This window comes from Ipomoea nil, unplaced genomic scaffold, assembly GCF_001879475.1.
Source record: "Ipomoea nil cultivar Tokyo-kokei standard unplaced genomic scaffold, Asagao_1.1 scaffold0099, whole genome shotgun sequence".
Lineage (NCBI taxonomy): Eukaryota > Viridiplantae > Streptophyta > Magnoliopsida > Solanales > Convolvulaceae > Ipomoea > Ipomoea nil.
The window spans coordinates 378,098-445,187 of record NW_017616527.1 but is presented as its reverse complement, the minus strand read 5'-3'; the positions used below and the strand labels follow the sequence as shown (position 1 = coordinate 445,187).

General features: G+C 42.5%; 2 protein-coding genes and 1 long non-coding RNA gene across 3 annotated transcripts; 1 reads left to right on the top strand and 2 right to left on the bottom strand.

The window, feature by feature from the left end:
* Positions 1–12,519: 12,519 nt before the first annotated feature.
* On the bottom strand, positions 12,520–41,812 carry LOC109178070 (dammarenediol II synthase-like). The gene is made up of 16 exons (XM_019327620.1): positions 41,757–41,812; positions 41,414–41,623; positions 41,130–41,318; positions 39,998–40,087; positions 39,682–39,867; positions 34,307–34,391; positions 34,037–34,203; positions 33,188–33,376; positions 31,198–31,431; positions 30,555–30,677; positions 19,569–19,667; positions 19,373–19,479; positions 18,286–18,607; positions 18,122–18,202; positions 13,016–13,099; positions 12,520–12,917 (listed from the first exon to the last, which is right to left on the bottom strand). Exons 2-16 carry the CDS (start codon positions 41,612–41,614, stop codon positions 12,807–12,809), a joined length of 2,268 nt encoding a protein of 755 aa, XP_019183165.1. The 5' UTR covers positions 41,615–41,623; positions 41,757–41,812; the 3' UTR covers positions 12,520–12,806.
* On the bottom strand, positions 27,151–27,972 carry LOC109178138. The gene is made up of 2 exons (XM_019327733.1): positions 27,902–27,972; positions 27,151–27,823 (listed from the first exon to the last, which is right to left on the bottom strand). The coding sequence occupies exons 1-2, from the start codon at positions 27,947–27,949 to the stop codon at positions 27,251–27,253; spliced, it is 621 nt and encodes a 206-aa protein (XP_019183278.1). The 5' UTR covers positions 27,950–27,972; the 3' UTR covers positions 27,151–27,250.
* Positions 41,813–43,242: 1,430 nt separating the features above from the next.
* On the top strand, positions 43,243–63,512 carry LOC109178268. Its single transcript, XR_002053695.1, has 3 exons — positions 43,243–43,253; positions 46,819–46,822; positions 63,430–63,512. It is a non-coding gene; the product is annotated as an uncharacterized LOC109178268 (long non-coding RNA).
* Positions 63,513–67,090: the final 3,578 nt, after the last annotated feature.

Genomic DNA, 67,090 nt, shown 5'->3' with positions numbered 1-67,090 from the left:
GATTGATGCGTGAGGGATATATTTATGTATTATCTATATCGGTGAGGTTTTGGAGGATACCGTTTGGACTATGTCCCCGCGAGAGATATTTATGGAAATTGCGGTCCCAGTATATGTAACGCGACGTATTCCCACGTTACGAGGTTGGAAACTGCCCACCAGGCTTGGAATCCTGGTTAGGGGGTGTGCACACTAATAGTTCGATACCTAATTCCACAGAGTTTGAGCCACGAGATTGGTTCCGTAGACGGTAGGAGATATTGGGTCAGATTTATGCCGTTCCCGATGGTGTAATTCACGCTTTGGTGAAACCCTAAGCCGTCTACGAGTACAGAGAAAGAAAGAGAGTCAATAGAGACTCAAGAAAGAGAGTCAATAGATACTCAAGAAAGAGAGTCAATAGAGACTTAAGAAAGAGAGTCAATAAAGACTCAAGAGAAAGAAAGAGAGTCAAGAGAGACTCAAGAAAGTAAGAAAGAGACCTCCACAGAAAGTATTCTATTTTATAAAAGAGTATGAGTATTTATATATCTATAGTTGCACGAGATTGCATGTGATTATATTATTGCACTAGATTGCATAAGAGTATGATTATATTGTTGCACGAGATTGCATATGAGTATGAGTATATTACTGCACTAGATTGCATAAGAGTATGAGTATATTATAGCACTAGATTGCATATGATTATATTATGGCACTAGATTGCATATGAGTATGATTATATTGTTGCACGAGATTTCATATGAGTATGATTATATTATTGCACGAGATATGAGTATGAGTATATAGTTGCACAAGATTGCATATGAGTATGAGTATATAGTTTCACGAGATTGCATATGAGTATGTATATAGTATTGCATGAGTTTGCATAAGAAGTATGATTATAGCATTGCACGAGATTGCATATGTGAGTGCTGTATAGTATTACACCAGATTGCATGTGAATAGAGTATCGTATGAGATTTTATAATGAGAAATTTGACTTGAGATTTTCTATCGAGCATGATTATCTTGTTGTACTAGAAGCTCTATTTATCTAGTTATGTGATGAGAATGTGAAAGCATGAGAACACCTGTTATATGGGCTATTAGCATGATCCTATCTGTAAGCATGAATTGCTTAATAAGTTATTTGAGAAGCTTATATGTTGATGAATCTATGTGAACAGTCTTATACATATATGAGCATGGCAGCTGATATTATAGGGTGCAAGCATCTAGAAAGAATGTGATAAATCTAAAGATGAATTGAGATGAGCTTTTTGTTATAAAGAAATCAAATGTTTTCTAAGCAAATGCTAGAATGCTTTACAGGGTTGAGTGTGGTTATACTTAGCTTTGTGCTAACGGGTGTTTTCCTATTTGTCTATGTGTTGCTTGCAAAACCCCTTTCAGGTGGGCCCAACAGTGTGAAGAAGTAGAGTTAGATTAGTCTCGTAGTTAGAGATATCTAAACTCTAGTTCGACTGATGTTTATGTTATGGATCTAGACTTATCGAATTTATGTTTTGAGGATGATGTAGACTATTTAGGGTGATGTATTTCCCCCTTATGTTTTCAGTTTTTGTGATGGATGCCAGACTTTTACTTTATTTCTAGTTTTACCCCTTTAGCCTGTGCAATCACCACGGAATGGTGGTTGTGGCGGTGACACTCCCACTGTTTATCTTTTAGTTTTTCCGCTGCTTAGTGACGTTAATGGCTGTTTAGAGTCGTAATTAAGAGTTAGAAAAGTGGGGTGTTACACTTGCGCCATTCCCGATGGGGCAATTCACGCTACGATGAAACCCTGAGCCGTCTACGAGCGAAAAGAAAAGAAAGCGAGTCAATAGAGACTCAAAAGAAAAGAAAGTGAGTCAAGAGAGACTCAAGAGAAAGAAAGCGAGTCAAGAGAGACTCGAGAGAAAGAAAGTGAGTCAAGAGAGACTCAAGAGAAAGAAAACGAGTCAAGAGAGACTCAAAAGTAAGAAAGAAAGAGACCTCCACAGAAAGTACCCTATTTTTACAACGAGTGTGCATGAGTATATATTTATAGTATTGCACGAGATTGCATATGAGTATGATTATAGTATTGCACGAGATTGCATATGCGTATGATTATAGTATTGCACGAGATTGCATGAGTATGATTATAGTATTGCACGAGATTGCATATGAGTATGATGTATAGTGTTGCACAAGATTGCATTTAAATAGAGTATCGCATGAGATTACATGATGAAAATGTTAATTTAAGATTGTTCATCGAGCATGATTATTTTGTTATATTTGAAGCCTTGTATATCAAGCTTATGTGAGAGTATGAGAATATCTGTCAAATGATTTATTAGCATGATCCTACCTACAAGCATGAGTTGTTTGTTAAGTTAATTGAAGTGTTTATATGTTGAAGTAACTAAGTGTTCAGTCTTATATGTATATAAGCATGCCAGTTGATATTATTGGTTGCAAGCATCTAGAAAGTATATGATGGATCTAAAGATGTATATGAGATGAGTTTGTTGTATACAAGTGAAATCAAATGTTTTCAAAGTATATTTTATAGTACTTTACAGGGTTGAGTGTGGTTATACTTAGCTTCGTGCTAACAGGTGTTTTCCTATTTGTCTATGTGTTGCTTGCAAAACCCCTTTCAGGTGGGCCCAGCAGTGAGAAGAGATCGAGTTAGACTAGTCTCGTAGTTTGAGATGTCTAAACTCTAGATATGTTGATGACTTGTTTTCGGATTTTAGACTCATTGTTGTTGTTATGGTTTTGATGGTGATGTAGACTTTTGGGGTGACTTTTGCCCCTTATGTTTTAGTATTTGTTATGGATGCCATCTATTTATGTTATTTCTAGTATTACCCCTTAGCCTGTGCAATCACCACGGAGTGGTGGTTGTGGCGGTGACATTCCCACTAGTTATCTTTTTAGTTATTATTTCCGCTGCTTAGTTTATATTAATGTTTGGATTAGAGTTGTGATTAGGAGATAGAAAAGTGGGGTGTTACACCTTAGCCATATCTAACTTTAAGGCCCCCCAACCTGTTAGACCACACTGTTTCCTATTCAAATAGTGTCCCACCTCCGTAGCTATAAGAATATTATTAGTAATTAGCCTTCCAGAGATGAAAGCACTTTGGGATTCGGAGATTATGTCTCCCATAAGTGGTTTCATCCTGTTAGCTATTACCTTTACCATAATTCTATACAATACATTACTTAAAGCAATTGGCCTCATATCAGCTACTGTCTCAGGCATATTCTTTTTTGGGATTAAAATCACATTAGTATCGTTCAAAACCTCAGGGATAGTGCCAGAATTCAAGCAATCTATGATAAAAAGCAGACACATCCACCCCCCCCCCCCCCCCCCCCCCCCCCGACTACATCCCAAAATTGCTGATAGAAACCCGGGTTCAAACCATCTGGCCCTGGTGCCTTATCAGGAAACATTGCAAATAAAGCACTCTTAACCTCATCAGATTCATAGGGACGTAGCAAAACAATATTTTGTTCGTGAGTCACACGGGGAGCAAAATCATCAAACATGAGATCCTCATACACAGAGTCAGAAGAGGTAAAAATAGCTGCATAGTAATCCAAAATAACCCTCTTCATATTCTCCCCCTCCACCCAATCACCAGCATCATTCTTTAATCTAGAAATATAATTCTTACGCTTACGAGCAGAGGCATACCTGTGATAAAACTTTGTATTGACGTCAGCACCACGGAGCCAGTGCTGCTTAGCCCGCTGCCTCCAAAACACATCCTCCTGTACTTCCACCTGACCCAGCATGACTTCGAGCCGCCGAAATTCATCCAAAGCTGCTGAATCCCTCATGTGTCGTAGTACATCCTGCTCATTTCTCAATTGCTTTATACGGTCCCCAAATTTATTCCAGTGCTCCCCACCCCACCGCATAAGCCTACCACTACAATATTGCTGACAATTCAGCAAACCCCTGTCCCTTCCCTCCTGCCAGGCAGTCTTTACCACCTCCATGCAACCATCATCATGAACCCAGGCCATCTCGAAACGAAAACCCCTCGGTCCCCCTTGTCCGCGCACCGTTATACTAGTGTTTAGAAAGAGTGCCGAGTGATCTGAGTTGCGAGTTTGGATATTATCAACCCAACCCCCCCATGCATATCAGTCCATGGTGCCGTTACAAGTACCTTATCCAATCTCTCCTCTATCCATCGATCGGTACCTTCTCCTTTCTCTCATGTGAACTGATGTCTCTCATCGGTAATTGGATTAGGCCACAGTTATCCAATGTTTCCCAAAAGCCTCGCAAGAGACCATCCGGATGTGGATTTCCCCCTCTCTTCTCCCGCTGATATAGGAGATCATTGAAATCCCCCACTACTACCCATGACAGCGTAGACCTACCCTTCAAACCACTCAATAATTTCCAGGCCTCCCTCCGCCTACTCCTGTGTGGGAACCCATAAAAACACGTCATACGTCATACTTCCTCCCTTATAGCTACCTCAATATCCACATGGTTCTTTGAGAAGCTCAATAGCCTAGTAGTATTATTCTTCCTCCAAAAAAGTGCCAAGCCACCCCCCACACCTACATTGTCCACATAGAACAAGCCTTCAAAACCAATCTTTATACGTAACCTCTCCGCATGTATTCGTCCTACTTTTATTTCCATTAAGTAGATGAACTCGGGCTTCTTTCAGGACACAAGGTCCACTATTTCTTAAACTGCCCGTGGATTGCCCAAGCCACGGCAGTTCCAGCTTAGCGTACTCATGATGAAGGGCGGGCCTGAACCACAGGACCCGCCACAAACCCGTTATTTGGCACCTCTGTCATTATCACATCACCATCCGCTCCCCTCATCCTCTTTGAAACCGCCACCACCCCGACCCCTCACCTTCCTGCCCTCCATCCGACAACACTGCCTCCCCTCTACCCGAACCCGCCACCACCACATTCCCATCCACACCCCCCTGCACCCCTCCATTTACCCTCCAACGAAACAAACCACAGTTCGCCCACTTCCCGCGGACCTCGGGTTCCCCCCTGCCTTCAACTCAACCGTATACGAGTATTGGTCCAGGGTCAACCCCGACCTTTTTAACCAGCTTACAAAACTTATCCGAATGCCCTAACATACCACAATAGAAGCAGAAGGTATGCAGGCGCTCGTACCGAAAATTCACCCAGCAGCTTGTCTTGTCCCTTTTGATTAGTCTCATCCTTCTTTTTAGGGGCTTGTCGACCGGGATCGAAACTCGGACTCGGTGAAAAATTTTCCATGGTACCCCGGTAAAGCGATCATCCACCTTAACAAATGAACCAATAAAATTTGCTGCCTGCTCAAAAACCACATCCGATGTATAGCCCAACGGAAGATCATACATTTGTACCCACATATCCACGAGGTAAGCTCAACATCCCCAGGTCGAACCCCCGCCTTAACCTGCCGGCAAACCAGAGTGTTATTATCAAACGACCACGACCCTTCATCAAGTACCCTCTGCATATCAGTTTCATCGAAGAAGATAAACATGAACACGCTCGACCGAATCTCCGTAGCTTGCATCCCCCATACCGGCTGTCATACCGAAGCCATCACCTGCCGCATGTACTCAAGTTTGATTACCTTGGACGTCAAGAAACGCCCCACGCAGACCCACGTCTTCTCTGTAACACCCCCTAAAACCATGCAATTTAAAGCCTTAAAACATGCAGATAGCTTAAACCAAAACACTAAACACAGCAGAAGACTGAAAGAGAAGATATGTATAAAAGAGTTTTTACCCAAAATGGTCCCTTGACTATGCCTCATTCTCAATTTTGCATTTCGACTTTTAATTGCACCCAATGTGGTCCCCTGACTTTTAAAACTCCCCCAATTTGGTCCTCCGTTAGGTTTTGTGTTAACTCACCGTCAGTTTTGAGGGCATTTTGGTAACTTCACATCCAAATAACAATTTCAAAGAATTCAGTCAACAAAGTAAGAATTTCAGCCAACCAACATGATCTCTGTCCTTCCGGATATTCCTCAGAGTTGGTTTTGAGCAACGTTGTGTCGGCGGCAGCACCACAAAAGCAGAGATCTGTGGTGGTTGGCAGGGAGCTAGGCTGGCGAAGAAGCCGCTGGATGAAGTCGCCGATGAAGTGGAAGAACTCAACATCGCCGCCATGGGAGTTGAAGTAAGAGAGAGGGAGAGCAACGCCATGGTCGCCGGAATTTCTGGCCTTCCTTCTCTCCAAAATCCGCTATTTTTAGTGTGGCCGGTGTTCGACGCACTTGTGCATTACGCCACGGTTAATAACACGTGGCTTCTCTCGGCCGCGGAGGTGACGTCGTGGCCGTGACGCTCCGCCCAGGAGAGATCGGAAAGCTTCCTCCGCCCGGAGTTAGCTTCCCTCGAAGGGTGGCTAACACCCTTCCAGGCGTCTCAGCTACAGAGCTTTCCCGTCGTGATCTTTGTCCTTCCAGATAAAGCCTGGTAGCTCCTCACCTGGGAGCTGGACACCACGACTACCAATCCCCATCGCCTCTGACTTCGAACACCTCTCCAGCCACCACTAGAAAGATGTCCTAGATTTTCACTGCATTGTCCCGGCGTTGCCGGCGGCTCATCCCTCCCGTGCAAAGCTGCCGTTCTTGGCTTTTCAAATTACTCTTTTTGCCCAGCATGGCATTTCGATTGGGTTCTCGTTGAGCAACGTGGCGTCTGATGAGAGGACTTTCGACCAATTATTGAAAACTTGGGCGGCCATTTTGAAGTTGGTAATACAGCTCCACCGGCCGGTCTTGAACAAGAGCTCCTCCAAGGAGTTACGTCGACAACTGCGTTGCGTTCGACCGTGCAACGGCGAGGCAAAACGAGCTGACCGGAGATAACGGAGTCCTGTTCGCCGCAAAAGAAATAGGGAACACAATCAAGAAACTGGACGATGATGATTTGGACGGGGCGGATAATTGGATTGCTGGTGCGACACAGATGACGGAGAGAGAAAGCTAAGCCCAAGAGAGAGAAAAAACTCACAAAACATAATGAAATGACCGAAATGTCCTCAAAACTGACGGTGAGTTAACACAAAACCTAACAGAGGACTAAATTGGGGGAGTTTTTAAAAGTCAGGGGACCACATTAGGTGCAATTGAAAGTCGAAATGCAAAATTGAGAATGACCCATAGTCAAGGGACCATTTTGGGGAAAAAACTCTGTATAAAACAAGGAAACGGGGTGCTATGCCACGCTCACCCAAGGGTGAACGCACAGGCTAAATCTGCATTGTTTAATGTCTACAACCATTCAACAGAGTACTACGTCTAGATTGGCTCACAGGCCACAAAACATAAAAAGGGGAGCTATACTAGCTGGCACTAGACCGCGCACTCGTCTAAGCATCACCTGGAAGAAGCATATAAAACATGGGACGACGCCCGGTCAGCGAATAATGCTGGTAACCCACCAATACATGTGAAATATCATACATAGATAAGATGAAACGGAATACATATATATATAAGTAAAAAAACAAGAGTAATAGTCAACACAAGACTCAAACACTCTCAACAAGAACACGGGAACACGTCCCAAGACTACAAAGAACAACAACGACTTACAAGAAGCCTCAAGGTATAATCTATCATCACACAATAGATTAATACCCGACATACATAACTCAAGGAATAAGACACAACAAACGGCAACATATGTCAAGGCAACACATGCCTTTGTGACTACACACGTCACAAGAAGAGAACTCACAACAACGGCTACACAAGCCCTTGTGACATCACCCATCACGAGTTGATATGCCTTCTTTATGCCCGGTTCCAACCTTATGGCTACCCCCAACCTTATATCTTCTTCCAACCATTACGTCCAGGACCCCTGTATTTCTTAGTCCAACCTTTTCCCTCCTGGGACCGTCGTCCCCCACCCAACGACCACCAACGAGACCACCGATTTCATAGTACACGAGGGTACCGTTCACACACACGACGACACACGCCTTACCCAAAACACATGAACCTGACACACAGGTCACAACTCCATAATCACGTCATGGCCACCACGAGGACCACTGCAATACCTTGGTGACTAGTGTCACATACCACTAATCGTGCAATCCAGGTAAAGCCACACACACATCACACCAAAACAGGAATCAATCAACGGATCACAACAAAGATATGAAACCATACTCAATCAAGGAATGGATCACAGTCCAACAACAACAACGATGAATAACACAAGTTATCATCAACCAATAGGAAGGTACAAACAACACACACATTAGCATTTAAACACCGAACTAGCATGCTTATCAAACAGGTAAACCAAACGTAGTTCCGAAGAACACACAAGACTCATCACGGTTCAACGAATCACAATGTTGAACACTTAGCACGATTCACGACACCAAAACCTACATGGATACCTACCATATAGTGCTAGACATACGAAACATCAAGAAGACACTCAAATAGTTCCACAAAAGAACATCGGGAAGTCAAAAGGCCAAATACCGAGTCAAAAGAATCACGGGGAACAAATCCCTAAACAACACCAAGGTGTACCCCGCGGGTAGGCCCACGGGTAGGCCCCTACCCGTGGTTTCGCCCGCGGGTACAGGCCATCCACCTCTTTGTACCCCGCGGGTGGGCGGCTGGTTGGACCCCTACCCGCCGTTCCGCCCGCGGGTACACATACCTGCACAAAACAATCCCTTCGGGGATTTTCATCTCCAAACTCAAATTCAAGTCCAAAACTTGCCAAATCTCACCAAATACAACAAAATGACTTAAATCAAAGGAATAGCCAAGCAATGGCACACATGAACCCTAAACACAAGCTCTAGATATGCATTTTCACAAGACAATGCATAAACACTCACATTTCATAGCAAAACACATGTAGAATCCAAGAAATATTCATATAGGTAAGCAAAATAGATTTTGTAGAGCAAGTGTTACCTCTTGTAGACCAAAAACCTTCACTTAACACCACACCAAGCTCCTATCAAAGCTCACCTTCCAAACCCACTTCAAGAACATACAAAAAGATCATAAAGATCCTATCTTTAAGAAAAGACACCTAAGAGAACACTAAAAACACAAGGTAAACATGGATCTTACCCTCCTAGATGCCCAAATGTATGAAAGGTAGAATCTTGGAGACAACTCTTGAAGTCTTGACAAAGCTTCAACTTGGCTTGGAAGAAAAGCTATCCACATTTTTAGAGAGAGGATGGAGCTAGGATTTTGGAAAGTGTAAGGAGAGAAATGAGGTGTTCTTACTAGGTTAGGTTACAATACTAACACAAGGTGAAAGGTCAAGAATACCCTTACTAACATGGAAAGGTGTAGGGAACAAGAGAACTCCTTACAAAGCTCAAGGTACAACTTTGACTTTGGGGTTGACTAGTCAATTACTAGTCCCCGACTATTAAATTTCAGGAATTTAAGGAATTAAATTACAAATTGAAATATGATTAATTACTTAATTAATCCCTTAACCGAATTTGGATTTCAGGGTGTCACATTCTCCTCCTCCACTGCCACCACTCCGACATTATCTCCCACCGGCTCGAAGCCGGCTTCCTCCTCCTCCTCCTCGAGCGCCAGCTCCACCTAACACTGCATAAGACGAGACACTGCCTCGTCCGCCTTCTCCTGCAGCGCTGCTTCAACTTCGTGGTCTCCAGCATGCGTCGACGCCATTGTTAGTTTGTTTATGGTGCTCGCAACGTCACTGCCTCCAGAATTCGTCGAAGAAACACCGGAAAAACGACTGGACAGTCCAGAAACCCTAGGAGGAACCCTAGGAAAAACCCCAAAACCCTAGAGAGAATTCTAGAGAGATAATTACGTTAAAACACTAAAAAATATTGAAAATTGAGGTTTGCTCATTTACTAGTATTGGCTATCAATCATAAATAAATTTAATGCAAGCTTTAATAGACATATTGTACTTGACTCTCACAATAAGGTGACGATTATGTCTCGATCAATAACTTATTGACTACCCACACTAGTCATATGACCCCCACAATTCTCGTAGTGATCAAGCTAATTGATTTCTTTTCAATATCTACTTGATTTCATGCTAGAATATATGCTATTCATTTTGATATGGTGATTGCTCAAGCATGTAATCTATATACAACCTCAATGAAAATACAATTTTATATTTTATAAAACACAAAAATATAATCATGTACACATGATTTATATAGAAATATATGCCTACAGGTAGACACAACAACATGAGATATTGATAACAAAGATTAATCATTTATGTCATCTTAGTTATATATGTACATCTCATTTTGTAATTTTATATGAATGGTTATCTGCATGAACAATGAACAACCAATATAACTTGGAAGATGAAATTTAGTACTGTTGCGTGCATGCAAGCTCACTAACTCCCATTAAATAAATAACCACACACATGAGCATTTGATAAGTGCTAATTCTTAGTACTTTTATGTGTACAATTGATATCAAACTCATATAATTTTATGTTAATCGGAAGCTATGTGCTTATTTGATTTATTTGTGTCATTTAAGTTATTTGGAGCTATTGGTTGTAACATCATGTAAATTGGAGCTCAATTGGATGTGTTTTGAAGGCATATATCTCGGCACAAAAACGTGTTTTGTGAGTCATGAGAGCTCAAAAAGGTCAAAAATAGCTACTTGGAAGTATCATGGCATGCATGACTCGAGGACCCAAAGGAACAAAGGAGATGAAGAAATATGCATTTTGAAGTGAAAAACATGGGTCACACTGGCATTCACGCCGTGACTGCATTCTGCTTTGCACTTTTCTCTGCTAGGCAACATCTCGATATTTTGAGCATATCTCGAGCTAGGAGTGTCCAAATAAGGTCATTCAAGTGGCATTGGAACGACAACTCAAAGGGATACAACTTTTATGAAGACCACAAAGGCTATTTCGGATGTCTACATGGTGAAAAAATGACCTAGAAATGGGAACTGCTGCATAGAATGGGTGGTCACGGTCGAGGTCACGCCGTGAACTCGATCGTGACTGCAAGTCTAGAATCCTTTTTAAATGGTATTTTTAATGCGGTTTGAGGGGTATAAATATCCCTAGGCGGTTATTTTAAACAAATTATTCATTCTCCACTCTCTCCCCGAGAAAACCTCTCCAAACATTTCATTTTTGTAATCAATCCATCTTTGAAGAAGATTTGAAGAACAATTTCATTTCATCTTGCAATTTCATATTTCATTTCCATAGCTCTTAATCATAGCTAAGTCTTTCTTTTTCTTTCTTTGCATTTTATTGCTTCCAATTGTTATTGCAAATGTCTTTAATTTCAATTCATGCTTAGCTAGATTCAATTAGGGATTGGATTAAGTCATCTTTTGTGATTGATGCTATGTGATTGAATTGAGATATGAGCTAGTACAATGACTTGATGATGACTCTAGTTTTTAGCTTGGTGGTTTGTATTGACTCTTGTATGGTTGTGGCTGAATTATGCAAGACGTACATGGACAAGGTTTTGTCACTATGAGAATAGAGCAATACTATAGGCATGCCTCTCACTAATCCAACTCACCTTTGAGAAAATGGGGATGGAAGGAGATGTGAACACTACATGTTGATAAAATACTTCAATGGCATTAAGTCATCATGAGAGTGGGACTTGAAACTAATTGAGAGTCCAACGGCCACGAGAGTAGCGTTCGCACGTAGTAGCATCTCCCTAGTTCCATTGTCAATGCATTACAGCCCTAACCAATGATACACTATACCATCTACACTTAAATGGCCTAGTCCAAGCCCTTAGTTTTACAAATGATTGTTAATTGTTGCTTGATCTTTCATTACAATTTTATTGTCATTTCCTTTTGTTCTTATATATTATCACATGAGATTCCTTTGAAATAGCTTCCAAACACTCTACACTCTTGTGATTAACCACCTACAATTCAACCCCCTTCCGGTCCACTCCTTGAGACGATATCCGGTGTGAGGATACCTTCTCACACATACTCACATTCCACTCCCACTAAAAACCAACTTTCAGCATTAATCAATAATACTTAGCTCTAGATTGTATGATCCAACTTGTTGAATTGTTTGAGGAGGTAGAGATAGAGCTACATGTATTTATTTATTTATTTATTTTTTGCCACACCGAGGCTATACATTTCGATCTCCTTCAAGCACTCTACCACCACCAACCTCGATAGCCCTAACAACGATAGGCCTTGGAGCTTAAATGCACGTCCCCGGAACGCAAACACATGTTTTGTCTTCTTATCGCGACTATATATACCGTTTTCACTCTTATCAATACAAAATTCGCTTCTATATTATTGGAGAAATTAGGATGATAATATAAAAATAAAGAATGTTATGTTATGGTATAACCACTACCATAAAAATAAAGAATGGTACATAAAATTGTGTTCAACTTATTCTTTATTCTCTTTTTTTTTTTTTTTTTTTTTTTGTATGGAAAGTATGATATATTAATCAATTAACTAAATCAAACCTCAAATAGTTCAAAATGATTGGAGGAGAAACAGAGATCTAAGAGATACAATTAGACATAGAACACGCTACTTTAGCAAAGAGTATGACCAACATTATTCGTAACGGTATTACAAACATAAACTCAATATGAGAAAAAGTCCTAACAGTTTCTTTGATTTTTTCGATGAGTCCCGAAGGAGAGTCCACCAATGTAGCCTGCAATTATATTCTTGAATAACTTGAAGAGCATCAACTCCCACTTGAACATGGTTGAACTCATGCCTTTGACCCAGGATTTGGATTTTAGTGGCTTTATGATATCCAAACGCGTTTACGATATTCTGACAGTGCCATCAATGGAAAATAACTCCTATGTGATGCATAATGTAACATGCAGTTCTTCATGTAGGATCCAGTAATATCCTGTTTTTTTTTTCATACTTATTATTAGGAAAACATTTAGTAAAGAAAAATAAAGAAAAAAAAAAAAGAAGCTTAAATTGCAAATACTATGATCTTACTTGTTGAGGAAAATCTCCATCTTCCATTTGAGCATTGATCAATAACTTTGCTGCTCTGTGTAAAGGAGTTGGATCCCTCTCAGCCTAGTTAACAAGGAAAAACAAGAAGAACAACAATTAATTTAGTTTGGCAGCATTTTATCAGCATGCATCAAACCATACATGTCAGGAAAAGAAATTACGTATTTATTTTAGTAGCAAATATTTTCTACCTTCATTTAGCCTTGTATTCTTGGTTCATTATTATTCTCATTGATTTGGTTTCCTTTTCTTCATCTTATAGTTTATATATATAAGAGTTCATCTTCTGTAATGGTAGAACAGAAATCTACAGTTCATATTTTTCCTAACATGGTATCACAGCCAGGTTCTTAAATCTAGCCCCTTTGTCCGACGTACGCCGCCGCCGCGGACGTCACTGCAGCTGCCGCCGCCACCGACAAGAAGGATGCTCACCATGAAGACAACGATGGCACGACGTCGTCATATCTATCCTTATGATCTTTCTCCCAGTGATAACCCGGGTATACTTCTAACCCAAGTTATTCTGAAGGGAGATAATTATGATGAGTGGTCTAAATCTATGAGACTTGCTCTTCGTGCCCGGAAGAAATTCGGATTTGTTGACGGATCTATATTCTTGCCTAAACCTGATTTTGATGATGGGAATGATTGGTAGACGAATCATTCATTGTTGGTATCATGGATACGTAACACCATTGAACCAACGTTGCGTTCCACGATATCTCATGTTGAACTTGCTTCTACTCTTTAGGATGATTTGAAAGGCTCATTTTTTTGTCATTAATGGTCCCAGGGTTCAATAACTTAAGCGCGAGTTGACGGAATGCAAATAGAAGGGTCTCACCATAATGGCCTATTATGGTAAAATGAAGTAATTTTGGGACGATCTTGTTGATGTGGATCGTTATCTTACTCGTGTGTGCAAAAATTGCACCTGCAAAATTGATGCTGCTCTAGTCGAAAAACGTGAAGAAGAGCGTGTTCATCAATTTTTGATGGGCCTTGACGAAGGGGAGTATGGTTCCATTCACTCACAACTCCTGTCTCTTGAACCCCTACCTATTGTGAGTCGGGTTTATAATATTTTGGTCCAGGAAGAGATGGCTCGTGTCACGATCCGTGGTACTAAAGGAGGCACCAGTGATGCTGTGGTGTTTACCACTAACAAGGAGATTACATGCACCAATTGCAAGAAGCCCGGACATACTATTGACACATGCTTTAAGCTAATTGGCTATCTGGAAGGATGGTCAGGTGGTTGGAACGGAGGACGTGGTGGCCGTGGCAGTAGCCAGGCCGGTGGAGAGCCGACAGGAACGCCGGTCACGGCATACCCGGGCAGCATGCCGGCGGACTAGTGACAACCCATACCGCAGCCACCGAAGAGTCTTTCACCCCTCTTCCGGACTTCGAAAACCTTACTCTCGAGCAGTGCAATACAGTTTGTCATGCCTTGTCGTTGTCAGGTATTTCTTTACCTCGCTAGATTATTGACACAGGGATATCAAATCACATGACGGGGAACATTAATTTATTGAGTAATATTAAGAAAACAGACCCTTGTAATATTGGCTTGCCAGATGGAAGCCGGGTTATATTAGTGAAATCAGGAACGGTCTGTTTGACGGACAATTTCACTTCGATGAATGTTTTATTTATTCATGTTCTAAGTTGCAATTTGATATCTGTTTCCCAACTGACGAAAGACTCGAAATGTGAAGCACGCTTTACAGACAAATCTTATGTATTACAGGACCTAAAGATAACGATTGGTGTGGGTGAACATAGAGAGGGACTTTACACTTCAAACAAGATGGAAAACAAAAAGTGTTTAATGCGGCTAAGGAGCATAGTTTTGATTTATGGCATAAACGTCTTAGACACCTCTCATCTCGTGTTTTGTCTTTTGTCCTTTAGCTGGCTCTGTTAAGAACAATTGTTTAGATAATAAATTTTGTGAGATTTGTTTATGCGCTAAACAATCACGTGCTAGCTTTCCTATTAGCATTCATAATTCTAGTGGAATTTTTGACATGGTGCATATTTATGGGGTCTGTATAAAACACCACGTCTGAATGGATCTACATTATTTTTGACAACTGTCGATGATCATTCTCACGGAGTTTGGGTATATTTGTTGCACTCAAAACGTGATGTGATTCCTATTTTCCAACAATTTTGTGCTATGGTGACTCGTCAATTTGAAAAATATGTCAAGTGTGTTCGGAGTGATAATGGGACAGAGTTTGAAGGGTTGAAAAAATACTTCCGTGAACACGGAATAATATATGAAACATCTGGTGTCTCCACGCCTCAACAAAATGGAAGGGTTGAACGAAAACATCGCCACATTCTTAATGTGGCGCGGGCGCTCGAATTTCAGGCTTCTCTACCAATAAAGTTCTGGGGCGAGTGTGTTCAGACAGCGGAATATCTCGTCAACCAAACACCCTCTTCATTGCTAGGGGGTTGCTCCTTTTGAGAAAATTTATGGACGGGTTCCACCATTATCTCACATCCATGTTTTTTGTTGTAGATGTTTTGTGCATAATCAGAAGTGACATGGAGATAAATTTGCTGAACGGAGTATTCCTGGAATATTTCTTAGCTACCCTCCTAGCCAGAAAGGGTGGCGTGTTTATTGTCCAAACACCAGGAAAAATTATTGTTTCGCAAGATGTTATTTTCTCAGAAAATGTGTTCCCTTTTTCGTAGATAAGACTCGGAGTCGCCATCAACTAGCTTGGACAACCTCATCCTCGAAGAGGAAGTGGACTGCGTGGAGCCTGTCCGGCCTACCGCTGGTGCCAAGCCAACCATCGAACCAGCAAACCAGACCGGCGACCTGCCGGGGAGCGATACTACCACCGGCAGAAACGAGATAGCAGCCCCGGAGGCTCTAGTGCCTATTCCAGTTGATCCGAGCCTTGATCAAGTTGCTGACCCCGATGCGTACGGTCGAGGACAGCGAACGCGTACTCCTAGTGTTCGCCTTGCAGATTATGTAACATACACAATTATTGGAGCGCCTGACACGTTGTGCAAGTATCCCATCACTACCTATATTGGGTATGACAAGTTTTCTTCGACTCATAAATGTTATCTTGCTTCTCTTGATACCGAAGTAGAGCCCAAAAACTTTCGCCAAGCAATTCAGTTTGAACCATGGAGGAAGGATATGCGTGCAGAAATTGATGCTTTGGAGAATAATGACACATGGACTCTTGTACCTGCTACCAGACACAAGAAGCCACTTGGGAGTAAATGGGTCTACAAAATAAAAAGAAAATATGATGGAAGCATTGAGCGCTATAAAGCACGACTGGTGATATTCGGCAATCATCAAGTTGAGGGACTTGACTACAATGAGACCTTTGCCCCGGTAGTTAACGACCGTTCGCACTCTTTTAGCCGTGGCTGCAACGCGTTCGTGGGAGCTACATCAAATGAATGTACATAATGCATTCCTTCAAGGTGACTTAGATGGGGAAGTTTACATGAGGCTTCCACCGAGGTTTACACCATCACATTCCGATGTGGTGTGCAAACTCAAGAAGTCTCTTTATGGGCTGAGACAGGTCCCGCGGTGTTGGTTTGCAAAGTTGTCAGGTGCTCTGAAAAGGTACGGTTTCACACAATTTGTATCTAATTATTCGTTGTTCTCGTTGCACAGTAATCATGGTGTGGTGCATGTTTTGGTGTATGTTGTTGATCTTGTTATTTTGGGAGGTAACACAGCTATGATTGCCAAGTTTAAATCCTACTTGGCCTCTTGTTTTCATATGAAAGATCTTGGTACTTTAAAATATTTTCTTGGCATAGAGGTTGCTCGGAATTCTTCTGGTATTTTCCTGTGTCAAAGAAAATATGCCCTTGATATTATTTCTGAGACAGGTCTACTTGGTGCTCGACCGCTGGGTACTCCTATGGAACACAATCATTGTCTTGCAGTCTGAAGCCCCACTTCTTAATGATCCCGAGCCATACCGACGCCTAGTTGGGCGTCTAGTTTATTTGTCAATCACCCAGCTAGAGTTTGCCTATGTTGTCCATACTCTAGCTCATTTCTTGAAGAATCCTCGTAATGATCACTGGAAAGTAGCGCTTGGAGTCGTGCGCTATCTAAAAGGAAGTCCCTGTCAAGGTATTTATCTATCCGCTAAAAATAATCTGCAATTAACTGGTTGGTGCGATTCATATTGAGCAGCTTGTCCTTTGACTCGACGATCGTTGACCAGGTGGTTTATTCAGCTAGGGGATTCTCCCATCTCTTGGAAAACAAAGAAACAAACCACAGTTGCACGCTCCTCAACCGAGGCTGAATACCATCTTTTGGCTGCAGTGACATGTGAATTGAAGTGGTTAAAGTGTCTTCTTCGTTCTCTTAGATACACCATACGGTTCCTATGAAGATTTGATGTGACAATACCGCTGGTCTTCACATTGCAGTGAATCTAGTTTTCCATGAATGAACAAAGCATATCGAGGTTGATTGTCACTTTGTTCGTAATGAGCTTTTACAAGGTGTAATAAAAACAGAGCATGTGTCTACGACACAACAGTTGGTTGATATTCATACAAAGGTGTTGGGCACGCATGGAGTCTCGTATTTTCAAGTTGGGCATTTCTCAGTTACATGCTCCAACTTGAGGGGAAGGGGGGGGGGGGGTTAGGAAAAGAAATTACGTATTTATTTTAGTAGCAAATATTTTATACCTTCATTTAGCCTTGTATTCTTGGTTCATTATTATTCTCATTGATTTGGTTTCCTTTTCTTTATCTTATAGTTTGTATATATAGAAGTTCATCCTCTGTAATGGTAGAACAGAAATATACAATTCATATTTTTCCTAACAATACATACTACTGTTCATCAGTTTCTGTTGGGCGAAGGCTGATAAAGGGCCAAATCTATCAATTGATGACTAGGGGAATTGTTGGGTGGAGGCCAATGAAAGGCAAATCCAGCACCCTGCCTCTCAAAATGTGATGGCAGTTTACAAGAAAATAAAATTACGACATCGCTACTAGCTATAACTTTTCGCACATTTGATCTTGACAGTTTCGTTAAGTTGTACTAACCTGTTCGGTGTACATAAGTCCTAGCATTGCCCATGATGTTTGTACCACATTCGAACGATTCCCTTCAAATGGTATGTATTTCTGCTCCACAAAGTCATGAATAATATCTGAGCAAGAGAATTTCACTAATGCAATGTTTTTGTGGTTATATCAGATTTAATTACCATGGTTGGGCAAGATTCAAGGCATTCTCCCCAGCCACCTTCTTGGTTCTGTTTTGACAGGAAGAAGTGAGCAGCTTTGCGGATGGCTTCACTATTCTCATAACTCCTTCCTGCAGCTGTTAACCCTAATAGGGCAAAGCAAGTGCCATAGAGGAAGCAAATTCCCCAGTACCCATACCATGACCCATCTGCTTGCTGTTGAGTTTCAAGGTATTCTGCTGCCTTTGCAATAGACATAGCAACTTCCTTTGCTCTATAATCTGGATAATCATGTTTGAAAGCTGCAAGAGCACTGACTATAGATCCAGTAGTTTCAACGTGCCTAACCCACCAAATTCATGTCATTAAACAATTATTAGCATATATATATATATATATATATATATATATATATATATATATATATATATATATATATATATATATAATGATGGAAAAAATGCAATTTCAGTCCCTCAATTGTTCTTTATTAGCAGCTTTAGTTCATAAGTTTTTACCGTTGCCATATATATACACCCTAACTCTTCAAAATAATTGCATTTTTATCCCCTAGAGCATCAAAACTATTAAATTCTATTAAAATTTTACTTAATGGATATTTTAAAATTTTATTTTCTTTGTTCTTTATACCATTGTCAGTTTTGGTATTTCATATGAAAAATTAAGATTTGACAGCCTTCTCCCCTAAAACGTACTTTTATTTTTAATTGTGGCACATCGTCCTTATTTACCCTACATGACCTTGTTGAAATCATATTTTTTTATTTTATAAATGAAATATCGAGACTAAACAAGATTATAATTAAAGAAGAAACATAAAAAGTACAAAAATACCCATGTATTAAGTATAATTTTAATAGAGTTTAATTATTTAGTTGCTCCAGGTGTTAAAACTACAATATTTTTGAAGAGTTAGAAGTATATATTACAACGGTAAAAAGTTATGGAATAAAACTACTAACAAGGAACTATTGAGGGACTAAAATTGCATTTTTCCCTATAATTAGATTAGGCAGTGTATTATTATTATTATTATTATTATTATTATTATTATTATTATTATAGTTAAGAAGAATTGGGATCTTACTCTCCTTGTACAACAATATCAGCAAAGAGTTCAGAAGGGTTCAACATTTCCAGGTATGGTTGTGGAATTGGAGGCTCCCAAACAGCAAAACCACCACTCTCAGGACTCTAAATAATGGAAAGAATATGAAAATGTGTAGTGGATTTTAATTAGTCAAATTAATGAAGAATTTCATTGTTAAGGAATGAAGCCTTACTTGAAGATAAAGGCAGATATCTACAGCCTCGTACAAGCACTGAACATCCACTTTCTCTCCTGCAATTTCAGGCGACATTTGCCCAAGTAGCAACAGACACTGCACCAAATCTCACACAACTATGTTTGTCAAGGAAATTGAATTATACAGCTATTTGTGTGTCTATATATATATATATATATATAGATACCCAAGTCATCAAATCATATTTGAAAAATAAGTAAATACATATATAACATGTGAGTTTTTGTGTCTTGTGTTCTGTACCTGAAACAAATTAGTAATTGTGTCTTATGTTATAAATTTATGTGTTTATGTTGTGAAAATTCTGTGCTTATGAACATAAATTATGTACCTAAATCAGAATTAATATATATATATATATATATATATATATATATATATATATATATATATATATATATATATATATATATATATATATATATATATATATATATATATATATAACATGTATATATGTCTTGTGTTGTAATTTTTTATGTCTTGAGTTATTAAATTCTATACCTTAGGACTATAAATTCTGTACTTCATTGTTTCGATCCAAGGTCCACAGCATATGAACCCTGGTCCATGATATAAATTGCCAAGAGCTACTCGTTTGGAACTGGTAGGGAATATCCCGACCGACATAAGCTCCACCACGACCGACTTACCTTTGTCTTTCTCTTCTGATCTTTGCAGGTGGCAGGTCGGGCTTTTTCCATGGAGACCCCGGTCGGGAATGGCCGGAAGTTGCCCGAACGCTGGTGTCGACCACCGAGCGGTAGCCCTTGGACGAAAGAGCTGCCAAAAAGGACGCGAAGGGACGCGTGGCGGTTCTTTATGCTGACAGGAAGGGCACCCGGGAGGTTGACACGTGGTGGCTACGTGGAAGACATGCCGAGCGGCCGGAATCTTGTCCCCGGCACGGCGGCTATAAATACCCACAGTAGCTACAGTGTAGAGGACTTTTGGACGATCGATAGGTTGTTGTTAGAGAATCCCGACCGCACTCAGTCGGTACTCAGAGCAACCAAGTAGATTGTACTTAGGGCCTTTACCGTGATCAATAAAGATTTTACTTGCTTTAATTGGTCTCGTGTTATTTTATATTGCTTACATATAATTAGCAGTATCATTTTGGCGCCGTCCGTGGGGAACCGTGCAAGAAACCAACGTCTTGACGAGCACCCGATCACTACATCAACATGTATCCGTGGGCACACAACAATTTTGCCGACGACCAGGCGGATGCGGCGAGCTCCTCCGACCACTATGCTACCCAACAGCAGGGTCAGACGATGGATCTCAACCTCAACCTCTCACCACCGCATCCGTCAAATACATACCCGGCCGCCCAACAGCCGGTGAATTACATACAACCGGGATACCCAACACCTGGTCTGCCATACCAGCAGCAGCCGATGATGTATCCCGCCCAATATCCGTACCCGGTCCCACCTCCACCGTATGGGTACTGGCCAGGCCAACCAATGTGCTACACTTCCCCAGTTGGTTATCCACCGTATACGCCAGCTTATGCAGCTCCAGCCGCCGCCCCTCCAGTACAACCGACCGCACAAGTAGAGCCGCAGCGTCAGTCCACATCCCGGGCTCGACGCTCGGCTCATTCGTGGTTGGGGTCGGGGGGTGCTGATGCGATGGAGGCACCAGCTCAAGCCGTCCAAGCGGAGGACCCTGAAGAAGTTGCCCGAGCGATAGCTTTTGATCGTCTTCGACCGGAGATGCACCAGCGTTTGGGACCCCAAGACCCGAACCGCGGGCAAGAGGACGTACAGATGCAGGAGGCTAGCCAGGAGGCTTCATCCGGGTATAGCGGGTCTAGATCCCACCGACGGCGACGCGCTCGGGACACAGCCCAAGCCGCTCAAGCCGCCGAGCTCAACGAGACCCGAGGATTACTCTATAACCTCCAGGCGGAAGTTGCACAGCTCAGGAATGCGTATCCTACAGCACCCCCGGCCGACCGATCGACCCTACACCAGACGCCTTTCACAGCAGCGGTAATGGCTCAGCCGTACCCGCTCGACTTAAAGGTCTCGGGAGAGAAGAGTTACGACGGTCGGACAGATCCTGAGGCTCACGTGAATGATTTTTTCAGCAATATGATGTTGAAGGGCGTTTCAGACGCCGTGATGTGCAGGGCCTTCTACTCAACCCTCACCGGTCGGGCGGCAGAATGGTTCCGAACCCTGCAGCCGGGGTCAATCGACAAATTTGAGACCTTGGCGATCAAGTTTGTACGGAAGTTCATTACTTCCAAGGTGGTGAGGAAGTCCTATATGTACCTCGAAAAGGCCAAGCAGCTCGAAGGGGAAAGCTTGACCGACTTCCTTATCAAGTGGAAGGCAGCGGTCGGGGAGGTCGAGCCTATGGACGATGCAACCGCCACCCACATGCTTCACATATCTCTCCGGGCGGGACATTTGTATCAGGACTTCATCCTGCACCCCCCGACCACTTACGAGGAGGCCCTTCGGAGGGTCACAGACTATGCCAACGCCGGCGAGGCGAATGCCGTCAAGCGCTTGCAGGAGGTCGGCTCTTCGTCCCGTAAACCGGCCGGCCAGGCGGAACATCGGTCGGGAGATGGCCATCCCCGATCCCGCACCAGGCCTGGCGAGTTTACGGCCTTGAACCGATCTGCGGCGGAGGCCATGCAATACGCCCAGTCCTGCAATCTCATCAAGCTCCCCCATCCCGATCGAGACGGCCCTGACAAGAGTAAGCACTGTGCTTACCATCGATGTGCCGGGCATGACACCGAGGAGTGTACCCACTTGCGCCAATTGTTGGAAGATCTGCTGAACCAGGGAAAATTGGACAAGTGTGTGGGAAAGAGAGAAGACAGCAAGAGAAATACCGATCGGAGGGATCACAGGCGATCTCATCACCGCTCTGATCGGTCGGGTCAGGACCGAAGAGACGATCGAAGGGACGATCGTCACGATGACCGACGGGACCCCGACCCTCCGTCCGGTAGCCGCCCGTCCGGAAAACCTACCATCCACGTCATTTTTGGTGGGCTGGAAGATGCTTCCCGACCGCGGACGAATTGCCCGGTCGCAATAGTGGATTCCCGGGGAACCGGGAAGAGGCAGAAGATGGAACCCATAACCTTCACCCTTGAGGACCAACCTACCAGCGGTGATCACGGCATGGAGGCGCTCGTGGTCACGATTGACGTTAAGGGGACAGACGTCCAGAGGGTTATGGTTGACACGGGCAGCAGTGTGAACGTCCTATACTTGGACGTGTTTGAAAAGCTTGGCCTCGACAGGAAGGAGCTGACTCCGGTCGGTGTACCACTTTCAGGGTTTACCGGGGCTCTCATCTACCCCGAGGGAAAAATAACGCTCCCGGTCGAGATCGGCACGCCTCCAAAGTCGATCCGAACGGAGCTGGAATTTGTTGTGGTCAACCTCCATTGCGTCCACAACATTATCTTGGGCCGACCCGCCATTATGAAGATCGGTGGGATAATTTCTATGCCCCACCTGTGCATGAAGTTCCCCACCCCTAACGGGGTCGGCGTGGTCCGTGGCGATGTCCAGTCCGCCCGGAAGTGTTATACCCGAGCGGTCAATAGACGTGACTCCGGTCCATCTTCCCGGGTGAACACCATAGCCAAAGAGGAGGCTAAGGAACGGAAGGAGCAGCCTGAACCTTCCGAAGAAATTGAAGAAGTACCCCTGTCCGAGGACCGCCCGGACAGGAAGATAAAGATTGGCCGAGCCCTCACCCCCGAGCTCCGAGCGGAAGTTCTGGCCGTGCTCCGGGAGTATGCTGATATCTTTGCATGGGGGCCTGAAGATATGCCCGGGATCGATCGGTCGGTCATCTGTCACAAGTTGGCCGTCGATCCCGCAGCTAAGCCGGTCGTGCAGAAGACACGACACCTCTCCTCCGATCGCCGCGAATTTGTCAGAGAAGAGGTCAAAAAGATGGCGGCGATCGAGCACATCCGTCCGGTGATCTATCCCGAATGGGTGGCGAATATTGTCCTTGTTCCGAAGCCCCCAGCTTGGAGGATGTGCATTGATTTCACCGACCTCAACAAGGCCTGTCCGCTCGACCCTTATCCTCTACCGAGCATTCACCAAATGGTCGACGAGACGGCCGGGGCCGAGCTGATGAGCTTCATGGATGCCTTCAAGGGATATCACCAAATCATGATGCACCATGAAGACGAGAGCAAGACAGCCTTCGTAACCCCGGACGGGCTGTATTGCTACCGAGTGATGCCGTTCGGCCTCCGAAACGCAGGAGCGACCTATCAGAGAATGGTCAATATGCTCTTTGCCGATCTATTGGGCCGAACGATGGAGGCCTACATTGATGATATGCTGGTCAAGAGTCGGGACCGATCCGACCACACTCGGGACCTCCGGGAGTGCTTCCAGATTATGAGGAAGTACCAGTTGCGGCTGAACCCGACCAAGTGCACATTCGCGGTTCAGACCGGCAAGTTCCTCGGCTATATGATGACCAAGAGAGGAATCGAGCCTAACCCGGCCAAAGTAAAAGCGATTATGGACATGCAGCCACCTTCCACCGTTCGGGAGGTCCAGCAATTGACCGGTCGGTTGGCAGCCCTCAGCCGGTTCCTCTCCAAGCTAGCCGAGCGCGCTTTACCTTTCTTCAAGGTATTGCGGAAGGTTAATGGATTCGTCTGGGACGAAGAATGCCGAGCGGCTTTTGACGAGCTGAAGGAGTATCTCATGTCGCCAATCGTGCTCTCAAAGCCCGAGCTCGGAGAAGAGCTAGACGTGTACCTCGCCGTGTCCGATCGCGCAGTAAGCGCAGTGTTGTGCCGAACCGATCCGGAAGGGGTCCAGCGACCGGTGTACTATGTAAGCCACGCGCTACATGGTCCCGAGCTCCGGTACTCCCGGCTAGATAAGGTCGTCTATGCCTTGTACATTGCCGCGAAGAAGTTGGCTCCCTACTTCCAAGGTCGAGCAATTCGCGTGTTGACCGATCAGCCGATCGGGCCAGTCCTCCGAACTGCTTCATCGTCCGGCCGCCTAGTCAAGTGGGCGTTAATGTTGACCCAGTACGCGATCGAATACCGACCGAGACCAGCTATTAAAGGTCAAGCTCTTGCGGATTTCTTGGTCGAGTGCACCGCCCGGGATACCCGGCCTCCTGAGGTTGCGGATCCCGAGGCTGAGTGGTGGTCGCTGGCTACAGATGGGTCGAGTAGCAAGAAAGGAGCAGGAGGAGGAGTGGTGGTCACGAGCCCGGAAGGATTCAAAGTCTATTTTGCACTCATGTACCAGTTCCACCCGACCAACAACGAAGCCGAGTATGAGGCATTTGTAAATGGCTTGCAATGCGCTCGGGACTTGGGGGCTGAATACATCCGAGCCCAAACAGATTCTGCGCTCGTGGTCGGGCAAGTTCTCGGGGATTACGAAGTCAATGGTGAGCGTTTGCAGTTGTACCGAGACCTTGCCATGGAAAAGCTCGCTCAGTTCCGGGGATATACCGTCCGACACATACCCCGATTGGATAACGCCGATGCAGATATCTTATCCAAATTAGCTCAAGACGCCCCGGAACACATGTCGAAGATAGCTCGGATCTTGGTGATCCCGAGGCACAGTATTCATCGTCTACCGGTCAATCCCATCCAACCGGTAGATGACAATTGGATCACCGACCTGAAGGAGTACCTCGAGCACGGTCGACTCCCAGACGACCCACAGCGTGCTCGAAAAGCCAAGTTGAGAGCCCCGAGGTTCCAAGTCTTGGATGGTCGTCTATATCGGCGATCGTATGGAGGCCCTCTTATGCGTTGCTTGACCGCGTTCGAGGCCGAGTTAGTCATGAAGGAGCTGCACTCGGGAATCTGCTCCTCACATCAGGGAGGTCGATCCCTGGCCCGTCGTATCATGTTGATCGGGTACTATTGGCCGTCCCTCCAGCTAGACTGTGAAAAGTTAGCTCGGGAATGTGAGACATGCCAACTGTACGCCCGGATGCCTGGACGACCGGCAACCTTCTATCAACCGGTCACGACCGCAATTCCCTTCGCTAGGTGGGGGGTAGACATCTTGGGCCCCTTCCCTCAGCTTTCCGGTCGAAGAAAGTTCGTGATCGTCGCCATTGATTACTTCTCCAAGTGGATAGAAGCCGAGCCCTTAGCCACGATTACCTCTCAGCAGTGTGCTCGCTTCCTTTGGCGCAATGTGGTTTCCCGCTTTGGTGTGCCCGTGCATCTCATCAGCGACAACGGCCGCCAATTCGTAAGCCAATATTTCCAGAACTTCTTGGCCACGATCGGGACGACTCACGTCCGGTCGTCGGTGGCTTACCCTCAGGGAAACGGTCAAGTGGAGAACGCAAACCGGACGATTTTGGAAGGTCTGAAAAAGAAGTTACACTCGGCTGGTCGTAGTTGGGCCGATGAGTTGCCATATGTCTTATGGACTTATCGGACGACCCCGAGGGAAGCTACTTTGGAGACCCCTTTCGCCCTGGTTTACGGAGCTGAGGCCCGACTTCCGATCGAGGCCTGGATTCCGACCGATCGAGAGAGAACCTATAATGCGGAAGAGAACGAACACGCGATGGCCGTGGACCTTGATGGGGTCGAAGAAAAAAGAGAGCTAGCCGCTCGGCGCATAGCCGAGTATCAAAAGCGCGTCAAGAGTTCTAAGGATGTTCGGGTCAACCCTCGTTATTTTCAGGTCGGAGACTACGTCTTATGACGAAGAGAGGCCAGTCAACCTCTAGAGGGTGGAAAGCTAGCTCAGAACTGGGAAGGGCCGTACATCATCAACGCTATCATACGGCCGGGTACATACCGACTAGAGACGACGACTGGTCGGCTAATCGAGGGGACTTGGAATTCCGAGCACCTCGTTATGTTTAGGCATTAGGCCTCTTTTTGTAATCTTTGGACGAAGAGGGGGCTTGACCTGCGTGTGGGTCCCGGTCGTCGCCTGTAATTAAATTTCTAAGTTTGTAAATATTTACTGAACCGCCTGCGAGCGAGAAGAATTAATGTATATACGATCGGTGATTGTTCGACCGTTTGCATACGGTGGCCCGATCGGTTATTTTCTATATCTTCAGTGCATGCAGATCAAGTTACACCGACCGGGCGAATCTATCGACCGGTCAGATGCGCTCCACATCGGCGGACATTCGAGTCACGCCACTGATCGGGGAAGCCAGGAGCTCTCAGCATTATTCCCCGATCCGTCCAACTTCTGTCCACTATTGCACCCACTCGTGCCTCGAGCGCACAATAGTGTGGGGGCTGGGATAAGGAAGTATTTGCAGGCCCGTCGCTCGGTTACATTCCGACCGTAGAGGCTTGTCTTCAAAAATTTTTCGACAAAGGCCCGGAGATCGGGTAAACCCGATCGGTTGGCCAGATTTGACGTCGAAATATCGAACGCACGACCAGGCCATAAGGTCGTAAGGTCGAGCGTTGAGCGGATCGAGTATTGCGAGACCGGGTCTAAAGGCCAGGTGGTCGAGTGATTATGATCAGTGTGTGCAAATTGAAAGCAAGGAAACAAGAGACGAGCGACGCAAGATGGAGCAAAAAACAAATTTTATTAACAAACAAAAGCTGCCCGGTACAAATCGGGACCGGGCTCCCGATCAATGCTCCTTACAAAAAGAAGAGGAGACAGCCTAGCCTATTTTTTCGTCTCCTGAGCTCCAACAGCCGCCCCCTTCCCGCTTGAGGTGACCGCCGTTGGTGCCCCGGGCTCAGATGCCTTGGCTTTGGGGGCGAAGGGAGAGGGACCGGGATCGGCTAGGTCTGGGGGCAATGCCGAGAGAACCAGCTGAAGATCTTCCCCGTCCAGAGCCTGCTCCAACCGGGAACGGACTCGTTCAAGCATCTTCCGTTTCCCGGCCGTAAAGCCCCAGCGACCGAACGAGACGATCAGCTCTTCCTCGATCTCTGTTCCCCGGGCTGTTGTAAGGAAGGCCGAGCCCAAGTCCTTGTCTTTGAAGGCTGCCCGCGCCAGCTCGCTCGGATTCTCGAGCTGAGCCTTCAGCTCCTTGGCCTCTCCAATCGCCCGACTGGCGACCTTCTCGGCGAGGACCCGCTCCTCGTCGCCCTTCATCAGGGCCTTCTGGGTCTTCTCCAGCTCGGCTTGGAGGTCCTTAATCTCCTTCAAGCGACGGGCGGTCGTCTTCTTGTGGTGATCAGCTTCCTCGGCCAGCATGGCTCGACCTTGTAGGAGCTGGGCGGCCCGGGAAATCTGCAAAACAAAAGACGTTCGGGATTAGCCCGATCAAAAACACTTGAGCAAGAAAGCTGTTAGTTGAGAAAAGTTTACCTCGGCCAGGTCGTGGCCGATCCGCTCGGCCACTTGGGTCGGGGTCATCTTCCTCTGATCCTCCTTGGCTGGCGCGGCGTTGCCGATCCGGGCCAGCATGGACGCAGAGTCCCTTTCTCGCCCGACCGAAGGGCTCGGGCTGCGCTGCTCACGGCGGCGCTTCAGGCTGCCCACCTCGGTCGCGCCCTGGTCAGCGACCTTCTCCTTGCCCCGGGCGACCTCTACCCGGGTGACCAAGACGTCAGGCTGCTCGACGATGAAGCCCTCGCCCGTCGTCACGGTCGAGGCGCTCAGGGGTCGGGCAGAGGGAATCTCCTTTTCCACGGCCGCCTTGGTCTTTGTCTTCTTCTTCCCGCCGAGGGAGATCTTGGCGGGCGGGGGAAGGGCGGTGTCTTCATCACCAAATTCGGCCATAGCTGCAATAAAAAGAGCGAAGTTAGTTTGATCAAGAAATGAAGCTAGGTCGGGAGGAACAGCTCGAGCTAAACCTTTCTTCTTTCGTTTCGACGGCTTGGCGACCGTCACGCCCATCGGTACGGGCAGGTACTTCTCCCTTAGCTCGTACGTGGGGGCGGGAGCTTGGCGGCTGCGAGACTCTCGGCTGTCCGGAAGATGGAATACTCGTGTATTTCACTCGAGATCCGAGTGACCGTCTCCTTGAGCGCCTGAGTCACGGCCGGCACCACTTGCTTTCTGAAGTGACTGCTCCAAGTGCGATCGACCGGGAGGATCCAGGGGTCGTATTTGATGGAGAAAATTCGATTCTTCCACCCCTTGTTGTTCCCGGGCAGGCCTTTGATGGCGCACATATCTGCTCGGGATTGCAGCATCAGGAACCCGCCCCCGTAGCGTCCCGGGAGAACCTTGATCTGGTAGATGAAGTTGAACAACTCCATCGTGCACTCGGCCTCGTGCCGAGTGCATATCTGCGGGAAGCAGGCGAGGATCCGATGTGCGTTCGGGCAGATCTGAGCCGGAACGACCCGATAGTATGCTAGAAAGGCCGTCAAGAGGGCCGGGAAGGGAATGGCAATCGGGGCCATTAGGGAGTCGTAATGCATCCCGATCCACTTGCCCCGATGCCTGTCAATTACATTCCCCAGCTGCCGGCTCGTGTCGAACTCTACCCGACCCTGGAGTATTTCAGCAATCCGAGCCGCTTCGCCTTTGGTCAGCAGGCTCATTTCTTGCTCGACACTCTCGCTGTTCAAGAATTCGAGCTCGACTGCTGGTGTGGCCGGCCCGGCCGGGTCTTCTTCGGTCTGCTCGGGGGTATTTTCCCGATCACCCCCTCGAGGAGCAGCTTCCGGGTAGTCCCCAACCACCCGGGTAGGCGTTTCCCTAACGCCCTCGGTCGGAGAACCCCGCCCGCTTGACGTGGTTCTCTCTTCCTCTTCTTCGCTGGAGCTCCCCGATCCGCTGGAGCTAGAGCTCGACGTCCCGGAGGAGCTTGATGCGTTGCTATGCTCGACGACTCGCTCAGGGGCTGGCGTTGCTCGGGGGCTGGCTTCGGGAGTGCAGGACATAATGTCCACTTCCTCGTCGCTGATATACTCGACCTCCTCGTCATAATCCGCAATCGAGGCGTTTTGACTGTCAGAATCCGTCATTTCGCTCTACCTAAAGGTCGGTCGGGGTTAGTAAAGGACTTGAGTCGTCCGGGACAGTTACTTGACCTAGCAGTTCTACCTATAGTTGAAAGCGTGAAGTAAAGAGAAGGAGGGAGAGCTTACCGGATGAAGGAACTTTGCGAAAGAGAGCTTGAAATTTGTTTGCTCGATCGCCTTGCTGAGATGCTCTGCTCGGGATTCTTAGAGGATACCGACTGAAGCAAAAGACTGAGGAAAGTTCAAATGAGGGCCTCAAGGGCCTATTTATAGGAGGACATTTAGGCGGGAAAGTCGTCCACTTGCGCGACACGACCCGCGCTGATTCCGAGGCAACGGTTGCAGTCGCAGAGGCCAGCAGTGGCCGACACGTGGCGAAGAAGGAATGACAGCTGGCCGGTCGGTTTAGCGGCCGATGGTTGGGTTTCTTCATCCCGTCCCGTTTTTTCCCGACTGATCAAAAAGGCCCGGGCTGGGGGGCTTTTGGTAGGGAATATCCCGACCGACATAAGCTCCACCACGACCGACTTGCCTTTGTCTTTCTCTTCTGATCTTTGCAGGTGGCAGGTCGGGCTTTTTCCATGGAGACCCCGGTCGGGAATGGCCGGAAGTTGCCCGAACGCTGGTGTCGACCACCGAGCGGTAGCCCTTGGACGAAAGAGCTGCCAAAAAGGACGCGAAGGGACGCGTGGCGGTTCTTTATGCTGACAGGAAGGGCACCCGGGAGGTTGACACGTGGTGGCTACGTGGAAGACATGCCGAGCGGCCGGAATCTTGTCCCCGGCACGGCGGCTATAAATACCCACAGTAGCTACAGTGTAGAGGACTTTTGAACGATCGATAGGTTGTTGTTAGAGAATCCCGACCGCACTCAGTCGGTACTCAGAGCAACCAAGTAGATTGTACTTAGGGCCTTTACCGTGATCAATAAAGATTTTACTTGCTTTAATTGGTCTCGTGTTATTTTATATTGCTTACATATAATTAGCAGTATCAGGAACCATCAATTATTTACATACGTTTCAGCATGCAAATTAAACTACTACCTTAATGGCTTCCGCTGTGCAGTCAGAAACAACCCAACCATGATCCTGATCAGAGAATGCCCAAGCCCCTTTCGAGAAATGGCGGTACATACTTTTGAAGTCTCCTTTTGGATTTTCTTTGATCTGCATATTAATATTATTGTTGTTGTTGCTACACCATATTCAAATAATAAGCTCTAGTTTAGTGTTAAAGTTTGGTGAAGAATTAGAGAATTGAGTGCGTGTCATATTTCAAAACAATTGCTAGCTATACCATGGACCAGCATCTATCTTGTATTATGGAGTCTGGTCTAAAAATTTGCAGTTGACATATTATGTACCTACAATTAACAGTTTATGTGTCTTGTAAATAAATTAAAAGCACATACCATATTAACTACATACACATAAACTGTTAACTGCAAGTACACAATATGTTAACTACATACACAATCATATTATATTATTCTATATACCATGTTTCACACAGTTGTGTTTGTCATTAATAAAAAAATACATTTTTTATATACAAAAGGTGCATTATTTGTATATTGAAAGTACATTATTTGAAAAGTACATAATGTACCTTAGCTTTAATATATTAAAAATATACGGAGGATCTTTTATTCCTAGTCTATAAAAAAGTTTATCATTTTCAACACACCTGTGATTGTTTGAGATAGAAATGGGCCTTCTTTAGGCAGTCTCCATATTCTTCAACCATGCCACTAGAAATCAGGGCTTGAGTGGCAAATGTGGCATCCCAATTCTGACTCCCAAAAGTCTGCATTGTCATTCCGTCTTCCGCAAGCCATAAGAAATCGGGAACCCTCGCCAAATGGTACTTCAACTCATCGCAGTTTGGATCCTCAGCCCACCAACACATCATTTGCAAACTCTACACCGATTTAATATGTGAAATATAACTAAAATTTGAAGCATTTTGTCATTTTGATTCCTTTTTTTTACAAGAAAAATATATATAGGGGAAGTGAGTTTAGGATCACTCATTTGGAATGGCAAAAAAGTGACATCACAATACATAGTAGTTTATGATTATTATTTAGCCTTTAAGTTAATAGTAAAGTGGTGATTTTGATTTCTAGAGTTTTAACCAAAAATGAATTTGATTTCTGGAGTTTTAACCAAACAGAGACTATTTAATTTCACACATCAAATTTGTCACTCCATTAAAAATTTTACAGCATATTTTGTTTATGAAATAATATTCTTGGAAATGGACTCCAAACGCCCCCACTGTACACAAGGAAGCATCGGAACCCCCCTCATTCTGACTTCTCAATGGAGAGGGAGGAAATTTCACCACTACGACTAGTTGAAGTACCCATGTGGGCTTTTTTTTTTGTATGTCGCGCTACTGACTCTATTAGATAGACCTCCACTGAGACTCGATCTCATGACCTCTCCACATGGAAGAAGTCACTACATGCCATCTGAGCACAAGGTGCTTGACACCATTTTTCTTTATTAATTAGCTTATTTCTTTTGTCAAGACTTCAATAATGGAGGGCATTACGTATCTAATTTAATTGGTCAAAGTACCTATGAAGTCCCTGTACTGTAGTGTTTTGTTCAATTTAGTCCTTGTACCTTTATTCTGTTCAATTTAGTCCCTCTACTTTAAAAAGTGGTAAAACTAAGGACAATTGTCTAAATCTCATTACGAACATGGTTGTAATTATTTATTTTGGACATACTAATTTAATATATTGGTGGTAAAAATGATAGATTTTAAATATTTATAAAGTAATATATGAGTAGGAATATAAATATCATCAGTGCCACGTAACCTAAGTTAACGATAATATTAACATCGTTAACTATTGTCCTTAATTGCACTACTTTTGAAAGTACAGGGACTAAATTGAACAAAATAAAAGTATAAGGACTAAATTGAACAAAACGCTATAGTACAGGGACCTCGTAGGTACTTTAACCAATTTAATTTCATTATTACTTTCAAAATTTGAGGTTTACATGTTTTTGTTTAATTAGTTGATTAATTAATTGATAACTTATTGTATGTTTTTATTATTTATTTACACTTTTAGGATTTAAATTTGCTAGGTTCAATGATTAGCTTTGAAATTTACAAAAATTAATAATGATTCTTTATTTCGCGATATTGTTTTCATCTTCATCCTTTAAATTTTGAAATATATGTTCAATTAATCAGTAAAATGAATACCGATTTACTATTATATATATTTTGTGTTATGTGCAAATTTCGAAAGTAATATTTGACAACCTTAACAATCGTATTCAAGTAATTATATATTTCATATATTATTGCATATAGTATAAATAAAAATAATTATCAATAATAATCGGCACAATTATGTATGGTATATATAATCATATTGTATGGTTAGTTATTCCCAAATTTTCAATTTTTTTTTATTATAATACCAAGCAATAAAATAAAATTCTTATTCTATTCTATTCCATGACAAGGAGCAGCATTCTTAATTATTTCCTTGAGAATCCATTATGTGAATCAAAATGTTGTTAAGAACTAAATCTATACTTGAATAATTAATAGACTAAATTTATCACAAGTAAAGAACTAAAAGTGATTTTTTGTTTTTTTCCGTTACTATATTATTTGTATGTTTTATTGGGTGTATCCTAACCTTTTCAATTGCACCAATGGTAATGTATCTGCTCTCTTCAGCTCCATAGCGCATGTGCATGATTACTTTTCTCATCGCCATTTCTCTAATTTTGTTGAACGGCCAACGCCTCATGATGGGCTCAGTGCAATATTGGAGGGCGTTCCACAACACATCTTGGATAAAAGTATGAGGGTAGTAGGTGTCCTCCTGCATTTATTCAAGTTGTTTGTATGGAAGCTAGCTTAGTCAATAATATATATATATATATATATATATATATATATATATATATATATATATATATATATATATATATATATATATATATATATAATTCAAAAAATAAATCCTTTTTTTTTTAAATGAGTTAATACAATTTAGAATCCTTCAAGTATATTGGTTTCGTCACGTTTAGCCCTATACTTTCAAATTCACCATCCTAGGTCATTCGACTTTAAAATTGTTATCATATGTGATTCAAGTTAACCACTCATGGTCCTTCTAGGAGGACCGCAACTGATTAAAGAAAGTTAAAAGACCATGGCTGGTTAACTTAGACTACGGATGGTAACAATTTGAAAGTTGAAAGACAATATGTTGTCAATTTGAAAGTTTAAGACTAAACTTGACAAAACTACTATACTCGGAGAACCCCAGATGGTATTAAGTCTTTAAAAATTAAGGGACTACATTTCAAATTAAGAAATAATTAAGGGAGAAATTAAATAATGTGATTATCCCTTAAAAATATTGTAAAGAATGTTTTATTAAAAAAAAATAATAAAGCATTTTAGTATTACATAATAATTAATTAAACATAATACTTCATGTAACGTATATAACTAGAGTTGTATATATGTGGCTAACCTTACAACAAGCCATGCGAGTATTGTTCCAATCTATCTGATCATATGGTTTGACATGAATTTCATTTCTTATTGAGAGAACAAGATTTGTGAGCGGTCCATGATATCTTTTAGCATACAAGTATGACATTGGCATGTACGTTGTCCGACAATAGTTCCACATTTTTGCTGAATTATAATGAGAAATAATATTATTATAACTATGATGATATTAAGTACTATAATATTATTTTCACTTTTAAATTAAAAGATTTAGTACTCCAATTATTACCTGGATGGAATGGAAAATGGGAAGGGAAAAGCCAAAATTCTGGTGGGATTGGGTTACACCCATCCCATTCATACACTCCGAGCACCTATACAAATTGTTTAAAGATTAGATGAAATTATAATATCTTTGAATAATTGAAATAAAATTATTAGTTTACTTCAAATGTCTAAATGGCAAAGACTCTGTTCGCTAGAGCTTATTTTAGAACTTATAACTTATTTTAAGTTACAAATAAGCGATAACCTCTGTTTGTTAAAACATAAAGAGTTTAAAATAATAGCTTATTTTGAAACGCTATCCCAAGTAGCGTTTCAAAATAAACTCCTTGCTTTTAAACTTTTTTTCCATTATTTTATCTTTATTAATTTACAAAAAATGACATCATCTACCACTCATTAATCAAAATCGTAATATCTTAATTTAACATTTTGTCTTTTTATACTTATAAGTTAATTCAGCAGTTAATTTTACCAAACACTTTAATTTCAATTAGTTAACTTATTAACTAATAAATTTTCAACTTTCAGTTAGGCGTGTCAAACAGAGCCTTAATTACTTTTAGGAAAGCAGTAATATTGGTGACATTTAGAGCAGTAGTGTTGATAAGATCATAAGAAGAATGACAATGGGTTAAGAGTGATCTATCTATCACTCCAACTAAATTCTTAATTACTTCTTTTAATTGAAGTTTCTAAAATGTGCAGTTAAGATAACACAAAACTCTATTCTCACCACGCAATCCTCTCAAACGAGGCCTTAGGTTATGAACACGGCAAATTATGGTCCACACAATGTCACAATTGTGTGGACCATGAATATCAAGTACATTTTTAATATATTAAAAGTACATTATTTTTGTACTGAAAATTCAGTATATAAAATAATATATCCTTAGTATATTAAAAATATATTTTTAAAACATGTACCCTACATATATAAATAATTTACCCTTAATATATTAAAAATGTACTTTTTATATATGGTCCACACAATTCTGCGGGCCATGATCCATGTAATAATAATTGTATTGTGGACAACTTGTGCGGTATTACCATCCTAATTGGAATGTACGTAACGGATATATATATATATATATATATATATATATATATATATATATATATATATATATATATATATATATGAAAAAGTTCAAATGCGGCGGCGTCTTCCCATGCGGTGGTGCGGCGGAACTTCAGAATACACCAATAGTGTTAACAATATGCACCAACAGTGTAAGAAAACACACCACAATGAAATTCAATAAAACTTTAAAAAATACACAACAGACTCAAAAAATACACCATATAACTCACCACCCCCAATGGTGTATTTTCGAACACTGTATGGTGTTTTTACTCACACCTAATGGTCTGTTTTTGGTATGCGTACCTAATTTGTTTATGTTTTTTTATGGTGTATTTTCCTAACGTTGATGGTGTATATTTATTGAACTATTGGGGATGCCGCACCGCCGTACCGTAAGACACCGCCGTACCTGAACTCGCATATATATATATATATATATATATATATATATATATATATATATATATATATATATATATATATATATATATATATATATATATATATATATATATATATATATATATATATATATATATACACATATACATATATATATATATATAGATATACATATGTGTATATATATATATATATATATATATATATATATATATATATAGGGAAGGGTTCAGGTGCGGGTATAGCTTCCCGTGCGATTGTGCGGCTAGATCTGAGCCGTTGATCAAATCTATATCAACGGCTCAAATCAATGAAAAAAAAAAACGCCTGTCTGGAAGAAAGAAGCATAAGCTAAAAATGGCGCACCTTAAGTGTTAGATCTTAAGAACAAACTCACGCACATTAAGTACAAAACTCACGCACTTTAAGCACAACCTCATGTACATTAAGCACAAAACCCACGCACTTTAATTATTAACTCACAGACCTTAAGTTTCAACAACTACTAGCATTAAGCACAAACTCACGCACATTAAGTACAAAACCCACGCACATTAAGCACAACCTTACGCACATTAAGCTCAAAACCCACGCACTTTAAGTATTAACTTACAAACCTTAAGTTTCAACAACTACTGCCATTAATCACTAACCTCACACACATTAATCACAAACCCTACACACATTGAGCACAAACTCCACTCACATTAAGAACAAATCTCACACACCTTAAGCACAAAAGCCCACACTTTAAGTTTTAACAACTACTCACAAAGCACAACCCCACGCATATTAAGCACAAAACTCACGCACCTTACGCACAAGACTCACGCATCTTATATTCAAAACTCAAGCACATTAATCACAGAACCGCTCACCTTAATTTTGACCTAGATGCAAAAATTACAAAATTACCACTGCGTTTTTTTTTTTTTTTTAAATTAATCCTGGACGTTGATTTAAGCGAGATGAATGACCAAGATTAAACCGCACAACCGCACCTGGGGTATGTGTGTGTGTGTACAGGGGTTCCTGTGCGGTTGAGGGTGACAGGTGCGGTTGTGCGGTGAAAGGAGAACTATTGATTTTTCTTAAATCAACGTTTAAATTACCAAAATTAAATAAAAAAAATGCGGTTGCATTTTGATAATTTTTCACATTTAGTTCAAGTGTAAGGTGCATGATTTTTGTGAGTAAGGTGCGTGAGTTTTGTATATAAGGTGCGTGAGTTTGTGCTTAAGGTGCGTGAGATTTGTGCTTAAGGTGCGTGTGGTTGTGTACTTAATGCTAGAAGTTGTTGAAACTTAAGGTGTGCGAGTTTTATGCTTAAGGTGCGTGTGTTTTGTGTTTAAGGTGCGCGAGTTTTGTACATAAGGTGCGTGAGTTTTGTACTTAAGGTGCGTGAATTTTGTGTTTAAGGTGTGTGGATTTGTGCTTAATGTGAGTAGTTACTGAAACATAGGCGCGTGAGTTTCCTTCTTAATGTGCACTGTTTTCATCTTAAGGTGCGTGATTTGTATGTTTAAAAGTGCATTAGTTATGTGAAGCTTAAAGTGAACCATTTTTAAAATCTTAGGTGTGTGATTTGTGTTCTTAAGGTACTTTGTTATGTGCTTAAGGTGTGTGGTTGGTGTTCTTAAGGTGCGTGATTTGTGTTCTTAAGGTGTTTTGTTTGTGTGTTTAATGTGTGTCCAACTGCACGGGAAGCTACTCCCGCACCTGATATATATATATATATATATATATATATGTATATATATATATATATACATATATATACATATATATATATATATATATATATATATATATATATATATATATATATATATATATATATAATACCATAGTGCTCAAAAATATATATACATATACATATATTACGTATGTCATGGTATATCATGTGGTGACCACATGATTCAAATCTACTATAATTCCTAATTCAGATTTGCTAAACTAACACGTATTTGTCAAATTCTTAAATCCTTTTAAGATATAGCAAACTCTCAAATGAAATTCGTCAGACAAAGTCATGAATTTAACATGAAACTCCACGAAAAACTCTCAAATACAATATCATCATCAGAGTCAAAATCAGGAATTTGACATGAAACTGTTATTAATATAATTTGGATTTTGATAAAGTTTGAACAAAAAAATTATTGCAAAAACTTGTATGAGACCGTCTCACGGATTCTTATCCGTGAGACGGGTCGGGTTGTAGATAATTGGGTATATATGTAATTATCACAATTTTAACTATAAGTGATACAATATTTATCATTATTACTAACAATCAATTTGTACCTTAAATAGTATCACAATTTCACATATAAGTATTACAATATCTATCATAAGTAACGATTTATTCACTACTGAAAATTTTTGGAATTTCCGACCTCCTGAAAGTGATCTTAAATCAAGTCGAAAGCCTTGTTCCAACCACTTTTGGTATCCGGAAAAACCTTTGTTGCTATTTCCGACCACTTTTTAATTTTAACTTGATTTATGATCACTTTTAGGTGGTCGGAAATTCCATAATTTCCAGCAGTGATTTTTAATTCAAATTGATGTTAAATTTTCTACAATAAGTATTACAATTTCTATCATAAGTAATATTTCACATATAAGTATTACGGAGTACAATATTTACATTTGAATTACACTTTGTAATCACAATTCCAGTTATAAGTATTACAATATTTATCATTAGTAACAATCATTTTACCCCAAATAGTATCACAATTTCAAATATAAATATTACAAAATCTATTATAAGTAAATATTTATTTATTTCAAATTGGTATTAAATTTTCTGTAATCAGTATTATATATGATTTCTATTAGGGGTGGGGGTTTCGGAATTCGGTTCAGTATTTTCGGTTTCAGTATTTAAAAAACAAAAAAAAAAAATACCATTCGATTTTAACATTATAGTTCGATTCGGTTTCGGTTCGGTTCGAAAAAGTTTGATTTCGGTTCAGTTTAAGAACCCCAATTTTTAACATTTCCTAATTTTCTAAACACATACACTACCAAACAATACATATCCACATAGTCCAAATTCAAAGTCTAAACATTATATAACAAAAAAGCAATTCAAAGTTCGAACACACTACTAAATACTAATTAGTAATTACCAAACATCAGTTGGCTTTTTTGCCCAATTGATTCTTCGGTTGGTTCACTTAGAATGTTTTGCTGACAAGATGAAAATTTAGAGAACAAGTGTCAAATACTGTATAGTTAATATTTGGACTCAATCCGTCATTGCTTGGCAAAATATATTGCTAGTGCACTGGAAATCAAAATTAGAATGATGTTAAAGCACATTAATTTTATATAAATATGAAACTAAGAAAAATATTGAATATTGTAAGAATAACTCAAGTTAGAGATAATTGTGAGGCAAAAAACAATTGCGCCAAACAGCAAAAGTGCAAAGTAAAAAACAAGCCATAAAGAAATCATATTTAAGAGATATACCAGTAAGAATATATAAGAGTGGAACGGCGGATCGAAGCACGCGACAAAGGACTTGGATTTACTTCTTTTTTATATTATTATTATTATTATTATTATATTTTTATTTTTTTTCAAAAAAATAAAAAAATAAAATCAAACGCTACTTCGGTACGGTTTGATTTTTACCGAACCGTTCCATATACAAGAATTCATTACCGCTTAGTTGTTCGGTATATTACCGAACCGAAATAGTTCGGTTCGATTCTATTCGGTATGATTCAAAAAAATCGAACCGAATTGTCCACTTCAAATTTCTATGATAAGTAACAAATAATTATCCTAGATTCGAGCGATTTCACCGATCTCACATAAGTTTGATTCAATTATATTCCTAATTAGATACCGTAAGTATGACATACCGAGAGATAAATCTTTCCCCAAGAAGGAATTGCAGTGGCACCACCATGTTGAAGAATCCAGTTGCGACCCCTAGCAATGGCATCATCAGCTTCTTCTCCAAGCAAACGCAAGGCCACATAGTTAAGTGCTGACCCAATCATGGTACTATGTCCATCAATGTAGAGTCCCCATCCACCATCTTCATTCTATCGTACAACAACATAAGAAAATTAACTAAAATAAAATCACAAAATATAAAATATTGATCCACTAGTAATTAATTAGATAATTATATTGTTCATACGAGTCTAAAATTTATTTTACATAATTACATACTTGATGATTGTAGAGATATCGAACCAATTCTTTCTTGTGCTCTGAAGTCAGAATCATATCGATCGATCCACTTATGTACAATGCAATCATCTGCAAATGTTTTCATTTTTTGGTTTTTCATTATTTAATGAAACAGTTCAGACTCCACACCCCACCGTCCCATTAATGATAATTATTAGTCCACACGGGTTAGCATACTTGTTCAGTAAACAGTATTTACAGCAAGAGATCAAGGTTCGAAATTTGACTGCGATAGTATGAGAATTATGTCCAAAGTGGACTGGATAGATTCTTTGTGTGCACCACTATTTGGTCTTGTCTGCTAAGCCACTAAGTTATAGTAGTTTACAACCTCCCAAATGTTTTATCATGACGAGGTGTGGGGGCCCTTGGGATACTGTATAATGAAACACTCCAGACTCCACACCCCACCGTCCCATTAATGATAATTATTTGCCCGTACGAGCTTAACTCACTGGTTCAGTATGTAAGCAGTATTTGGGATAGTGTAAGGATTATGCCCGGATCATTATTTTATGGACCATGGTCCACACAGTTATGTGGACCACAAATAAAAAGTACATTATTTTTTTGTCAGACCATGAGGTGTCCTGAGTAAGCCCTAATTGTAGGAGACACCTTTAAGCTCTTACAATACTCAAATTAATCCTCATTCGCACTGGCCCGGCCCAATTAAGGAGCAAAGTGCTGGCCAAATTTTTTTTTTTTTTTTGAGAAGGGCGAACTCCCAAACTCTCTCTTAAGGGATGAGAGTGCACGACCACTCACGCCAACCAAGCTAGTTTAAAAAGTACAATATTTATGTACATAAGGTACATTATTTGAATACTGAAAATACATTATTTTGTATACTATCAAATAATGTATATTTACTACACAAATAATATACTAAACCTTGTATTCATGTTCCACATAGCTATGTAGACTATAATCCATCATCAAAATGGGCATATTGTTTGTGGGCATAGGTATTTGGCTTTGTCTATTCAGTCACTAAATTATAGTGATTTACAACCTCTCAATGTTTTGTTCGGGGGATGTGAAAGCCAGGGCATTCAACATTTTTGGGCAACAAAAAGTGATAATTATTAGATAGAAAAGTAAAAGATACCAAGGGAGGAGTGAAAAACAGAGGGCCAGAATTCTCAGCTGGCCAGTGTCCATCTTTGGCTTGAAGGGCACAGTTCAACCGGACCGCTTTCCTAACCGCGGTTGTGATCGCCTCGTAGTTCACTTCTTCTTCCTCTCTTAGTCTTACTGGGGGAATGCTCAACACATCAACCTCACTTTCTTTGATCATCTGTACACAATATTCAATCAATAATCAATACAATTACGGAGTATATATTAACTAACCTCTTTCTAATAATCAAATTAAAGTTGAAAATTAAATACCTGCATTCTCATGAACAAATCACCGCAGGTATGGGGACCTTTCTGCCGTTGTTTAGTGAACCCTTTGCGAGCTTTTTCAAAGGCTTCTTGTTCTTCCGGCGTCCCGGCGTTAGGGTCGTACTCCCATATTTGTCTGCCGGCGTAGTTGTTGGTACTGTATATGTACGGCCCGCCACCTTCGCCAATCTTAAGCTTCCACATTTTTCTGATCTGTGTAGTAATGTCATATTAATGTCAGTTTAAACAATTAATATTAAGATCGAAGCTTCCTTATTAGGTAATTAGTTGAGAGATGGCAGAGAAAGAAAAGAAAATTGTATTAAGATATATATAGAATTCGTACATTCACAGAGAAAGGGAGAGGGAGGGAGAGCTTAGAAGAGTAGGATGTGATGAGTAGCTAAGAACAAGGTGGTTATAATGATGGAGAACACAGGTATTTATATAGCACCACATGCTTCCAAATTAAAGATACTGAGAGCTAGGGCAAAATGGTAAACCTTTTACAAACCCAAAAAAGGATTCAGGATGATCTAATTTCTGTTATTATATTGGTCTGAGTAGGCCAAAAGTCTAGGAAGAGTAAATAAACTTTTAAACACTTTTTTAAAGTTAAAAACATATAACACGAGTTATATATATATATATATATAATAATTAAGAGTGTAGATGTGCATCAAAATCCACAAATACGGATTATTTATGTTCTTGACCAAGAACGGGTTGATATTACATTTCAAACAAAAATAGTAGTAGATTAGAATTACCTCGTATTGTAAAATCAATTACAACACCTATTGAACAACTAAGGAGATCAGAACGACAAAGGAAAATGTCAATATACTTACAAGATTATGAGGTAAGTCGTGATGATGAAATCAATGTTGATAGTGATGAACTAGCTCACTTTGCTTTGTTAAAAGAAATTAAATTTGTGAAATTTGAAAAGGCTATTCAAAATCCCAAATGGAAGAAAGTTATTGATGAGGAGATGGTCTCAATTGAGAGAAAAAAAAAAAACAGAACATGGGAGCTAATATTCGACATTGTCACAAGGCCGTTGATGTGAAAAGGGTCATCAAGATATAAATGAAGTCAAATAGTGAAGTTCAAGGGTACAAAGCAAGGTTGATGGCAAAAAGGGTTTGAACAACGACAAGTTATGACTATGACGAGATTTTTTTCCTTTGTAGCTTCAATGGACACAGTGAGGTTAACCATTACTTTAGTAGTCCAAAAGCAATGGAAGATTCACCAGATGTATGTCAAATCATCCTTCCCCACGACCCACTAAAAGCAATGGAAGATTCACCAGATGTATGTCAAGTCAGCCTTCCCCACGACCCACTTGATGAAGAGGTCTATAAGCAGCCACCTAGCTTTATACAACATGAAAATGAAAACAAAGTGTGTAGACTCAAAAAGACTTTATATGGCCTTAAGCAAGCTCCATGAGCATGAAATAAGAGAATTTATGTGTTCCTTCAAAAAGTTGGTTTTCAAAAGTATCTATCTGATCATGGTTTATATATGAACGCTAACTCTGGAGATATTTTGTTGTTATGTCTTTATGTTGATGATGTGATTTTTATAGATCATGTAATAATCACAAAAATGATTCAAGATTTCAAGAAGTCAATGGTGAAGGAGTTACGTTCAAGATGTCTGATCTCAGCCACATGTTTTATTATGAGTTAATTCCAGCAAAGGACCTCCAACTGTAGTGATTTTCCAAATTTGACACTTTAATATCAAAATCTTTCCACTATTTGTCCTTCCGTGCTTAAGCGTTATTTAAGCATCAATTTTAGGGGTAAAATTGTACTTTCATAGACTAGGTGTCTTCTGTTGGAAAATATTCGCAACGTCAACGCGCGGGTTGGAAACCTTTTAAGAAGCACGGACACAACGGGTGTATGGCTGAAAGGAAATCTGTGCCGTGTTATAATAACACTACCTTAAAAGCGTTATTTGCCCGGTAACGGTGCAGTTAGAACCCTGGCATGCTTTCGACAGGCTACACAGACCTACTATGGATAGCTTGCACTAGCAACCACGTATGTAACACCCCCGGTTTTCATGCCAATTTAAAGCATAAATATGCAAGGCAAACTAACCAACATAACATAAAAACGTAAACACAACGGAAGTCTAATCATAAAACGGAGAAAACCAAGGAGTGTTATGCCACGTTCACTCCAACGTGAACGCACAGAGAAAAACTAAAACCATCAATCTAATATGTTCAACATCAGTGGCACCCAGGCCAAAACACAAACTAAACTGTTCAGGGGATCTAAACTATCCACGTCTAACGCTCTCGCCATCTACTCAGGACCTGTAAAGCACATAAAGAAAGGGGACGATGCCCGGTCAGCGAATATTGCTGGTAACCCATCAATACGCGTTCAATAGCATATGTATAGATAGTATAATACAATATCATTTTCGAAACGGAATACATTATATATCAGTTTAAAACCGCAAAAAGAGAAGTCAACTGCAAAGACTCTATTTCACTCTCAAAAGAACAAAGGAATCACATCCCAAGACAACATCAAGACAAGAACAACAATAGAACAACTCAACACCGCTCAAGATGTAATCTACTGATCACAAAGCAGAAAACATCGAGGCAAAGACAACAACAATAACAAGTACAACTAGAGTTGTATTCTACTGATCACAACGTAGAATACCACTCGACATGCTCAACAGACAAGGATAGACATCCACACACTAGCACATCATTCCACAGTGACACTTCATGTCACAAGTTCCAACCATATGCCATGTTCCAACCTTATGCCTACCCCCGGCCTTATTACAGTTCCAACCATTACCTCCGATAACCCCTGTACTTCTGAGTCCAACCTTATGCCTCTGGGAACCGTCGTTTCCCACCTACAACCACCAAATCATCAACCACCGATTTCATAGTACACGAGGGTACCGTTCATTTCAATCACACAACCCCCAATCACATGAGCCTGAAGCCCAAATCACATGAGACTGAAGCCCAATTACAACTCCATAATCACATCATGGCTACCACGAGGACCACATCTGTACCTTGGTGATTAATGTCCCATACCATTAATCGTGCAATCCAGGTACCGCCAACACACACATCATCATAGGAATCAATCAACGGATCACAACGAAAATATGAAACCATACTCAATCAAGGAAGGATTACAATCAGACATCAACAATGATCAACACAAGTTATCATCCACAATAGGAAAGAACAAATCACACACGCTAGCATTTCAACATCAAACTAGCATGCTTATCAAACGGGTAAACAACACATAGTTCCGAAGAACGTACAAGACTCACTTGGTTCAACGAATCACAAGGTTGAACACTTAGCACGATTCAAGACACCAAATCCTACATGGATTCTAACATACCGTTCTAGACATACGAAACATCAAGAAGATACTCAAATAGCCCAACAAAAGAACATCGGGAAGTCAAAACATCAATTACCGAGTCAAAAGAATCACGGGGAACCAATCCCCAAAACATAATATCATTGTACCCGCGGGTGGTGCCACGGGTGGACCCCCACCCGTGGTTCCGCCCGCGGGAACCAAAGCCCAAACCTATTGTACCCCGCGGGTGGGGTGGCGGGTAGGCCACTGCCCGCTGTTCCGCCCGCGGGTACACCTCTGTACCACAAATAATCCCTTCGGGGATTTTCAACACCAAGTCCAAAACACCCAAAATCTCACAATATATAACAATATGACTTGAATCAAAGGAATAGCCAAGCAATTGCATACAAGAACCCTAAAAACAAGCTCTAGACATGCATTACCACAAAACAATGCATCAAATCTCACATTTCATCACAAAAATCACAAGTAGAAGCCAAGAAATCATCATATAGGTAAGAAAATAGATTTTGTAAAGCATGGGTTACCTCTTGTAGCCTACAACTTCACTTATCACACCCTTACAAGCTTCTATTAAGGCTTTCCTTCAACTTCAACTTCACAAACACACCAAAAGACAACAAAGATTTAATCTTTAGAAAAAGACACCTTAAAAGGTACTAAAAACACTGAAGGACCAAAGATCTTACCCTCCTATAAGCTCAAGATTAAGAAAGGTTGAATCTTGGAGACCAACTTGAAGAATCATGGAATTCCCAAACTTGTCTTGAAGAAGAAGCTAGCTAATTTCTAGAGAGAAGGAGGAGCTTTTTTTTTTGGGGTGTTAGGGAAAAGAATGAAAGATGACTCTAGGTTAGCTTGGTATACAATCATAAGGTGAAAAGTCTTCTTTACCCTTACTACAGTGGAAAAGTGTAAGGAGACATGGGAACAATTCATGAAGCATAGGGTACAACTCCTTGACTTGGATTGCCTAGTCAATTTCTAGTCCTCCGACTATTGAATTTTCAGGATTTTAGGAATAGATTATCAATTAAGCTAGGATTAATTATCTAATTAATCCTTAAATAGAATTTGGATTTACGGGGTGTCACATCCTCTCCCCCTTAAAAGAAGCTTCGTCCCTGAAGCTTGGGTACGACGAATTGAAGCAAGACGACAAAACGAAACAACAATGTGACAAGAGAATCAAGAACATCCTTTTGGTCAAAACTTTAAAGATTCAAGAGATACAAAGTGGTCAAAAAGCCATGGCATTGCAAGGTTGAAAGAAATTACCAATTGAGTTTTTGAGCATAACAAACACTAAAGCCAAACACAACAACCAACTTTCTAACCAACACTAACGTTCTAAACAACTAGCTCCTAGTAAGACAACCCACAAAGCTAACTACTCAACACAACTAGCAAACAAGAAAGATCACACAAGGCAAACAACAAAACAACTAAGCACGACCAACAAACAACAACTAAGCAACCAACTACCAATGAGCTGACAACCAAGGCAAGCAAGGGAAATAACGGGGCTCAACAACAAAATTGTCGGCTTGCGAAATGGGTGACAAAGCTTAAGAGATAGGTTGCAAACGAGGTTTTAAGCAATAAAGGTGTTCGCCACTAACCAAAGTTAGAGGAAACAAGGGTTCGAATTAAGGTGGTAAGAATGATAGGCTTGGACACAACGAATTTCAACACCAAAACCATCGGTTAACAAAACGAATGACAAGGCTTAGAAATAAGCTGAGATTTCACAAAGGTAAGGCAAGAAAGAAAGATGAGGTGATAGATAGAAGATTTACCGGGAAGGGAAACTAATTTTATCTCAAGCTTAACTCCCTGCTTACAACTATCCAACGATCTACCCAAAACTAACATCCCAACTAAGGAACAAGCTACAACAAAAAACTGGCACCACAAGAACCCTAAGCTAGATCACACGGGATCAAAGAACCAAGATGGCGTCTTCAACTGTTCTCCGCTGACTTCTGCAACTAAAGGAAGCAAGGTACTCACACTACACAAATTGAGCTCGGCATCCGCTTGAACTTGATCCGTCACTTCCAGACAAAGGCTGCAACTGCCAGCTCCAAAACACGAGCAGGGTGTCCTTCTCCCTAGCTCTTGGGCTATCTTGATGCAGGCTGTCAACTTAACACTTGCATTAGCACACGACCCACAACTCACAGCAAGGAAACACTTGAAAACTTCAAAGCTTCGGCTCGGATGAAAGGTCCAAAGCAGGAACGGTAACAAAGGAGAAAGGTAACTCAGGGGAAAGAAAGCTTACAAGAAGAGATTCGGTTCAACGGAAAAGATTAGAGTGAAGGGTTTTAAGGTTTGAAAACTCGAAGATCACATTGGTTAAGAAGGGAAGAAAGGTAAACAGGGCTACAACCTAGGAAGTAAGGAATCAAGCGAGGGTTAAGGGAGTTGAAAAGGATTTCCCCACGGAGGGTATCCGGTTTAAGCTCAAGGATAACGTTGATTAGGAAGGGAATCAAGATTTTCAGAGTCACAACTTAGGAAAAATGAGGTTGCAACCTTGAACAGAGTCGAATCAAGAAGGAAACAAGAACGAGGTTTGAAAAGATAGGTTGGATTTCTCGAGATGGGGCAAGGGATTTGACGAGGGTAAGAGAGGAAGATCGGCTTCAAGAGATGAAAGGGTTCTCGACTTCCGTGAAGCTCCGGCTTGACGCTGATCACTAAGCTTGTCGAACTGAAGGCTCTCTACCACGACTCAGACGCGGCTTAACTCTTAGACCTTACCAGATTTCTTCATAAGCTGATGACACCGCCGTCTTGCACAAGGTGATTGGAAAGAAAAAAAGAACAAGGTTCGGAAGAGAAGGATCACTTAGAAAAATGGTGATAGGGTTTGTCTACGGGAAAGAAAATATTAAAGAGGGTCAAGGGTGAATCTCGAGCAAGCTAACACACGAAGCTAACACGCAAGGAAGGGCACAAAGACAAAGGAAGGTGCAACAAAAAGGGTACAAGAACTTACTTCAACGGTTCCCACTTGCATCTGCCTCACGACTGTTGATCTTACCTTGCCGAGGTCCCGACATCGTACACAGGTCCTGGATGCTACTTCCACTTAGTCCATTGTTGCTTCTACTTCGGGGCTTACTTCCCGACCGAGGTCTCACACTACCAACTGGGTTCGAATCCACTGAAGTCACTCTCTTAATCCTGCACTCAAAGGACCGGTGACCCTTTTTGCCACAAGAAAAGCACTCTACCGGTTTCCCTAGACAGTCCATGCCGGGGTGATCACTTCCACACTTCTTGCAGATGAAGCTCTTTCCCATAGCCTTGTTGTTCCAGATTGACTGGGGAGCCTTACCTCTCTTAGAGTCATCTCTTCGAGGGCTTCTTGTTGATTCAGCACCAGAAGCCATCAAACTCCTAACCGCAGGTGTAACACTTCCATCAAGCTTCCTCTTACGGTTCTCCCAGATTCCTTTCTGAACTTGCTGTACTCGGTAGATGTCGGCTGCACAAAGGTAGGCCTCCTTGACATGAGCAGGATAGAACTGCTCCCATAACTTAACCTTCAGGTTTTCCCAACTGAACTTCGGATCTTGTCTACAAGCTGGCCTTTCAAGCATCCACCACGAGTCCACTTCTTTCCGAAGGTAGAACGTAGCCAACTCCACCTGACGATCCTCCAGGCAAACCACAGCTTTGAAGATCTTGTCAAACATCCGGATCCACTAATCCAGCACAGCGGGATCTTCTTCACTGGCGAAGATCGGGGGACGAAGACTTGCGACTTGGCGTACTATGTCACGATTCTCATTCTGAGGAGGGTGGTTGATGTCGAGGAGGGCATTGCTCAGCATCTGGGTGATCTGTGTCAGTTGAAGAAGGCTTTGAGCTAGTTGTTCGTTGGCGACTGCTTCTAAAGACCTTGCACGACATCTCGATGGTGCCATCCTTGGCTTCTACAGAAACAGCATGATAACGGGGAAGACTTAGGGCCCGCACCCTTACCTGGTGCCTTAACTAAAGAGAACCAAAGCTAAAAGGAAAATAAAGCACAGACAACACAACAGAAAACGATAAAAGAACTCACAACCTCACCGCGCGTCCTAGAAGTTCTAAGTCCTAAACACTTAGATACTTAAGGTCACCTTAGGGTCTCAAACCACACTTAACTTCTTTAAAGACCAGACTCTAACATCCTAGGCTCAAACCTAGGCTCTGATACCAACTGTAACACCCCCGGTTTTCATGCCAATTTAAAGCTTAAATATGCAAGGCAAACTAACCAACATAACATAAAAACGTAAACACAGCGGAAGTTTAATCATAAAACAGAGAAAACCAAGGAGTGTTATGCCACGTTGACTCCAACATGAATGCACAGGTAAAAACTAAAACCATCAATCTAATATATTCAACATCAGTGGCACCCAGGCCTAAACACAAACTAAACTGTTCAGGGGATCTAAACTATCCACGTCTAACGCTCTTGCCATCTACTCAGGACTTGTAAAGCACATAAAGAAAGGGGACGACGCCCGGTCAGCGAATATTGTTGGTAACCCATCAATACGCGTTCAGTAGCATATGTATAGATAGTATAATACAAAATCATTTTCGAAACAGAATATAGTATATATATCAGTTTAAAACCGTAAAGAGAGAAGGCAACTGCAAAGACTCTATTTCACTCTCAAAAGAACAAATGAATCACATCCCAAGAACAACAATAGAACAACTCAACACCGCTCAAGATGTAAACTACTGATCACAAAGTAGAAAACATCGAGGCAAAGACAACAACAATAACAAGTACAACTAGAGGTTTATTCTACTGATCACAAAGTAGAATACCACTCGACATGCTCAACAGATAAGGATAGCCATCCACACATTGGCACTACATTCCACAGTGACACTTCATGTCACAAGTTCCAACCTTATGCCATGTTCCAACCTTATGCCTACCCCCGACCTTATTACAGTTCCAACCATTACCTCTGAGAACCCCTGTACTTCTGAGTCCAACCTTATGCCTCCGGGAACCGTCGTTCCCCACCTACAACCACCAAATCATCAACCACCGATTTCATAGTACACGAGAGTACCGATCGTTTCAATCACACAACCACCAATCACATGAGCCTGAAGACCAGCTGAGCCTGAAGCCCAAATCACATGAGCGTGAAGCCCAATTACAACTCCATAATCACATCACGGCCACCACGAGGACCACATCTGTACCTTGGTGATTAATGTCCCATACCATTAATCGTGCAATCCATGTACAACCAACACACACATCATCATAGGAATTAATCAACGGATCACAACGAAGATATGAAACCATACTCAATCAAGGAAGGATTACAATCCGACATCAACGATGATCAACACAAGTTATCATCCACAATAGGAAAGAAAAAACCACACACGCTAGCATTTCAACATCAAACCAGCATGCTTATCAAACGGGTAAACAAAACATAGTTCTGAAGAACGTACAAGACTCACCATGGTTCAACGAATCACAAGGTTGAACACTTAGCATGATTCAAGACACCAAATCCTACATGGATTCTAACATACCGTTCTAGACATACGAAACATCAAGAAGACACTCAAATAACCCAACAAAAGAACATCGGGAAGTCAAAACATAAATTACCGAGTCAAAAGAATCACTGGGAAGCAATCCCCAAAACATCACAACATTGTACCCGCGGGTGGGGCCACGGGTGGACCCCCACCCGTGGTTCCGCCCGCGGGAACCAAAGCCCAAACCTCTTGTACCCCGCGGGTGGGGTGGTGGGTAGGCCATTGCCCGCCGTTTCGCCCGCGGGTACACCTCTGTACCACAAATAATCCCTTCAGGGATTTTCAACACCAAGTCCAAATTCAACTCCAAAACACCCAAAATCTCACAAAATACAACAATATGACTTGAATATAAGGAATAGCCAAGCAATGGCATACAAGAACCCTAAAAACAAGCTATAAACATGCATTACCACAAGACAATGCATCAAATCTCACATTTCATCACAAAAATCACAAGTAGAAGCCAAGAAATCATCATATAGGTAAGAAAATAGATTTTGTACAACATGGGTTACCTCTTGTAGCCTACAACTTCACTTATCACACCCTTACAAGCTTCTATTAAGGCTTTCCTTCAACTTCAACTTCACAAACACACCAAAAGACAACAAAGATTTCATCATTGGAAAAGGACACCTTAAAAGGTATTAAAAACACTAAAGGACCAAAGATCTTACCTTCCTATAAGCTCAAGATTAAGAAAGGTTGAATCTTGGAGACCAACTTGAAGAATCATGGAATGCCCAAACTTGGCTTGAAGAAGAAGCTAGCTAACTTCTAGAGAGAAGGAGGAGCTTTTCTTTTTGGGGTGTTAGGGAAAAGAATGAAAGATGACTCTAGGTTAGCTTGGGATACAATCATAAGGTGAAAATTCTTCTTTACCCTTACTAAAGTGGAACAGTGTAAGGAGACAAGGGAACAATTCATGAAGCATAGGGTACAACTCCTTGACTTGGATTGACTTGTCAATTTTTAGTCCTCTGACTATTGAATTTTCAGGATTTTAGGAATAGATTATCAATTAAGCTAGGATTAATTATCTAATTAATCCTTAACTAAAATTTGGATTTACGGGGTGTCACAACGTAGGCGAACCTGACTATATATGCTCAGACTAGAGGGTATGTATGAAGTGAAGAAAGGAAAGAAGGAAACTTCCTTTTGAGTGCACTGTTCAGTAGTGAAGGATGCACTATTTATAGCCATGAAGCTCTAATCATGACCATACACACTCACGCTAGAAGTGGAAGTTTCATTCCCATGTCCATACAAAATGTGTGGACAAGAAACATGCGGACCCAAGAAAATAGGACTAGAAATGTGGCTTCTAGTTTGATCGTATTTTCCCAGCATCTTCTTCCTCACCATTAAAGCTAGAACAACCCGATAATACTTCAAGAAAGTTGCATAGACTCCCCAAGTAGCCTAGTGGTGTACAATCCGTTGGACTTACCGGCGATCAATAACATGACGATGATGTGAATGGAGAGTTTCAATAGACATGCATGCAGTTGATGACGTTGATATTTCTCAAACTCCAGTCAACGACGCGACTTGGAGTCGTGGGTGGTGGACGGTGGGTGGCAGCAAGGCGAGGCAGTGACGGCATAGCTGGTTTTTCGGCGGGATTGGCGTCGGCGAAGGTTGTGGTTTGGCTGAGAGAGAAGGCATAGGGATGAGGTCTGGGTCTCGGAAAATGGTGGTGAACGGCGCTGCTTCCCGCCGTTGACTTGGTCGGCTCCCTTTCCGGCTACCTCCCTCTCTCTCTCTCTCTCTCTCTCTCTCTCTCTCTCATTTGGCTGCATATGAATGGAAATGAAGGCAGTTGCTACCGTTATGGATAATTAAAAATGGAGAACATGGAGCCTTTAAGAGATATGGGCAGGATGGAATTCCCAGAGGAACGGAGGATGGAAAAGAAGGAAGGTTTGAGAGAGTAGGAAGAGGAAAATGAGGGAGTTAAGGAACGAAAATGGAAGGAAGTCTTGGAAACCGCTACCATATTCAATATTTAGGTGAGTTTGTTTTCCACTTTGGGAGTATAAATTAATATTTGAGAGCAGCGGTAACGGCGGGCGGAGAAATGGTGGTAGAAAAGTTGAAGAAGGCAGGAAATTACAGTGTGGCCTCTAAAATCTAAATGAACTTCAATTTCATTCTACTTATGGCTTCACCTGGAGTAGAATAGAAACTACATGGTTAGACGTGTTGTTCTCTTTGGATTTTGGAAATACTGGCCTGAGAAGAGAATCCAAGCAATAAAAAGACAATTTTACCCCAAAAATTAACGTCTAACTAACGCTGAGATGACGGAAGGACCAATAGTGGAAAGATTTTGATAGTCAAGTGTCAAATTTGTCCAAATTAAAAGTCGAGGACCAAATCTGGAAAATCACTATAGTGAGAGGATCTTTGCTGGAATTAACTCTTTTATTATTTAGGAATTGAGGTAGTGCAAAGAGAAGAAGAAATATTTGTCAATCAGAAAATATGCCACTAAACTTCTAATGAAATTTCATATGCACGATTCAAATCTTGTTAGAACTCCTATGAAATAGGAACAAAACTGATGTAGGAAGGTGTTGATACAACATACTTCAAACGAATTGTTAGAAGTCTTAGATATCTCACATGCACTAGACTCGATATTAGCTATGTTGTTAGTTAGTTAGCAGATTTATGGAGTCCCGTCGACAATTACATTTGTAAGCGGTAAAAAATGATCATGCGCTACATTAAAGAAACTTATGACTATGGATTATTCTACTCATCATCTGAGGAGAGTGATCTTGTTGGTTATTCTGACAGTGATTGGGTAGAGATTTCGAGGAAAGAAAGAGTACTATTGGTTACTACTTTTTGCTTGGAAAATCTGTGTTCGTAGTCTTCAAAGAAACAATCTATTGTTTCATCACCAACATGTGAAGCTAAGTACATTGTAGCAACATCAAGTGCATGTAAGACAAATTGGCTTAGCAACAGAGTTAATACCCGAGATAGTCCCTCGACTATTTGAATTTCACCACTTTGGTCCTCAACTCCCAAATTTGCTCAATTTCATCCCAATTATGTAATTTTTACCTAAAATAGTCCTTGGTCCAAACCAAAATGGTCCTGATTGAGGACCATTTTGGTTAACAATTGCATAATTGGGTATGAAATTGAGCAAGTTTGGAAGTCGAGGACCAAAGTGGTGAAATCCTAATAGTCAAGGGACCAAATCGGGTATTTAATAAGTCAATTTGGGTTTCAAAAGCAAGGTCCAATCAATATCTATGTGGACAATATATCAATTAATAGTTTAGCCAAAAGCCTTGTATTTCACTGAAGGAGTAAGCACATAGATATACACTATTATTTCTTAAGAGATCAACTTAACAAGAGAATGACCAAACTGGAGTATTACAACACTGAAGATTAGAACACATATATTCTAATAAAACTAGTGAGGTTCGAGACCTGCATCTAGCTAAGGAATCAACTTAGAGTGAAGACCCTCCCAAATCAGAACTAAGGGGGGATGCTGGACCAACATAATTATGATATTATTAATTCTCGTTGCATAATTCTTTGTTTAAGTCAAGATCCAATCTTATAGGGATAGTTAGAGATCCTAGTTCTATGCCTTGATCCTACTTTCTAGTAAATTTTTTAAGAACGACTTTGTAACACCCCGTGTTACGAATCCTAAAACCAACTGATTAATTAATTAATTAATAACCCAGGAGAAAGAATAAATTATAATGATTAATTAGGGAAAAAGGCCACCATAGCCCATGGGCCCAATTATATAAACCCAACCCCTAAACCCAATAGGAATAAACTCTAAACAAACCCTTGGATCTATAAATAGGGAACTTAGGGAGCACCTAGAACCCCCCCCCCCCCCCCACACGCCTAGACGCCCCACCACCCCAGGAGAGCTCCAAGAATTCCCTTAGAAGAAATCAAGAAAGCAAGAAAGCTTAAAGAAAGATCCTTCATAGCCAAGGAATTAATTAAGGCTAAGAGGTAACCCATGTCTCAACAAAACCTATTTTCATAGCTATGATTTCCCCTTAGGGTTTCCCCCGTATGATTGTGAATGGCGAATTACTATGATTATTATTGATGTTGATTTAATGATTCCATGGGGAATCTTGGTAATCTTGATATTGGGAGCTTCTTGATAATTGGGATGTTCTTGATGATTGATTGGGATTCTTGATGATGATGTGCTGTTCTTGATGATTATGTTGTTCTTGATGATTAGTTGCTATCCTTGATGATATGTGTTGTTCCTACCGAATCTTGCAATTAGAAGACGAATCGTATTCTTGTGGATATAAAAGTGATTAGAACCCTAGGTTGTATCGTATGATCTTATTCTTGGATTATCGGGTGGGAAATCGCATGTTTGGGTGTTGATTATGATTAGAAAAGCATGTTAGGTTATGTGCCGTTCGTCTATCGTAATTGATCCGTTAATTGTCTATGTGTTGTCGTTAATTACGTTGAAAAGTGTCTAAGCATGGTTTCGGGTTCCACAACGGTTCCCGGGGCGAAAAGTGATGAAAAGAGTCAGTGGGGGGTAGGGGACCCACCACCTACCCGCGGCAATTCGGGCAGCTCCGGCAGCGGGCAGCCGGCGGGCGGGCAGTTGCCCGCCGGGCACCCGCTGCCCGGAACAGTGTCAGCCGGCGGGTGGACCCCCACCCACCGGCTACCCGCTGGAATTTCTCCCACCTCGGGACCCCGACTTCCCCGTTTGATGTTTCCCCGATCCCCGTGGTGTCCCAACGAACCCCGTTTGTCGTGCCTATGTCTAGTTTGATGTTTCGGGTACCGTTCGTAGGTTTATGAGTCTGTTATATCGCATGCTAGATGAATTGGTATCCCGTTGACCTAGGTGAAGGAAGTATGAACCCCCTTAGGACTATTCTTAGTATGTGATGGATCACGCATAGGTTTGTTATACGCTTTATTCCCCTTCCCAATGTGTAACGTGGGTTGCATGTGCTTGCTATGTGTTATGTGTGTGTGCTACCCCAATTCGGTTGCGATCGGATTGGTTATCCTGAGCTGCGGTTCAGAAGCTGGCTGCGGTCAGATTGGTATTCCTGGCTGCGGTCAGATGACATTCTCTTGGGCTGCGGTCCACCGTTTGGTTGCGATCAAACGTTTCTATACGAGCTGCGGTTCGTCCTTTATCCTGGCTGCGGTCAGATGACACTCTCTTGGGCTGCGGTCCACTGTTTGGTTGCGATCAAACATTATGATGAGCTGCGGTTCATCGGTCGGTTGCGATCGACCTCCCCGTGTTGCGATGCGGGGCATGGTGCTGCGGGGCTGTGTCAGAGCTATATGCGCTGACCCTCATGTATGGGCATGCGATCGGTCCTGTGGCGCCAACAATGTGCGTTATGTGTGTGATATGGACGAGTTGTGATTATGAGTGCCTTGGGATGTGACTATGGGATTTATATTGGGGATTGTTTATGATGGGTTGTGATTATTGTTTATGCTTTGCCTTATCTGCCTTATCTATTGTGAACTGCATATGCTCGTTATAACTATTGCTTGTGTCTGACCTTATCTGTCGAGTCATTCCCGGTTTTAAAAGCTAGAGTTCGTAGGATATATCTTCATGCTCACAATGGTTTTCGTATATTTATATATATCTCTATATGTATTGTATTTCAACGCGTTGGAGTGGGTTACCAGCATCTCTCGCTGAACAGATATATTTGGCTTTCAGGCACAGAAGAATAAGTCACTGGAGCGCGCTAGAACCCGGAATGTAGAAGTAGATGGTTCCCTTTTCGGCCTGCGTGCCATATTAAGCATTTACATTATTGAGGATATTAGTTAGTTAGCCTGTGCACCTGGGTTCTCTAGCTCAGGTGTGGCATAGCACCCCGTACTCTTGTACTATGTTTTGGGATTTAATGAGATAATGCCTGTATTTTATAAGTTTTAAATGCCTTGAAAATTGGGGTGTTACAGTTGGTATCAGAGCCTAAGTTTGACCCTAGGAAAAGACTCTTAAGACCGGACTTTAGGACATTAGGCTTGAACTCCAGGTATCTAGGAGCATAGGCTTCAGGAATCGTAGGATGCGCAGTGAGATTGTGAAACCTACACATCACCCCGCACTTCATCCCTCTCTAATATTAGAAATTCCTTCCCCACTTATTATATCAAGTTGAAACACAAAATAACATCAACCTTTAATCACCAGGATGGCACCTAAGAAGAAACAGTCCGGAACACCGAGACACAGCTCTCAAGAAGTCTTGACTCAAGCCCTACAACGCCTGACCCAAATTGCCCAGGCACTAAGTACTATCGTTCCCCAACCTCTGCCAACAGACGAGAACTGGAAATCCACCACCAAGTCTCGGCACATCAACCACCCACCCTCTCGGGAGACGAAGACCCCACAACCCTCGAGGAATGGATTGAGACATTCGACAAGGTGTTCAGGACAACCCAATGCCCCGAACGCCACCGGGTCAGGATAGCCTCCTTCTATTTCAAGCACGAGGCCGACGGCTGGTGGGCCCGCGAGGGGCTTACGTACGAACAAAACCCCGGATTCAACTGGGAGGACTTAAAGACGCAGTTGCGAGAACAGTTCTACCCCAACCACCTGAAAGCCGCCATGTGCGAGGAATTTCTCAGTCTAAGACAGGGGACGGCCCCGGTCTCAGAATACTACCAACGATTCTGCCGACTGGCTCGCCTCGTCCCCGAGCTAGTACCCACCGAAGGGATCAAAGTCAGGAAATTCCTAACGGGCCTTAAGCCCGAACACCAGAGGTCCTTGGCCGCCCAAGAACCGAAGACCCTCGGAGAGGCCTATGCCAAGGCATGTCAGCTACAGCAGGTAGCGGACCCGCCTCCAGGGATGCAACTGGGGTATAAAAGGAAACCCGAAGGAAGACGTCCAATTCTCGCCAAGGAAGCTAAGAACCCCAAAACCGCCCCACTTGACCAAACCATCGCGCCGACTACCCGGGGAAGGGTCCTCACCCTAAGCAAGGCCAGGATCGGAGATAGCAACATAGTCTCCGGAACCTTCCTAGTGCACGCCACCCCAGCCATCATATTATTTGACTCAGGGGCTACCAACTCGTTTATAGCAACCGAGTTCGCCGCCCAGCTCGGTCTTAACGCCACCACCAAGGTCCGACTCCAAGTCAAGGTGGCCTCAGGCGAGGTCATAAGATGTGATCGCATGTACGAGCATGTAATGATCACCATTCAGGGAATGGAATTTCCCAGTAACCTGATCCAGTTTCAATTAGATGGGATGCAAGTAATCTTGGGCATGGATTGGCTAGGGAAGTTCCAAGCGCAAATCCTGTGCGGAGAGCAGAAAGTGGTCCTACGAGGGCCAAACAGTAAGAGGGTGTCGTACCGTAGTGCCCGCCAGGATCCAGGGATCAAGCTGATAAACATGATGAAAATTAAGAAGTACCTGGGCCAAGGAGACGAGGCCTTCTTGTGCTCAGTCGAAGACCTCAACGCCAAAACACCCGAACCACAAGCCATCCCAGTGGTAAACGAGTTCACCGACGTCTTCCCAGACGAAATTCCCGGGGCACCCCCGGCCAGAGAAGTCGAGTTCACCATAGACCTCATACCGGGCACCGCCCCGATCTCTAAACCACCCTACAGGCTAGCACCAAAGGAAATGAAGGAACTGAAAACACAACTCCAAGAACTGCTAGATAAGGGTTACATCCGACCCAGCACCTCCCCATGGGGAGCACCGGTACTATTCGTTAAGAAGAAGGATGGGAGCATGCGCCTGTGCATCGACTACCGGGAACTCAACCAAGTTACTATAAAGAATAGGTACCCCCTTCCCCGAATAGATGACTTATTTGACCAACTCAAAGGGGCAGGGGTATTCTTGAAGATCGACCTAAGATCCGGGTATCACCAGATCCAAGTGGCCAAACCGGACATCCAGAAAACGGCCTTCCGGACACGTTACGGCCACTACGAGTTTACCTTAATGCCTTTCGGCCTCACTAACGCGCCTGCCATATTCATGGACCTCATGAATCGAGTATTCCGACCTCACCTGGATGACTTCGTCATCGTGTTCATTGACGACATCCTAGTCTACTCCCGAAATAAAGAAGAACATGAGACGCACCTTTGCATATCTCTGCAAACCCTCAGGGAGAACCAACTCTACGCTAAATTCTCCAAGTGCGAATTCTGGCAAGACAGCGTAGCCTTCTTGGGCCACGTGATAACCAAGGAAGGGATTAGGGTGGACCCCGCTAAGGTTCGCGCCGTTAAGGAATGGACCACGCCGAACTCACTCTCGGAAGTCCGAAGCTTCTTAGGTCTAGCGGGCTACTACAGGAGGTTCGTACCCGACGTCACCAAGATAGCCCAACCCCTCATTAAGCTCATGAAAAAGGAAACCCCCTTCCGTTGGGACGACGGCTGCATCTCGGCCTTCCAAGCATTAAAGGATAAACTAACCACTGCACCCGTGCTAGCCATACCCTCCGGATCGGAAGGGTTTGAAGTCTACAGCGACGCATCCAAGAAGGGGTTAGGATGCGTACTAATGCAAAATGGCAAGGTAATAGCTTACGCATCCAGGCAACTCAAAACCCACGAAGAGAATTACCCCACCCATGACCTCGAGCTAGCCGCTATCGTATTCGCACTGAAAATCTGGAGGCACTACCTGTATGGAGTACAATGCAAGATCTACACCGACCATAAGAGCCTGAAGTACATCTTTACTCAAAAGGACCTAAACATGAGACAACGAAGATGGCTGGAACTCATAAAGGACTACGACCTAGATATTCAATACCACGAGGGAAAAGCCAACGTGGTGGCGGATGCCCTAAGCCGAAAGACAAATCATTCCCTTAACACCACGTGGGTCCTACCAGACCATCTGTACAGGGACTTCCAAAGGCTACACTTGGAAATAATAGAGCAGGGACAAACTCGCCCCAATGCCTATCTACTCAACACACAGGCCGTGCCCACCCTCTTCGAGGAAATCAAATCGGGACAACAACAGGACCCGGAACTAGATAAAATCCGCCGCGACCTGACTCGAGGGAAAGAGGGCCCTTTCGAAGCACACCCAGACGGCAACCTCCGCTACAAAGGGAGGTGGTGTGTACCCTCTACGCACCCCCACTTGAAACAGCGGATCTTAGAGGAAGGACACAACTCCCCTTACTCCGTCCACCCAGGCGGTGACAAATTATACCAAGACGTAAAGAAATCATTTTGGTGGCCGAATATGAAAAAGGAAATCGCAGACTTTGTGGCCAAGTGTCTGAATTGCCAAAGGGTAAAAGCCGAACGATGTAAACCCAAGGGACTCGTGCAACCCCTTGAAATACCACAAGGAAAATGGGATTCCATATCCATGGACTTCGTCGGAGGGCTACCCCCAACGAAAACCGGTAAGGATAAAATCTGGGTCATAGTGGATCGACTCACCAAGACAGCGCGATTCATTGCCATGAAAGAAACATGGATGATGACGTAACTAACCCAAGCTTACGTAAACCGGGTAGTGAAATACCACGGAGTTCCCCGGAACATTGTGTCCGACCGAGATTCCAGGTTCCTCCTGCAATTCTGGAAATCACTACAAGCGGCATTGGGAACGCAACTAAAGCTAAGCACAGCCTTTCACCCCACCACAGACGGCCAAACCGAAAGAACCATCCAAACCCTCGAAGACATGCTAAGAGCCTGCACGCTCGACTTCCGAGGGACGTGGGAAGAACACCTAGACCTCATCGAGTTCTCGTACAACAACAGCTACCACGCGAGCATTCGCATGGCACCATACGAAGCACTGTATGGTCAGAAATGTAGAACCCCATTATGCTGGGAAGATATGGTCAACCCGGTAACACTGGGCCCCTAATACCTACAAGACACCATAGCTAAGGTCAAACACATCCAGGAAAGGATGAAGGCCGCCCAAGACCGCCAGAAGTCTTACGCCGACCTAAAGAGGGAGCAAGCCGAATTCAGCCTCGGGGACAAGGCCTGGCTAAGGATCTTGCCCACACGAGGGGTAATGAGGTTCTGGAGAAAAGGAAAACTCAGCCCCCGGTTCATCGGCCCTTACGAAATCGTGGAGAGAATCGGAGACTTGGCCTACCGTCTCGCCCTACCCGTCGAGCTAGAACGAGTACACAACGTGTTCCACGTATCCCAGCTAAAGAAATACATACACGATCCAAGCCACGTACTCCAACACGAGACCGTGGACCTCGACGAGTCACTAGTATACGAAGAGAAACCCGTAAGAATCCTGGACACCAAAACAAGAAATACCCGGAACCGAGTCATGGAAATGGTGAAGGTTCTCTGGACCAACCACGGGACCGAGGAAGCCACATGGGAACTTAAGGACACAATGAAGGAGCGGTACCCCGAGCTGTTCACCCCAGGTAACTAAGGGAAAACTTTCTTTTTTTGTCACCCAGGGCCAAGCTTCGGGGACGAATCTTCCTGTGAAGGGGGGGAGAGTGTAACACCCCGTGTTACGAATCCTAAAACCAACTGATTAATTAATTAATTAATAACCCTGGAGAAAGAATAAATTATAATGATTAATTAGGGAAAAAGGCCACCATAGCCCATGGGCCCAATTATATAAACCCAACCCCTAAACCCAATAGGAATAAACTCTAAACAAACCCATGGATCTATAAATAGGGAACTTAGGGAGCACCTAGAACCCCCCCCCCCCCCCCACACGCCTAGACGCCCCACCACCCCAGGAGAGCTCCAAGAATTCCCTTAGAAGAAATCAAGAAAGCAAGAAAGCTTAAAGAAAGATCCTTCATAGCCAAGGAATTAATTAAGGCTAAGAGGTAACCCATGTCTCAACAAAACCTATTTTCATAGCTATGATTTCCCCTTAGGGTTTCCCCCGTATGATTGTGAATGGCGAATTACTATGATTATTATTGATGTTGATTTAATGATTCCATGGGGAATCTTGGTAATCTTGATATTGGGAGCTTCTTGATAATTGGGATGTTCTTGATGATTGATTGGGATTCTTGATGATGATGTGCTGTTCTTGATGATTATGTTTTTCTTGATGATTAATTGCTATCCTTGATGATATGTGTTGTTCCTACCGAATCTTGCAATTAGAAGACGAATCGTATTCTTGTGGATATAAAAGTGATTAGAACCCTAGGTTGTATCGTATGATCTTATTCTTGGATTATCAGGTGGGAAATCGCATGTTTGGGTGTTGATTATGATTAGAAAAGCATGTTAGGTTATGTGCCGTTCGTCTATCGTAATTGATCCGTTAATTGTCTATGTGTTGTCGTTAATTACGTTGAAAAGTGTCTAAGCATGGTTTCGGGTTCCACAACGGTTCCCGGGGCAAAAAGTGATGAAAAGAGTCAGTGGGGGGTAGGGGACCCACCACCTACCCGCGGCAATTCGGGCAGCTCCGGCAGCCGGCAGCCGGCGGGCGGGCAGTTGCCCGCCGGGCACCCGCTGCCCGGAACAGTGTCAGCCGACGGGTGGACCCCCACCCACCGGCTACCCGCTGGAATTTCTCCCACCTCGGGACCCCGACTTCCCCGTTTGATGTTTCCCCGATCCCCGTGGTGTCCCAACGGACCCCGTTTGTCGTGCCTATGTCTAGTTTGATGTTTCGGGTACCGTTCGTAGGTTTATGAGTCTGTTATATCGCATGCTAGATGAATTGGTATCCCGTTGACCTAGGTGAAGGAAGTATGAACCCCCTTAGGACTATTCTTAGTATGTGATGGATCACGCATAGGTTTGTTATACGCTTTATTCCCCTTCCCAATGTGTAACGTGGGTTGCATGTGCTTGCTATGTGTTATGTGTGTGTGCTACCCCAATTCGGTTGCGATCGGATTGGTTATCCTGAGCTGCGGTTCAGAAGCTGGCTGCGGTCAGATTGGTATTCCTGGCTGCGGTCAGATGACATTCTCTTGGGCTGCGGTCCACCGTTTGGTTGCGATCAAACGTTTCTATACGAGCTGCGGTTCGTCCTTTATCCTGGCTGCGGTCAGATGACACTCTCTTGGGCTGCGGTCCACTGTTTGGTTGCGATCAAACATTATGATGAGCTGCGGTTCATCGGTCGGTTGCGATCGACCTCCCCGTGTTGCGATGCGGGGCATGGTGCTGCGGGGCTGTGTCAGAGCTATATGCGATGACCCTCATGTATGGGCATGCGATCGGTCCTGTGGCGCCAACAATGTGCGTTATGTGTGTGATATGGACGAGTTGTGATTATGAGTGCCTTGGGATGTGACTATGGGATTTATATTGGGGATTGTTTATGATGGGTTGTGATTATTGTTTATGCTTTGCCTTATCTGCCTTATCTATTGTGAACTGCATATGCTCGTTATAACTATTGCTTGTGTCTGACCTTATCTGTCGAGTCATTCCCGGTTTTAAAAGCTAGAGTTCGTAGGATATATCTTCATGCTCACAATGGTTTTCGTATATCTATATATATCTCTATATGTATTGTATTTCAACGTGTTGGAGTGGGTTACCAGCATCTCTCGCTGAACAGATATATTTGGCTTTCAGGCACAGAAGAATAAGTCACTGGAGCGCGCTAGAACCCGGAATGTAGAAGTAGATGGTTCCCTTTTCGGCCTGCGTGCCATATTAAGCATTTACATTATTGAGGATATTAGTTAGTTAGCCTGTGCACCTGGGTTCTCTAGCTCAGGTGTGGCATAGCACCCCGTACTCTTGTACTATGTTTTGGGATTTAATGAGATAATGCCTTTATTTTATAGGTTTTAAATGCCTTGAAAATCTGGGGTGTTTCAGACTTTCTAGTAAATTTAAACACCTATATAAAGGTATTTAGCACAAGTTTTGTAATCATGGGTTTATTTGTAAGCATCACAAAACATCAATCATTTGCAATAATATTCCTTGTATTATCACTTTCGCTATGAGCTATAACTTTTGGTGTAGTAAGCGTCTTGGGCGTCGACCGAGTTCAACCCCTGCTCAATTCGAGACGTGGTGATGTGGCTTACCATGGAGGTATGTGGTTAAATGGTTAATAATCGCATACTCATCACCAATTGGTTTTGAGAAGGATATGGAAACCTGATACCCAAAGAACTTTGTGGTTAAGCGTGCTTGGCTTACACGACGTGTGACTTACTAGGAAGTAAACATGCAATGAGGTCCATTAATTGGTATCAGAGTCGAGGTCACGGGTTCAAATCGATTGCGAGACAGTTGCTAAGTCCAGTCCCGAATGAGATGAGCATAGATGGTCATGGGTTCGAATCGATGGCGAGGCAGTTGCTGAGTCCAGTCCCGGATGGAATGGGCATAGACATGTTGCGTAACTTGAGAATAAGCATAGTGCAGCGCTAAGATCCATCAAAGTGGTCAAATCCGAACCATCTTCTGTGACTAAACTCATTGTGAGGAGATGGTTTAGTTGATAATGTACATTTGCTAATTAATTGGGCTTTACCAAAGATATATATCTTTTGCATATAAAGCTCTACAGACTACAGTTCATAAGACTTCATTTTAGTGTGTGTTCGTAAACCAGGAAAATGACTTCTGGAAAATGACTCTGGAAAATGTTTCCTAGAACATGAGTCATTTTCCAGAAAACATTTTCATTTCTAGTGATTGGTTGCATTTCAGAAAATTATCTTGGTGTGTTTGGTTCAATTTCTAGAAAATGAGTAGAATTTTATTATTAAACATTTTAATTGTTTTGTTTAGAATATAATATAATAATAATAATAATAATAATAATAATAATAATAATAATAATAATAATATTATTATTATTATTATTATTATTATTATTATTATTACTAATAAGTGGTATGGTGGTGGTGGTGGTGGTGGTAGTGTGGTGGTAGTAGTAGTGGTCGTGTGATTGTTGTGGTGGTGGTAGTGATAGTGTTGGTGTTGGTGGTGGTGGTGGTGGTATGGTGGAGGTGGCCTGGTTGCGGTGGTGATGGTAGTGGCGGCGACGACGACAGTGGTAGGGGTGGTGGTTGCGATGGTGGTGGTGGTAGTAGTGGTGGTGGTGGTTTGGTGGTAGTAGTGGTGGTGGTGGTTTTGGTGATGGTGATGGTGATGTGGTGTTGGTGTGGAAATTGGAAAATGACTTCTCCAAAAAAGAGGGGAAGTCATTTGCTAAGAAAATGAGGGTATTTTCATTTGACCAAACACTCATTTTTCTTTGACTCACATTTTCTACTCTTTACCAAACACTAGAAACCCAGAAAATGATTTCCATAAATCATTTTTCGGGTTTCCAAACACACCCTTATGGGGTGTTTGGTTCAAGTTCGTGACAACCCAAAAATAATTTGCCTAAATTCTATTTTACAAAATTCTAAAATATTTATTTTCACTCTTCCGAAAATTTTTCAAAAACGGTGTATGAATTAAATATTTTTAACCGAGTTTTTTTTTTTTTTTTAATAAATTCAACACCAGGATTTATCCTATTTCAAAAATTCTAAGTTTTGGGTATATTTATGTACCAAGTTTTGACCCAAAAAGTCAATCTGAGTGAAACAGGAGAGGAACTTGTGAAACCTGAACCAAGTGTTTTAATTAGAAAATACTTCTAGAAAATCTATTTTTGAACCCAAGTTGTGTAAAATCAATTTGAGACCTTGGTCCATGATACAAGGTGAACCTTGATATTTCTACAAGCCTTTGTCTGATATTTTAGAAGCATGCAAATTTTCCCTTTTAACCTCAACCAATCATTTGAAATCTACCTAGGGTTTTGCACCCATATAAATAGAATAGTATCACCATGTTTTCTCCTGATCCCTCTCATTTGCCTCTCCGCTCTCTGAGCTCTGTAGACAGAAGAAGAAAACACAGTAAGCATTCCTCACTTATATTCTCATCCATCCATTTCATCTTCTCACTTAAGATTTCCTTTCTTTTGCCTTCAATCTCTGAGATTCTCTCCTTAAGCTTTGGTTGTGTTGTTTGTTTGGGGAGATTAGGTGGTGAAGGAGGTAGTAGTTGAGTAGAGAGGAAAGGGGGATCCACACAAGAAGAAGCAGAAGCTCAAGGTATAAACCATGGACTCCCAAACTAGTTTTTGGTTCTGTTAAATGCTAGAAATGTGAAATAGATGCTTAGAAATGCTAGATAATGTTTGTTGATGAGCTATTTGTGTGTTGTTGATGATCTATGATTGATTTATTGAGGTTTGGAAGTGTTTGTTGTGATCTGAGTTGCCTACAGGTGAAGAAGTTTGGGTCTGGTGCACACAGATGGTGCACCAGTAAACCCAACGGACCTAGGCAAGGTCCGCTAGCTAGACCCGTGAGGCCATGGACCAAGGGAGCGGCCCTGAGGGATCCGTTGCCCAGGGCCGTTGCTTAGCGAAACCAAGCGGCGGGGCTTCGCAAGCCCCGTCACCAAACTCCGCCAGGCCAAAGTGTAACACCCCGTGTTACGGCCTCCGTGTCCGGACTAATTATGAAACTAATTCTGTTAACATATAATTAAAAAGGATTTAATTAGACTAGAACTCCCATTAATTAATTAGTATGGTCCACAATGGATCATGGACCCTCATCCTTAACCAAGTCTTTAATTCTATAAGGAATAGGAAAAATGGGCCTTTACTATACATATTCTAGTTAGGACTCCTAAATCTATATATAGGGAATTAGAAAGCATTTAGAAACCCTGCCACAATTAATCCTACCCGCCGAGATATTCCCCGTGGAAACCTAGCAAGGGAATTCCCCGCCACCAAACTTAGAGGAATCCATTGGAGGGAAATCTTAGAGAAGAACCTTAGTAGCCAAGGATAGTGACTAAGGGCTAAGAGGTAACCCATGTATTACAAAACCTATTTTCCTTGCTATATCTTATTTATTGGCTCCTTTGAGAATCGTATGTATGATTCTGTGATTGAGTCTTGATAGAGCTTTGCCTAGGGTTTATGTTGTGTTTATTTGATAATCTTGATGTTCTTGATATTGTGATTGATTATATGTGTGATATTGTATTTAATTATGTATAGAGCTTGTCCCTAGGGTTTATATCGTGTATTTCGTATTGTGATGTTCTTGGTATGTTTGGGAGGGTTTATGCATGATCGAGGGTTGAGTCTAGCATAGGATTTGTCTTTATGGCTTTGTATATAGATTTCTTGATATTCTTGTGGTTCCGGATGCTCCTGAACCATTATATGATTAATGTTGAGTCTTGGCATGTTTAGGAATCGTGTTAGAATGTATTTGGAATGATTCTTGGTTTAATTTCGTTAATTGAATCTGTGGTGTTGTCGTTATGTGTTGGAATGTGTCTGGACATGGTTTCGGGTTCCACGAGAGATCCCAGGACCGAAAACTTTACTGCGTATCAGTGGGGTGTAGGTGGGGGCACGAGTACCCGCCACTTACCCGCTGCTCAACTGCCCTCTCTCCAGCGGGCAGACGACTGCCCGCCGGGTACCCGCTGGATTGGTGAGCCGCCGCCGGCGGGTGGTCCTCCACCCGCTTGAAATTGGTGGTGCGTCGTGGTGTTTTTCCCTGTTTGTTGTTTCTCCGTGTCCCGTTGTACCCCGTTTGACGTGTATGAGTCTCGTTTGATGTTTTGAGTATCATTCTAGGAATTTATGTGTAGTACGTGTCATTGT

Excerpts from the sequence above, each read along its gene's own strand:
- LOC109178138 (XM_019327733.1), bottom strand. The coding sequence starts at position 27,949 with ATGACCCCGACCCAAGTGGCCGAGCGGATCGGCCACGACCTGGCCGAG. Across the intron at positions 27,824-27,901 it reads TCGGCCACGACCTGGCCGAG|ATTTCCCGGGCCGCCCAGCT; the intron begins GTAAACTTTTCT and ends TTTGTTTTGCAG.
- LOC109178070 (XM_019327620.1), bottom strand. The coding sequence starts at position 41,614 with ATGTGGAAGCTTAAGATTGGCGAAGGTGGCGGGCCGTACATATACAGT. Across the intron at positions 40,088-41,129 it reads TGTTTTTCACTCCTCCCTTG|ATGATTGCATTGTACATAAG; the intron begins GTATCTTTTACT and ends AAACATTTGCAG. Across the intron at positions 18,608-19,372 it reads GATATTGTTGTACAAGGAGA|GCACGTTGAAACTACTGGAT; the intron begins GTAAGATCCCAA and ends TTGGTGGGTTAG.